The sequence below is a fragment of the Crinia signifera genome, chromosome 4 (assembly GCF_055691185.1).
Source record: "Crinia signifera chromosome 4, ASM5569118v1, whole genome shotgun sequence".
NCBI classification, from domain to species: Eukaryota; Metazoa; Chordata; class Amphibia; order Anura; family Myobatrachidae; genus Crinia; species Crinia signifera.
This window is the reverse complement of record NC_139220.1, coordinates 102297543-102369631: the sequence shown is the minus strand read 5'-3', so window position 1 is coordinate 102369631 and position 72089 is coordinate 102297543. Positions and strand designations below refer to the sequence as shown.

The window sequence follows — 72089 nt, the reverse complement described above, 5'->3', positions numbered from 1 at the left end:
AGGCATTGCCGTACTCGGGAGAAATTGGGGCACATATTTTGGGGTGCTTTTTCTCCTTCATACCTTCTGAAAATGAAAAATTTTGAGCCAGAACTGCATTTTTGTGTAAAAAAATGTAATTTTTCATTTTCACTGCCCACTTGTATCAAAATTGGTGAAACCCCTGGGGGTTTGAAATGTACACTATACCCCTAGATGAATTCCCTGAGGGGTGTACTTTGCAAAATGGGGTGACTTGTGGGGGGGTTCCACTGTATTGGTGCAACATAGCACCCACCATTCATTCCACCAAAATCTGTGCTGCAAAATCCAAAAATCACTCCTTCCCTTCTGAGTCCTGCCATGCACCCAACTGGTATTTTTTGGTCACATGTGAGGCATTGCCGTACTCGGGAGAAATTGGGGCACAGATTTTGGGGTGCATTTTCTCCTTCATACCTTCTGAAAATGAAAAATTTTGAGCCAGAACTGCATATTTGTGTAAAAAAATTTAATTTTTCATTTTCACTGCCCACTTGTATCAAAATTGGTGAAACCCCTGGGGGTTTGAAATGTACACTATACCCCTAGATGAATTCCCTGAGGGGTGTAGTTTGCAAAATGGGGTCACTTGTGGGGGGGTTCCACTGTATTGGTGCTTGGGGGGTCTTGCTAAAGCGACATAGCACCCACCAAAATTCCACCAGAATCTGAGCTGCAAAATCCAAAAATCACTCCTTCCCTTCTGAGTCCTGCCATGCACCCAACTGGTATTTTTTGGTCACATGTGAGGCATTGCCGTACTCGGGAGAAATTGGGGCACATATTTTGGGGTGCTTTTTCTCCTTCATACCTTCTGAAAATGAAAAATTTTGAGCCAGAACTGCATTTTTGTGTAAAAAAATGTAATTTTTCATTTTCACTGCCCACTTGTATCAAAATTGGTGAAACCCCTGGGGGTTTGAAATGTACACTATACCCCTAGATGAATTCCCTGAGGGGTGTAGTTTGCAAAATGGGGTCACTTGTGGGGGGGTTCCTAACTTTTAGCATCTTATGGTGCCTAGAAACCTACATGGTGCCTAAAAAATAATCTCATAAAAAGGAGGCTCCAAAATCAAGTAGGTGCTCCTTCTATTATGAAGCCTGTGGTTTGGTCAACGTGCACACTAGGGCCACATATAGGATATTTATGAAAACAAAAGAATTGGGGGAATCAATTTTTAGTCACATTTCTCTAGTAAAATGTACTGTGTTCCTTAGAAAAACGTATTAAAATTGCAAATCTGCAAAAAAAATGAAATTTTGAAATTTCACCTACACTTTGTTTTAATTCCTGTGAAACACCTAAAGGGTTAACAAACTTCCAAAATGCTGTTTTGAATACTGTGAGGGGTGCAGTTTTTGAAATGGTATCATTTATGGGGGTGTCTCACATACAAGTCCCTCAAAGTCACATCAGAACTGAACTGGTCCCTAAAAAAATCAGTGTTTGAAATTTTCTTGAAAATGTGAGAATTTGCTATTCATATTGTAAGCCTCCTAGTGTCCAAAAAAATTAAAAGGAAGTTGAAATAATGATGTCAACATAAAGTAGACATATGGTCTATGTTAGTTATTAACTATTTTGAGTGGTATGATTATTTGTCTCACAAGCAGAAAATTTAACATTTTGCAAATTGCTAAATTTTCCATTTTTTTACGACATTTTGGTATTTTTCACAAAAAAACACAGACTGTATCGACCCAAATTTACCACTAATTTGAAGTACAATGTGTCACGAAAAAACAATCTCAAAATCACTGGGATAATTAAAAGCAAAAAAAAGTTATCCCCACTTAAGTGAGACATGTCAGATTTGAAAAAAAGGGCTCTGTCAGGAACGCAAAAACTGGCTCTGTCAGGAAGGGGTTAAGTGGGGTTCAAATGATTTTGGTCCCGCGAAACTGGGGTGCTTGGTTCCAGAGTAATCTGCCCTCAAAGAACATGAACAGCCATGAAATTACATTTCAGAAATAAAAAACTCTGTTTACCCACAATATCTCTGGAACCCATTGACCCATATGGATCTGCCTGAAATCAAATTGAAGGCCCTGCGATTTGGGTTCGAATGAGATCAACCATGAGTTTCTTTGATGCCGCTGGGTTAAATGGCAGCCATCTGAACCGGGTAGGGGTCAGAATTATCGGGTCCCATGTTATCCTATGGGGAAAATGTTCTAGATTTGTCTGGTGATATCTCTTGTTCCCGTAGGGCTAGCGACACGGGACTGGACTTATTAGCAAGCCCAGGTCCTCAGCTCCAAAAAGAGCTATGTCTGCCCTCCCTGAATCCGCCCATGGATGTTGGGACAGTATAACTGATACGAGGTGCAGTCTAATGCCTATGATGGTAAGCAGTGGTCTACCTGCTCTGGCCTGGTGGGGAATTAGAATTAAATACATTTATTGTGCAGTAATATTCAGCAGGCAGCATGCTGTGCCAGTAAGAGAGGTACATTTATATAATAACGCTTTACATTTTCTTGTTGGGAAAAATGGAGCCATTAGGAATATACTTCAAAGCATGTTTATGCTATATTGGTTTTGTCAGGAATACCTTGTTTCTCAGTACATGAAAGCAAATTTGATATTGATTTTTTTTTCAGAACATATTTAATTTGGTGACATATTGAAATGTAATTTTGTTTTTAGAGGCATTTTTTCAGCAGTTCTTCTCGTAGGTTACTTTCTGGGCAATGCATTGTATTTTTCAAGTTCTCTAAAATAACAGTTATAGCAAATACATTACTGTATGTACATGTTACTCCTCGTCTGAGGTACATATGAAGGGGTATGATTAAATTACCCAGCATCTTTCTTATTCTCATCACTCAGTGATCCAGTGCAGCCCACTCAGAGGGAATTTGCTGTTTTGATCTTATGTTAGAGGCCTAGCTAAAGTTATTCTAATGTGTAAATTCTGGCTGTGTTAAGTAAAAGTATAGCAATGTTTCTCAAGTGGATCATTATTGACTAAGCAATTGTAGAGAGGTTCTACTATCTATAACTTTACATCACGAAACGTACCTATTTTCAGGGGAAACTGAGGAAAAATTACTTCACAGAAAGTGTAGTTGACAAGTGGAATAGCCTCCCATCAGGGGTGGCAGAGGCTGAAAAAGTAGAGTCATTTAAACATACATGGGATAGACATAATGATATCCTTACAAAGAAATAAGGATCAAATAGGGTTTGAGCTAACCATATGGTTAAAAAGGGTCAGAATAGATGGGCCAAGTGGTTCTTATCTGCCATCAAATTATATGTTTCTATGTTTCTACTTACAGACAGGGCTAACACAGAATAGATGATGTTAGCCACAATTGTGGTAAATGTGCTTTATGGGGGCTGTGATGTCTATGGAGGCTGTGCTGTCTATCTATAAAGGGCTGTGCTGACATGGGTAAGCTGTGAAGTCTATGGGGGCTGTGTTAAAACTGCAGTATACTGATGGAGCCACACTCACGGGCACCTCAATTGCGCCACAGCTCACCATTCGGTGGCCATGAATTAGTGTGGCTCCATCAGTAGCTTACTGGCCCTTGGGCTTCGTTTAATTATTTAATGTGTCCCACACTGTCTTAAAGGCATAGTTGCCTACCCTCCTGCATTCTGCAGGAGACTCCCTGAAAAAACAGCAATCTCCCTCTCTTCCTCATTAGTCTAGCAATCTCCCTCATTTCACCTAACCCACATTATGCAGCTGTTACATTTTTTTGGAGGGGAAAAAACTAATCAGAGATATATACAATCAAATGGGATTTGCACTTGGAATTTATTACATAGGCATTTAGTATCACTTATGTTGTGCTGAGAGAGAAGAAATGAAATATCACAACAAATAATAGCAAACAATTAATCCAATATTGCAGGCAGCAGTGTTATTATCAATACTTGCTACATTTCCCTGGGTATATAGTTGCTAATGTTATTTAGAAATATATCGCAACAAGCATTTAAGAACATATATGCCCATATATGGAACTAGAAATGCCCTTTGGGTGGAGTATGACACACACCATTAATGGGGCACTGTACAAAATTCTACTGCCAACTACAATCTCCCTGAAACTAGTTTTCAAATGTAGGCAAGTATGCTTAAAGGTTGAAGACCTCCGACGTGCATGTAGTCTGCTAGGGGAAAATTTTTAACCAGCAGTGTTTCGAATCCTCACCAGAATGTGAACAGAGGAGGTTTGAATGTCATAAATAATTTGACCAAGGTGTACTATTGAGACAGCAAAAGTTTTTAAAATCAGATCATTTTGTTTATCTCCCATCCTTAGGTTCAGTAATGCATGTTACTTCCGATCACCAGCCACCAGCACTGATGCTGCCTACACATTCACTCCACAGAAAAGTAAATAGGGAGACAAGAGAAACAAGGAGGGGAGAATGTATGCCACAAGGGGACTGATAGGAGAAAAAGGAGATTGGGAAGATAGCAGGCTGATGGCACACATGCAATAGAGTTAAGGGCCCCTTACACTTGTGAGATTTTGTAAGATTTCATCCAATTTGAGTCAATTTATCTGACAAAATCTGATGTGCCTGTCTGACAAAATCTTATGTGCCTGATGTGTAGGACACAATCCACAATCCCTTGCCATTGGGTATAACCAAGGGATTGGATGAGGTTGAACCTCCTGCATATAGGATAAATCTCGAGTCAATCAGGTTCAATTTGTTGAACAATAAGTTGAACAAGTTGTTAATGGCGATTTGATATGACCAGAGAGACAATGAGTGAAAAGCGCAGGTTACGTAATGTGTCCGTAACCTGCTTACCCTTTATACCTAACTACGTGCGAACAAAACGTAGCGCAGCGTAGCGTACCTTTTATTGTGTATTTTGCACCAAGAACCAATACCTTAATACGAGATCCTTTCGCAGTACTTTGTCTCTAATCTGCGAATATACCTTAAAGGACAGAGTCCGCAATGTACCTTATCGCTATTATGCGAGTAAACAGACACGACCACTGAGTAGAAATAAGGAGATTAGAACTCCGTAAAAAGGTTGTATTTAAGTCCCTAATGGACAAAAGGGGGTTACAGAAATAAGAATAAACAGGTATAACAAGTCATACAATATACTAACAATGAATACTAAACAAACTCTGCTAAGGGGAAAGAATTCAGATACAAGACACAATCAGCCAACCAATACAATAAGGATAAATACCGTTAATGCAACCGTTACCGTTCTCATCAAATATGCGAAGTGTAGTCCGGTCAGAGCTCACTATCGTTCAGGGATGAACTATAGTCCGGTGGTCAGGTCAGGGAAAGGTAGATGTGCCGAAGAGACTTTGGCTGCTCTGGGTCGCCTATCTTATAGGGTCAGAAAGGGGAGGTCAAAGGCCGTTCTTATTGGCCAGGGGTCGAATGTCAGGTCAGCTGTGATTGGGGGGTAAGCTGATACACCTGGTTTGGCTAGGTCCAGGGGAGTGAACTTTAAGAGTCCTTTGTTCGGTGGTTTCGGCGTCAGCAGTGATAAGAACTGGTTTCATCTGGATTTCTTTGTTACATTCTTTCAACAGAAACTGTCCCTGGATTATGGATTATGTCCATAACTATCGGGCAGTGTATATTGCGAAATATTCGCAATGACCGGAATACTTCGCATAATGAACTGAACGGAACGGTACTAAACACGATACAGACAGATGTATGCAGGGCTAACTAAGCTATGTGTGGCGTTCTAAACCTTTAACTATATTTTACTTAGTGTCAGTATGTATTTATGAATTTATGTGTGATAGTATGGCTACTCTTCTGGTCCACTTTGCTACGCATACTCGGGTATGGAAACTTTATTTGCGCAACTCTGCGAACCAAAATGGCGGCCATACTATCCTAAAATGGTGTGTGTGTAACTCGACTTCCATAGTCCACCCTTTAACAGTAATTATAAAACTGTTACAATACAAAACATTTCACACGACAATACAGAAATTCATAATCCTAAAAGAGAAATTGGGATACATGAATTAAACATATAAGGGGAGTAAACCATCTGCTCTCGGCCGATCCAGGATCATGGATAAACGATGGGCCGCATTTATCGAACAACCTACTCAGGGTCACGAAGGATAATGTACAATTTTTGGGATAAAAATAAAAACAGGGGTGGTTACAACATATACACGTTCACAAATATGGTTTCTTTAAAGGGAGGTGGTTTCGATTTTAGGGTCATATACCAAACCCTGGTCTTCCTCTGTATCTCTCGTTCTTACACTCATGATTTCGGTACGTTTTGTCTTTCCCCGGGTCACCACCTTTAAACATTTGAACAATAGCACAAAGACTATGATGGCACCACCGATACAGAGAAGGAGTTTTCCTATGCTAGCTATGATCCCTTGCGCCCATTCTCCTAAACCAGAGAACCAGTGCATTGGATTCAACCAGGAGGTCCATTCACTAACTTTGTTACCTATTTCTGCCAGGCTGATATTATGTTCCCTTCTAAATTCCCATTTAAGCTGAAGAATCTCATCCATCCGATGATCGATGATTTCTTCTGGGTCTTCAGTATTGTTGGTGATATATGTACAACACTTCACCCCAAACTGTGTAGAGAGGGTGACACAATATCCTCCTGTCATAGCTGTCAGATAGTTCAGCACCATCCGATGTTGGACTAGCTCTCTTTTATATGCTTGCAACTCCTTCCCAGTGTACCTAAAGGTGTCATCATAAATCTCTGTGATGTTATCTACCAAGCTAGCTAATGCTTGTATATATTTAAAATTTATGACTCCTCTGGCGGTATGGGTGATATCTAAAGCAATGAGGAGTTGGATACCGAACGACTCGTGTATCATTTCAGAAGCTAGGGGTTCTTTCTTGATTGTTAAATCCCTTTTATGGATTTGATCATAATGGGTATGAGTGTAAGGAGGAGGTATACCTCTGTGTATGCCCACCATCTCATCATGTGTGAGGGTCATCACTTCAGGTAACACTGCCTAAGTAACAAATACCAACGTAGTTCATGGAGAGCCATTTGTACGCCCTCCTACCACAAATATAATAAACATCGTCAGGGAGAAAATAAGGGACAGAGTATTTCATGATCTTGTCACACATTATCCATAAGAACATCCCCGTCCCCTGTTCCCTGACTTGTTCCTCACAGATTTCTGGCTGTAGGGTTACATTACAGTAGCCGGCTGATACTCTGCCGGCCATCATTTTACTTCTCTTCACCGTGTAGACATATTTATAGTGTCTCCCACTGGTTCGGATTTTTAACAACAATTCTTTATCAATAGGCTCTCCATCTGGACGCTGGGAGTAAGTTATTGTCTGGTTATGCCATGTCACTTCCCAAGTACCAATCGCTCTGGAACTCGAGAAGTTCATACATACCAGGGATTTATCCACTTGGTATGGGTGTAATCTAAGACTAGGGGACCTGGTATACAGGTATCTCTTATCCAATGGCCTCCCCTTATTTAATACGCTTATCTCTGTAATATTAAGCGGGTATGGGACTAGGCCTACACTACTCCTTTTATGTAACACTTGTGAACACACCCAGCATTCTGTTTGGTTTAAGACCTTACCCACTAGTGAGTGGTAATCACTCAAAGGATGTCGGCCTGTAGTTGCCTTACTTGTCGACTGACATCGCTGGATGCATTCTTCTTCCATTTTAGGTTGACAATATCTACAGACACAGTACTCACCAGACAATAACTCATCACATAGCCCTTGAACTACGTTTCCCTCATACCTTTTACCTTCTCCTGTCATGGGCAAAGTGTCAAGCTGGTTTAGGGATTCTACCTCACCCATATCTGGGTCCATTATTACACTGTCAGAACTCCGCTCCGATCGCTCTAGAATGTGGCAGCCACCGAGTATCTTTGGGTGAATAAAAGAACACAGAAAGAAAACAAAGACATATATGCATAACTGTGAACCTTTTGCTTGGAGTCCTTCCATCATCTCTACCAGGGGACTTTTATTTTGCTCTGCTCTTAGACCTTTGTTCGCTCAGGTTGCTCGACCTTGGCTGCTTCTCAGTGTTCCCGAAACAATGCTTCTAGTGACACTTCTTCTCTCTCGCTCTCTGCACACTGGGACTCTGGGTTACTGGCTTTCTTGCAGTGGGACGAATGTATCCAAGTCTCTCTCTCTGCGACTTTAATTGATGTAGTGCTGGTCAACAAAACTTGGTACGGTCCTTCCCAACGGTCTATCAAACAACCTGAGCGTAAAAAATTTCGGATCATAACAAAGTCTCCTGGTTTAAGATTATGACAATTCTCTGTAGGCATATCAGGGTTCAGTAACTTCAGCTGCTTTTGTTGCTCCCTAAGCTGTTTGTTTAGCTTTAGGATATACTGTACAGTTAGCTCATTATTACATTTTAGATCATCCTGTGGGTCTATCATGATGTGTGGCTGCCGACCAAACAATATCTCGAAGGGGGACAAGTTGAGCGGAGTCCTGGGAGTGGTCCTAATGCTATACAACACAATAGGCAGTGCCTCTGGCCATAACAACCCTGTTTCAGCCATCACTTTACCCAATTTGTTCTTAATAGTACCATTCATTCTCTCAACTTTGGCGCTCGCCTGGGGACGATATGGAGTATGAAGTTTACTATTAATCCCCAGGAGTTTACACATGATTTGGAAGACCTCTCCTGTGAAATGAGTGCCTCTGTCACTCTCAATGACCTTTGGGATACCATACCTACAGACAAACTCCTGACATATTTTCTTTGCTGTAAAGGTAGCAGTGTTGGAGGCAGCGGGGAAAGCCTCCACCCAGCTGGAAAACATGTCAACACAAACCAATACATATTTCAAATTTCTACAGGGTGGTAACTGTATGAAGTCGATTTGTATTACCTGGAAAGGGCCTTCTGTAGGAGGGATGTGGGATGGCTCTGTTGGGATGGCTTTTCCAACGTTCTTCCTCAAACAGGTGAGGCATGACATTGCCACTCTACCTGCTTGAGAAGCGAACCCTGGTGCACACCAGTAGGCCTTTACCAGCTTGCACATACCTTCCTTCCCAAGATGTGTCAGCCCATGGGCCGCCTCGGCTAGACTAGGAAGGTATGCTCTGGGGGCCACTGGTTTCCCGTGTCCATCTCTCCAAAGTCCGGTGGACTCTTGGCCACATCCCTTCGACTTCCATACTGCTCTTTCCTGTGGGGAACACAAATTCTGCATGTCTATCAGTTTGGATGTGGATACCATGTTCAGTGTACAAAGGTTGGTGGGATGGGTGAAAATATTTACAGGGCATGCGGCCCTTTTCGCTGCCTTTATCAGCGCGGCTGTTACCAAGTGACACTGGGTCTTTCTCTGATGTGTGAGCTTTGCACTTGATAACAGCCACTCTGTCTGGAAGCTGAATAGCTCCCAGAAGTCTCCTAATATATGTCGCATGCGCCACTGGTGTGCCAGCCGCCGTCATGAAATTTCGGAGGCGCCATAGGGCTCCAAAATCATGGACTACTCCGAAAGCATATCTGGAGTCGGTATATATGTTGACTGATTTTCCTTGGGCCAGTTCACATGCTCTGGTCAGTGCCACCAGTTCCGCTACTTGTGCTGAGTGAGGTGGTCCCAAGGGTTCAGCTTCCACAATACCTTCTCCATCTACTACTGCGTAGCCTGTGCACAGCTCTCCCGTGTCCGTCTGTCTATGACAGCTACCATCTGTGAATAAGGTTATGTCTACCTCACTTAATGGGCTGTCGCTTATGTCAGGACGTGCTGTGAAGGTCTGATTCAGATAGGTCATGCAATCATGTTTGTCCTCACTCTCACTAAACTCTGCTTTACCAAATTCAGCAACATTCCCATCACCCTCCACCCTTTGTGCCTTGGAGGGCACATGAGGAAGGAATGTGGCTGGGTTTAGTGTGTTGCATCTTTTGATGGTAATATTTACTGGGGCCATCAGCGCCAGTTCCCACTTAGTGAACCGTGCTGAGGACACATGACGTGTTTGGGCAGAATTTAGGAGGGCAGAGACAGCATGGGGAGCATGAACAGTTAAATCGTGTCCCAACACTACGTCCTCACTCTTACTTACTAGTTGTGCTGTTGCAGCCACACTTCGTAAGCAAGTTGGGAGTGAGCGTGCTACTGTGTCCAGCTGGCCACTGTAGTACGCTATTGGTCGGTTGGCATCACCATGTTTTTGTACAAGTACTCCTGCCGCACACCCACCTGATTCAGTTCCGTACAGTTCAAAGGGTTTCCCATAATCTGGCATTCCCAGTGCTGGGGCCTTTGTTAGGCTCACCTTTAGTTCCTCGAAAGCCAGCTCAGATTCCTCAGTATGAGAGACCCGATCTGGCTTAGTTGAGGAAACCATCTCTTGTAGTGGTAATGCCAGAATAGAGAATCCTGGGATCCAATTGCGACAGTATCCACACATGCCTAGGAACGTACGGATCTGATGCTGGGTCTGTGGCAGTACCATGTTCTGAATCGCTTGGATTCTGTCGTCGGTGAGGTGTCTCAGCCCTTGGGTAAGGCAGTGGCCCAGATACTTAACCCTGGTGTGGCATAATTGCAGCTTATCCTTTGATACTTTATGTCCCGTCTCTGAGAGATGCATCAGTAGCTGTCTAGTGTCATCCACTGATGACTCCAGTGACTCAGAACACAACAACAAGTCGTCGACATATTGTATCAGTATCGAACCACTCATGGGTTGAAAGGATTGCAAACAATCATGCAAGGCCTGGGAGAAGATGCTGGGGCTGTCTATGAATCCTTGGGGGAGTCGTGTCCAGGTATACTGTACTCCTCTGTAAGTAAAGGCGAACAGATACTGGCTGTCAGGGTGCAAAGGGACGGAGAAGAACGCAGAACACAAATCAATGACTGTGAAATGAGTACAGTGAGGTGGGATTTGCATTAGGATGACAGCTGGGTTTGGCACTACGGGGAATTGGCTCTCAACTACTTTGTTTACCCCTCTTAAATCCTGCACTAGTCTGTAGCCCCTCCCCCCGCTCTTTTTCACAGGAAAGATGGGACTATTGGCCGTGCTGGAAGTTCTAACTAGGATTTCCTGTTGGAGCAATCGTTGGATCACTGGAAATATTCCTAGCTCAACTTCAGGTTTTAAAGGGTATTGCGGTATTTTTGGGGCTATCCTGCCTTCTTTTAAGCGGATTTCTACTGGAGCTACATTTGCCATCAGCCCAGCATCCTGTCCATCTTTAGTCCAAAGGGAACTCGGTATTTGTGCTGTAATTTCAGCTACCCTAGATGGATTTGATTCTACAACAGTGGAACACAACATTAGCCTCTGAGGACTATCCAGCATATCTTGCACTTCTTGTGTAAGATTTCTAGGAGTGTCCAGAAATACCCCATCGGGGGTGCAATAGATGACACATCCCATTTTACATAGTAAATCTCTATCCAGGAGGTTAGTCGGGGCCGCTGCAGCCAACAGAAAAGAGTGTTTGGTATGCAGAGGCCCGATTGTAACCTCCGCTGGTTTCGTCAGTGGGTAATGTTGTATTTTTCCTGTTACCCCAATTGCCGCTACTGATTGGTTAGTGAAACCCAAGTGAAGAGGAGTGTTGAGAACAGATCTGGCCGCCCCTGTATCAACCAAAAAGGTTTGCCTTACTCCAGCTATATCAACCTTCACCTGAGGTTCCTCTCCAAGGTGTTGTGTTAGTCTAACTGGCTGTAAGATACAGGTATGACCTGTTTCCTATGGTCTGACCTGGGTTGCCCTTAGCACAGTGTCAGCCATCAGATGGGGAGGAGGCATGTTGCGTGACCTGTCTGTCTCCTCCCATTGTCTAGGGGCTGGGTATCTCCGTGTCTCACCTTTGTGAGATTCCCATTCTCGCTTATGTGTCTGATAACTCCTGTGGTTTCCTAACCTACAATGAGCTGCGATGTGTCCCTCCTTATTGCAGTTGTAACAGATAATTGGCTTTCTACCTGTGTCCCTGGTGTTTCGTTGTTGGTATGCAGCTTTGTTTGGGGCATTAGTAAGGGCCTGGATGCTAACCATCATCAGTTTGTCAGTTTGCAGTTCTCTGCGTTTCTTGATGTTGCGGTCGTGGTCCACAGCGGATTCCCTTAGGGCATCCACCGTCATTCCACGCCAATTTGGGAAAGAAGTTTGGACTCTGGCTCTCAGGTTTTCGCTAAGCCCTTCCACCAGCACAGAGACAATCATTTCCCTCAGGTGGGGGTCGTCCTTAGGCTCGGAGACACCAGTGTATCTTGATACCGCTAGCAAAGCCTTCGCGAAATAATCAGCAGCAGGTTCGCCATCCTTTTGTTTGATGGTAAACATCTTGCTATATTCCACTGTCGCAGGAAAATATACTCCCAACTGTAAGTTAATCAGGCGTATATTTTCCTGGTTGATCTCATCATTTATGTCCTTGTCCACTTTCAATCCACTATCCTGAATGAATTTCGGGATGTCAATGTGAGTGGGGAGACAGGCCCTCAACATGATTCTCCAATCCTTGTTGGTGGGCTCATCAGAGTTTCCCAGATCCCTTACAAATTTCCGGCACACTGCCAGATCTTTCCTAGGATTAGGGAAATCTGTAATTATGGACCGCAGCTCTAGCCGTGTCCATGGGTTTAGCATGGTCATCTTTCTGGTAGGTATCACACCTTCTCTGTCTGCCTTACCATAGGGAACCTCCAGTGTGCGTACAGGATATGTTTGTACCACATTCGCATTACTGGGACCTGCTTGGGAGTCATTTGTGTCTGTGCTGTGTGGTGCATCATTACCTGAGTCCAATACTATGCTGTTGGCATCAGCCGTCTCCTCCTCCTGTGCTGGGGCCTCAACAGCGGGTTGAGCTTTTCCCTCAATCATATTAATTGCATGAGAGACGGCCAGTGCCAACAGCTGCTCGTTTTCCTCTCGGGTTTCCTTGTAAGGGGATAAGACAGGGTACAGGTTAGCAACGGATACATTATTACTTATACCTTTCTTATGAGTCATTATCCCCTTCGGCACATATGGGGGTGGGGGAGCTGATTCTATTATGGCAGCGGTTGCATTTATATTTTGGCTGATTGTGTCAGGTATTGCCAGACCTCTGCTTCCCCATTGTTCCTGTCCTTCCTTCTGCCACAATTTAAGAATCTCTATATGCTTCACTCTCTCCTTACGACTGGAGAGTAGGCATATTTCATCTTTTACTGCCGATAAGATTTCCGGATCGAAGCTACCAACACTGGGAAATTCTAACTTGCTGCCTTGTGTCATTTTTCTCCATTTATTTTGGTAAACAACTGCGAGTTCACCGTGCTTCCTGCACATAATAAAAACAGCTGATCCTTTTGGCCGGCTTGCTTCCTCCCTATCTTGCACGTTATCACAGCGTGACCCGTTATTACCCATAGTTACAGGAATAAACGTTCACAGCTTAATAGATATCGGTGGGTTATTACTTATCTGAGAGCTCCCCAACCACTCACTTCTACAGCAACCTAGAACAGTCCCACAATTCAGCAGGTGCGAAGGCTACGAGGTACGATACTCAATCACCAAGTCTTTCAACTAGCAGCGAACTTCTAGCCAACTTGCTTGGTGCGGCACAATTTTTCCAGGGTATAACAAACTTGTTTTCCTATACCCCCAAAAATTGGATTTCTAAAGTAGCTAATCGGAAACAAGTGCGTTCCGATGTATCTTCTTGTACCCTCCTAGCGGAATCAATTCCACTGAAGGGGCAGTTCCTATGGGCACGTCGTCACGTGAACCCGGTCCTAACTGGACTGTCCTACACTGGACTACACTGCGCTGAGTCGTGCTGTCACACACCCGTTCGCCTCAGTTATGTTTCACACTGGGCGCTAGTTACACCTTGGTCTTATGCTAATTTTTGAAATATTTCTGTACAGAAAATCTTCCCAGGCTGGTAGCTTGTCACTAGATACTTATGCAGGTATAAATCCCTTATAATAAACTATAGGAACCTATTAAAATAATGCTTGAGTTGCTTGCCTATGAGAAAATGAACAAAAAGAAAAAAACTTTTTTTTTTTTTTTCTTTTATTAATCACCGCCCTATTCGCAGTATATTACTATACTGTTTAAATAAAGCTAGTGGTTTAACACTGTTCACCTTTTAGTTCCTATGTGTGCTGCGTGTGCAGTACCAATGAACAGCCACGTGTGTACGTGCGTTGTTCACAGGCCGCCGATGAATCGGCCACCCACGTGTTCTATAGTGTATTTGCAAGGTTGCGCTCGGGTTTCGCTATACGCAGTAATTGCGCCTAAATGTGGAATAAATCCCTTAACTCTGTCCGAGAGTTACGTATCAAGATGCGAAATAAATCCCGCACTTAATCCGTAAACCACGTACAAAGATGCGAAACTTTCCCGATGTGGGCACGTGCGCGCGCACCTTGCGTAATACACAATAGACGCTTTACGTTACTGCAAAAAGGCCCAGGGCTTGTCGCCACGTGGCGGAGTCCCTGGTTTTGCAGTAACTAACAATAAACAATTATAGTTTTGCACAGAGGGGATCCTCTATGTACTATAATAAACACAGATTCCACGTGTGCAAACCTTATCGCACGTGGTACATATACTGTAATGAACAAGCAACTCAAGACACTATACCCCGTTAAACTACTTGTGGCAGGCAGAAGTACGGTTTACTAAACACTTAATGTATGCTTTAAACACGTGGTTTTCACTTATTGTGCTCCGGGTTCAACGCTAGCACTTCCCAAACCCCGCACCGCCGCGGACCCGGCCTATCCAGCAATGGATAATACTTCCACCCTTTTGCTGGTATAGGTCGGGTCGCACGCCTGGTACTGAGTTCTGGAATGTGAAACGGCCGGGCGAGCACCCCAATTGTTAATGGCGATTTGATATGACCAGAGAGACAATGAGTGAAAAGCGCAGGTTACGTAATGTGTCCGTAACCTGCTTACCCTTTATACCTAACTACGTGCGAACAAAACGTAGCGCAGCGTAGCGTACCTTTTATTGTGTATTTTGCACCAAGAACCAATACCTTAATACGAGATCCTTTCGCAGTACTTTGTCTCTAATCTGCGAATATACCTTAAAGGACAGAGTCCGCAATGTACCTTATCGCTATTATGCGAGTAAACAGACACGACCACTGAGTAGAAATAAGGAGATTAGAACTCCGTAAAAAGGTTGTATTTAAGTCCCTAATGGACAAAAGGGGGTTACAGAAATAAGAATAAACAGGTATAACAAGTCATACAATATACTAACAATGAATACTAAACAAACTCTGCTAAGGGGAAAGAATTCAGATACAAGACACAATCAGCCAACCAATACAATAAGGATAAATACCGTTAATGCAACCGTTACCGTTCTCATCAAATATGTGTAGTCCGGTCAGAGCTCACTATCGTTCAGGGATGAACTATAGTCCGGTGGTCAGGTCAGGGAAAGGTAGATGTGCCGAAGAGACTTTGGCTGCTCTGGGTCGCCTATCTTATAGGGTCAGAAAGGGGAGGTCAAAGGCCGTTCTCATTGGCCAGGGGTCGAATGTCAGGTCAGCTGTGATTGGGGGGTAAGCTGATACACCTGGTTTGGCTAGGTCCAGGGGAGTGAACTTTAAGAGTCCTTTGTTCGGTGGTTTCGGCGTCAGCAGTGATAAGAACTGGTTTCATCTGGATTTCTTTGTTACATTCTTTCAACAGAAACTGTCCCTGGATTATGGATTATGTCCATAACTATCGGGCAGTGTATATTGCGAAATATTCGCAATGACCGGAATACTTCGCATAATGAACTGAACGGAACGGTACTAAACACGATACAGACAGATGTATGCAGGGCTAACTAAGCTATGTGTGGCGTTCTAAACCTTTAACTATATTTTACTTAGTGTCAGTATGTATTTATGAATTTATGTGTGATAGTATGGCTACTCTTCTGGTCCACTTTGCTACGCATACTCGGGTATGGAAACTTTATTTGCGCAACTCTGCGAACCAAAATGGCGGCCATACTATCCTAAAATGGCGTGTGTGTAACTCGACTTCCATAAAGTGTAAGGGGGCCTTTAGAGACATGTACATCAGGATTGCCTACTTTTGAAAAATCATTTCAGGGAGAAAATTAAAAGCCAGGGGGTGGGTCAGATAACAGGATTATATGCCACATTCTTAAATGTACAACACAGTTTGTATAATTAATTGCATGGTCTGTATTTTTTGTGTAAACCAAAACAAGGTACATGATGGTACTGTTATATACATGCTGCACTTATAGAGGAACCTGAAGGGGAGGTAACAACATGGAGATAAAACAGTGGCGTAACTAGCAGTCCACAGCCCCCGCGGTGGCGGGGGGGAGCCAGCAACACAGGGGCACAGGAGCCCTGCGTTTGTGTGATAGATGTTTAGGAGACTCAGCAGGGCCGGACCGCTCGCCCATTACTACGGGTATGCGGCTGAGAGCTATATATTGCAGCAGGCACCAGGCAGCCAAGATGAGTGATGTCGGCTGTGAGCCAATCAGTGCTCATACCAGCAGCCAATCAGCAGTGGTTTGGCCTGCGCCACATTTCAAATGCAAATGTAATTTGTTCTATGCGTCCTACTCCTTTCACAATTGTCTGCAATGTCTGTGACACGCTGCCCCCCCCCCCCCAGTGTGTCTCCCTTAATTTAAGGCAGGCAATCAACACTCTGGCCGCCGCCACTCAAGGGAGAACATCAAGAGATCAGTCAGAGTTGTGTGCCAGCCCGGGATAGGAGGAGCAGCAGCAGCCAGTGTCTCCAGATCGGGATAGGAGCAGCACCTGTGGAGTCACTGTACAGCAGCGCCTGAGTGACCCTGGTTCCCGCACAGAAGAGCGGTGCCTGGGAGCAGCCAGTCCAGGCAGCTGTGGGTGGAATGCCTGCCGGGACCTGGATAAGTGGCTGCAGGCAGGTGTCAGGAGTCAGCTTGAATGGCGTCCACAGAAGGAGTCTCCTCCGAAAACAGGAGGGACGGCTGCGAGTGGAGCATTTGCCAGGTGTCTGAAGGCCTGCTATGGAAAATGGGCAGGGCACCCTCCAAGAGCTTAAAGTTGGTGGTGGGAGGTGGACAGTGGTCTTCCAGGAGCGGAGTTTCCAACGGGTCCGGGAGCGGAGTTTCTGACAGGTACACGGCTATGAATGGTTCCAGGGTGGTGCTTCGGACTGGCCCTGATTCAGCTGAGGGGGCTGGCTGGTGGCATGGGTGAATGTGTGAATAGTGATATTAGTCTGAGTGTCCGGGAGGCAAGTGGGCTTTACTGTTTGTGGTAACAGCCAGGAAAAACATTTATTCCTGTTGCCCTTACTGCATTGCTCCATCTGGCCCCATCCATCCCCCACTGAATGCTGCACCCGTGGCTGCCCTTCCAGCTTCTGCGGACACTACCCATACAGCCGCCCTTCAGGCTCCAGCCCCAACGGCTATCCTGACTACTGTCTGACTCCTGACTCACTGAGCTGCTCTGCATGCAAAGACCAGTGCAAAGGTACATAGAAAATTGTGCGGGGAGGCAATGCAGGTTTGTGTATAGTTAGGGAGGGAGGGAGGGGGGGGGCACCTCAAAATATTCAGCTGGGGGGAGCAAAAGTTTTAGTTACGCCACTGAGATAAAAGGCTTGTACAGTATATGATGAGCTATGCAACTGGCTGGGAATTAGATGAAGGATCGCATAGGGAGCAGGGCTTCCCAACAGGATATCCCCAGCCTTCCTGCTGTCTTTGTGCTGACAGGAGACACATGATTAGGGGAAGGCACAAGCAGCATGGAGCTGATGGATGTAATGATTTGTCTCCCTCTTTGTAAACTCAAATCACTACATCAGAACAAAAAGCTCACACTAACTGATCACAGAGAAGGAGGAGAGCAGAGGATGAAGAGGGTGGGTTCATATTGGATGTTACACAGACGCACGCAAGAGTATACCTTCCGCTTTCAGTTGCTCCCGCAGCTGCCGCTTCATTCACTTCCGCGATGGCTACTGCGCATGCGCTAGCAGCTCGTTAACCGCGATGACACCGTCAACGTGATGACATTGTGTTGGCGGCTTCAGCGATGTTGTCTAGCGCATGTGCAGTAGCCATTGTCGAATCGCAAAGCGGCAGCTGCGGGAGAAAGGGGCCGTGCTCCGGGAGTCCGTGAGATGTCCCAGAATTCCGGGAGTCTCACAGACATTCCGGGAGAGTCGGCAACCATGATGTACATACAGTATACAAAGTTAGAGACAGAAAGTATAACACCAAGAACCATGGGTCAAAACATCTTCAATGGACAAATCAGAGACATTTGACCATTTGAATACCAACATCTATATGAAAGATGTTCAGAATATCCGCTAAAAATGTCAGCTTCACTCACATTTGTTACATAATTTCAAATAAAAGATGTTTTGTAATAAAAAAATGATATTTCCTATATAAGGTAAACATTACAGGTCATTATGATGAATAAAAATGTTTGCTTCACAATTTGCAGGCCTATTTTGACAAATTACTAACTTGGCACTTAGGGTTAAAAGGGACTTACATTTTGTGTTCTGGAGCAAGGTACCTGACTGCATTGCAGCCCCCATAGAAACCTATGGATCTGAGGTACAGCAACTGATATCAGATGCATTTTCTGCAGTCCATCCAATAATACATTCAGATGATGCTTAATATTTGTGGGTATCCCCAAAAACAGGTGTTTTCGGGGAATAAGCTGCAAATATTATTTGATAAAATAACATATCAACAGGAATATAATATATTAAGCTTTTGGCCCTTATTCTGATCGGTGCGGATATTCCCGAATTCTTTCGGTGCGGGCCGCACGCATCGCTGTGCGGCAGCGTGCGGCCATCGTCCGTAGAAACGCCCACGTGTCCTCCGCATTCGGACGGACTCACTCTGTAAGAACAGGGCGTGTGTACGGACGACATACAAACCATGCGTGTGCGGGGGAAACACTCCGATTCTACACGGTCTGTCCGCGTATGCACGGCCTTCCCGCGTCAGAACGGACGCGAACCGGCCACTACGCACAGATGCGGTGTACTTCCGCATACAACAAGACTACTGTTATCAGAGTTCCCACATAGATCACATGACACACTTATGCAATTAGCAAACCACTTTGAGAACAGATTGTTGCTCCTGGTCATCTGTTATTTAGCTAATTGATCCTTAAACACTTACAAGCACTATACATTAACCCTAACATTCCCTATGGGGATAAAAATGTCATCTACCCTTTTGCTGTGTACATATCTAAACATGCACATGTTTGTGTGTTAAATGCTTTTTATACTTTGAATGTTAAAGACTAAAATAACACACAGACAACTTCTTAAACAAGTGCAAAATTTTATTTGAACAAATACAAAAAATGGACCGCCATCACTCGTCCAACAGCAGGACACAGAGGTCCTCCACATGAGCCGTCATCCGCCTCAGGTCCTCTCGTAGGCTCATGAGAGCCCCTCTGACTCCCTGGGGTGGCTCCTGATAATCTGTGTGCATGAGAAAGGGGGTACAACATTATTTATGCTACTCACGTACACCTTGTACAGTCAATCCTAAGTACCTACACCACAGGTCTTCAACCTGTGGCCCTCCAGATGTTGTGGAACTACATGTCCCAGCATGCCCTGAGGTTTTTTGGCATGCTCTTATAGGAAAAAATGTGGCAATGCATGTTGGAACATGTAGTTTCACAACATCTGGAGGGCCAAAGGTTGAAGACCCATGACCTACACCATGCGAAATCATACATACCAAAAAAACCTTATCCACTCTTGTATGTTATGTCATCAAATATATGATCATGATGCTGCCACCACACCCACACACTTGTGTGACATATACATTTCACAATCTATATATCAAAAACACAACCACACTTGAGGATCACTCACACTTGTCCTGGCCTAAGACTCCTCACTCAACTCAAAACATACACCCACTACAACATGCCACATTGACCCATACATATATACCTGCATGTTACTGCTTAATAGCTAAACTGCATGATAGATAGATAGAATAGATAGAATAGATACAATAGATACCACTGGAAAATGCTCGGCTACTTCCTCTGCCCATTACTTCATGATTCCTTGTCACATTTGACACATAGGTGAAAGGGCAGAACGAATCCGCTTCCATACAACTAACAATTTCTAAGCTCAATCCATCATACATAATACCTTACAAAAATACATGACAACAACACGGGCACACTGGCTAGAGGGGGGCCCATGCAAACTGCCCACATGGGACTCCAGTATAAATCAGGCCTGCCCATATTCCATTGAAGTGTTTTTGTTGCTTCTATACAAAGAGCATCCATAAATTAACACTCATCACCTACATGAGCATCCAGATTGCACGTTTGCAGCATGGGCCTATAAGACCAAAGTGTGTCTGTTGTTTTCCATTTTTTGGGACTACTCTTTACTATATTATAGGAAAATTGAATCAGCTGTGCGACATAACAACCTGTACCTAACTCAGTAATGAAGCATTATGTCTACTTACCCCTGCCAGGCAGCTCCACCAGGTCCTCATCCTCCTCATTTGGAGGTGGTGGCACATCGTCCAGGGGTAGGGGCACCTCCTCCTCCTCCTCCACTTCGACCTCCTGGCCGACCTCCTGTGCCTCCTCCGTGTCCTCCTCTGAGACCAAATTCTGGGCCTGTGTGGCCTCCTCAATGGCCACCTCCTGGGAGGCCTCCTCACTGGCCACCTCCTGTCTGTCCGCCTCTCTGCCCACCTCCTGGGCCTCCTCACGGGCCTGTCTGGCTCTCTCCCGCGCTGTGGGTTAAACAAACAAAATGGGTGAGTGTCATTTCCCATTTAAATTACTCTAACAAGTACATCTCATAACCACATTATATATGTGTTATATATCACACATATAGTATATGGCTTTTCTATGTCATAAACACCCAATTGACCTCATGTAATATTAATATTAAATAATGTTAAAATGCAAACACTCAATGGCCTAGATGCACTAGCCTTCAAAAGTGATACAATGTAGAGTGATAAACACGCAGCCAATCAGATCCTTCCTGTCATGTCACAGACTGTAGTTGTAAAAGGCCAGGTAGGAGCTGATTGCCTGCCTGTTTGTTACTCTCCATTTTAAAAATTGTGAACCAGACCGAATCCTGCCCTCTGTCAATTATATGTATTTGCCCAAAATACTTACAGCGTTGCAGACGCCGCCTCAGAGCCTGCAGACGCTCCGGCTCCCGCCTCCGCAGGTCGGACCATCGCCTCTCCAGTTGGGCGATGGTCCTCCGCACATGTGTGCGGGCGAATATGCGGCACCGGGCCGCAACATATGCCCGGCGCTTGTCCCTATTTGTAATGAAGGGGCCTGCCTGCCCCAGTCTCCTCTCCATCACTCCTACCAGCGCCAGTAGCTCCGCAGTGGAGAAGGGTTCTGCACGCTGGTAGGAAGCCATTTTAGGAGTGGCACTAATCAAACTATCATGTGCTGTCATTGGTTGGTTAGAGTGATATTTGGTATTAACTTTATTGTTCATTTTTACACTAACAGCGTGTATGCGCCCGAACATACGGCTAACCCATTGCATCGCACCCCCATCCTAAACACACAGTCTAAACTAAGATGTAAACACATTATATATAATCTATAACATTCCCCAAACATGGGTATAAGCACCAGGTGAAATAGTCTGCATCACTAGACACTAACACCTAACTCAACAAGGTAGTAAACAGGTATTTTATAATGAAAGCTATGCAACAGAAACATAGCAAATAGTGGCAGACCTTTTCCAAAAATTTGCCCATGCTGCCATGTGTACACTTACCTTCTACTGGCCCCTAATACAGAGGTGGAATGAAAAGTAGCTAGCATACAGCCTGAATTTGGAGTGCTTTCACATGTGATTTGGATGCTAGCACTGATTACTTGTGGCTAAGTGGTGGACTGGATTGACATATGGAATGGGTAGTGTCAGTTGTACTACATAGCAAACAAGTGCACAGTACAGAAGTACATTCAAATATACATGTCATGTCTGACCTCAGTTGTATTTGGTCATTGGTGTTGGAATCTGCATTTTGCAAATAAATCAGACTTACTGAGTTTGCCAGGTTTTTTGGGAATATTTTTCCACACCAAGGGGCGGCCCGTATGCGCCGCACGGTTGACGCTGGCGTACGGGACGCGGCCGTACGGAACGCAGCTTGCAGCTGATTAACGCCAATTACAGAAATAGTATTTAAAGTGGTCCTAGAAAGGCAAACACTTGTTGCAAACATGGCAGGGTCAGACTCAGAGGAAGAGCAGGTGGTGCAGAATCTGTTGGCCCGCATGGAGGCCAACACCACCTATGTACCCCTCAACCCAGAGGACCGAGCTGGCCCATCAACAGCAGGCCAATCAGCAGCTGGGCCATCCTCAGCAGAATCATTGGGAACACAGCAGGTGGCTTCCCAACAGAGTAGCCAGCCCAGCACTTCAGGTACAGCAACCGGTGGGCGTGGCCGTGGCAGTGGCAGTGCCCGTGCCAGTGCCCGTGGCCGCAGTGGGGCAACACGGGAACCCACAACAAGAAACATGGCATATGAACCGCGGGAGCTTGACATCCTGGTGACCCGGGCACGTGATTTAATTGAGTGTCCAGCGGTGAAGTTGACACACACAAGGAGATGGAAGATCTGGGAGGAGATAACGGCGGAGATTAATGCAGTGGCTCCACAAGTTCGACAGGCAGAGCATGTTAAGAAGAGGCAAGTACATGTGTGTTACATTAGAGTAGTACAAGTCCAGTAATGTTTACATTCAATATTAGATCTAGTTGGGCAATGGGTGTTCACGTTGCTTGGACGCACAGACATGTAGGCCATGACATTGAATTGATAGTTATTGGAGGGTGACTGTTTTTGTATCTTCTAAGGATTGGTTTGAAAAAAGAATATAATGTAAGTTTGGTGTCAGTAGCCACATGTTGTATTATGTTTCAGATTGCAATGGGTGCTACAGCAAACATGAGGAGTTACATGTATTAATATGTACACTTTGATTGCAGGTGGCACGACTTCAAAGGCAACCTCAAGAAGAAATTGACCGACCGGTGGCAACACAGCCAGACCTCTGGGGCTGGCCCCATGCCATCCAAGCTGAAGCTCACCCCCCTGGAAGAGATGGCCCAGTGCTGTATAGCAGTGGAGGAGGTCCGGGGGGTGAGCACTATAGACAGCGAGTCCCCAGCGGAAGTGATGGCTTCTACTCTAGAAGGTAATTATTTGCAAGGCCATAAGTAGATGTTTAACATTTTGCATGGAATGTGTGGTAATTTCAATTTTCTTGTTCAACAGCATCGCCACCGCTTGGTCAAGATTCTCTTGAGGAGGTTGTGGAGTCTGTGCCACCTGGCCCCAGTAGCAGGCCCGTGCAGCAGCCGCCGGGATTGTCTGCGGCTGAATTGTCCATGTGGGGCCGTGTGCTGGATAGTATTGTGCAGCAGGGAGAGTCGGCATTCGAGCGGGTGCGTAGGGCCGAGGAGGTGCTGCAGGGTTTGACCACCAGCCAGCAGAGTATTGCTGAGAGCCTGCAGGCTATGAGTGCCAGCCAGCAAGCTATGGCTGGCAGCCAACAAGCTATTACTGGTAGCCTGCAGGTGCTGGCTGATCAAGCCCTGCGGCAAAACGACCTCCTCCTCCGCCATAATGAACTTATGGTGGAGCTAGTTAACAGCAATAGGGCCCTAATGTCACCCGCTTCGGGTGCATTACCATCCTCATCACTCCCTGCTGCCAGAGGGGGAAGAAGATCCACCCCCTCACCAGCATGCGCTCCACATGAGCCACCATCAGCCTCTGGCCGTGGACGAGGCACAAGAGCTGCTGCACGTGGCAAGGAGCCTGCCAGGGCCAAACGTGCTCGCAAATGAACTTGTGTCCCCATTAATCTCCACCGTTATGTCTTCCCAAATCTTCCATTGAGCTGTGTGTGTCAGCAGCCTGTGTCCAAATCCGTGCCCAGGGTCACCACTTTTGCCCGCGGTTCAAATGTCATGTTTGGTTCCTCTGTTGCCCTGTTTCAGTGTGCTGTACTTGAAGTGTTGGTGCTGTACTTTTGTTGTGAAGCCACCTGATGTGTTCCCAATGATTCTGCTGTGGCTATTTATTCTTTATTATTTTATTTGGTCCTGGTATGGTACCATTTGTTTTGTTATGTATTTTCATTTTTTGCCTAAGTTTGTTTAATAAATGTTATTTTGGCCCCACAAATGTCTGTATTAATTTAGACATGCAGAAGTGGCATGTGTATTAGTATTAATATTATTAAGTTGTGTGCATTATTTGCAATGTTAAAGTGTGTGACAAGTGCAGCATGTAATGTTCCCTTTAAGCTGCAATGCTTCCAATTGTAGCAGTGAGAAGCGTGTAATTAACAAGTAATGGGTAAAGTATGTGATTGTATTGGGTTCAGGTGACATTGGTTGAGGTGCGTCCGTCCTGATTAGGCGTTCCGATTGCCTAGCGCATGACCGAGTGGTGTCCGCAAAGCAAAAGTAACCTTTTGGACACCGCACATTTCTTCCCTTTTTGTTCGCGTGCATTCGGCGTGCTGGCCGAATGCACACCTACCAATATATGTGTACTCCCCCGTGTCCGCCCATGTTTCCGCCCAGTTTAGCCCACTTTGAAACTACGCCCCTGTGTCATTCCGCATGACGCCCATAACACACCCCTATTGGCCGAATGTATGCGATGCACAGTTCTGTACGGGATTAGTGAGAACATGTACGGAGACCATGCGTGGCACATGCGCGTCGCGTTCTCCACGCATGCGCAGACGGCTAAAAAACACCATCCGAAAGAATGCGGAAAAGTCCGCACCGATCAGAATAAGGGCCTTTGTGTTTTATTCCCAGTAGTAGGGCTGCATATGTTACTCTCCAGCTGACATAACAGGAAAATTGCAGCAATATTGTGTGGAAAATCTTATTTACCAAACACACACCTTAAGCCTTTTATATTGCCATTTGTTTGTCACACCAATTATAAGACCAATTTTCACATTAATTCTCTATGCCTATTAAATTTCCAGGGCACATATTGTTTCTGTTCGTGACAGCTATGACATTATTTTGTTGTATTTGGAATACAGTAATTGTCCCAAGGCAAACACAAGGTGGTTTCCAGTTGCCCCAAAATCCAGCTCCCTCCCTCCCTGCCAGCAGCTCAAATCATAACCACAATAGCAGTATTGTGGGGCCTGATTCAGAGATGACTCCGTAAGCACAGCTGCTTTGCTGAAGCTGGTTGGTGCAATGGTAAAATTATAAACAGATGTAAGCTAAGCTTACTAAGGTTTTGTTTATATTAAAGTTATAACCCCTTTTTGTATAAAAGTGATAAAGCAGAGTGTGGTAAAGAACCAGCCAATCAGCTCCTAACTGTCATCTTCCAAACCCACCATGTGAGATGGCAGTTGGGAGCTGATTGTCTGGCTGTTTATCACTCTCCATTTTATCACTTTTTGAAGCTTGATACATCTAGACCAGTGTTCTAAATAATGGATTATGAACGGTGGTTCTTTGATAGAGCCCTAAGGCACTTATACAAAATGCAAGGAAAGTGCGACTTACAGTATTATATTTGGCATTTGCAGATATTAGGAGGAATACTTTAGGAAGTAGAGTATATTTATTAAAATGAAATAGAATTTACCTATCTCTACCTAATTATGGTTTTGTTTGCAACGATGCGTGGTTCCTATAAGGACCAATACTTTCATTTTCAGAAGGGTTCAAGCAGCTTTTGACTTGTAATTCTGCGCTCTGCAGCAGTAGTGTAGCATCAGCCCTATAGAGGTATTGTGTGCCATTACTAATGGGATAGAGCAATTATGGGGAGATTGCTAGTAGATAAAGCTAATGATAAGGGTATTTACCCACCTGGAAAAGAAAAAGACTAGCATTGACTGACAATGTTAATTAACTGCTAAAAACAAACAGCTTTATAGGTCTTTTCCTAGCAACAGTTGAACCAACTCCTACAGTGCATAAAGGCCTCACATTCCTGCTACCGGATGTAGGATCACAGGAGCGCTGTCAGTGTCAGAAAATACAGACGCACTCTGAGTCTTTCTGACATTAGAGAACTGGGCTGAATGTCAGGAGTATTTTCCATAACCTCAATCACTGTAATTGGGTGTCACTGGGGAGAGAGTGGGATTCTAACATGTTACAGCAGCAGCGCAGAATCTGGTTCTTATAGAGCTTATAAGCTTGTAGCTCTGAGGTGTTATGGGACAATTCTGAATTGTGTTTGGCCTGGAGTTTTTCAGGTTAGCCCAGTCCTCTGTTAAGGCCCATACACACAGGGGGCGACTTTGACGTGAAAGCTGCTCAAAACAGCATGTTTGAGCTGCTTTTAGCTCAAAGCCACCAAGTGTGCATGGCCTGGCGGTGAATGCTGCTGCGTGCTCCTGCATCATCGCCGGGAAAGCCGTAATACCAGTAGATGAGCAGCTTTGAGGACGGCTTTGCATAGCACTGTGCTATGCGAAGCCGTCCGCCCCCTCGCTGTCGGCACCGGGTAGGGGGAAAGCCTCTCAGTGTGTATGCATTGAGTGGCTTTCCCCACAGCCATGACAGCGGTCATCGCTGTCAGTGGCAAACGCAGGATTTTCAGAAGGGGGTTTCCAGAGAGGGGCGGAGTAAAGCACGGAGATGGACACTTAGGTGACCCAGTATATGCCGAGTCAGTTTAAGTATTATAGATAGACCAAATGTATATAAATAATAATAATTATATATATATATATTTAACAGCAGTGTAGACCCCTGGGCATAGCAATGTTTTGGGGCCCCTACCGATCCTCCAGCGGTAGGGGTAGGGGGTGCAATGAGAGGAAGCTTTGATGTCCCGGAGGTGGTAGGGGGTATTATATCAACCGCTCAGCATGTAGGGCCTGGATCAGTAATTTCCACTAATAACCCCTTTACTGCACAGATGGTGGGAGATGGAGTGGGAGAAGGGGCCATTGGGCTGAATGAAGGGGTCCTGATACATAACTTCCAGGGTAGTAGAGGATGTTTAATATGCAGAGGAGGGGTGTATAGTGGAGTGGGCTTATTATTCCGAATTTTCTGGTGGGAGGACAGCTTGCTTGACTGCAGATATCTCCAGTTCCTGGAACTACATTTCTTAGCTTTTTAATGGAATTAAAAACGATCCCACCTGCCAAATGATATTGAGGACTAGGGGATCAGAGTTCAGGAGGCAGAGCAATCTGCCAACGAGTATATAAAACTATATACCAGGTGTGTGGAGCTGGAGCAGTAACCAGCTGCTGGAAGGCTGATTTCTCTGGTTCTGGGAATAGTAGAGACAAGCTACAGATGAATCTATCCTCATCCTTGCTGGCGATCCGCCAGCAGCATGCTGCTGGCGGATCGCCAGCAACACGGCGCCGCTATCTGACTGTGATGCGCGTGCGTCCCCCACGCACGCGCGTCACAGTATCCGGGCAACGGGGCGGCGAGGCGGACGCATTACTGTCCGCCTCCCGCTCGAGGGGCAGGGGGGGGGACCCGAGGAGGCTACGGGGGGGTGCGGTCGCCCGGTGTGGGCACCGGGCGACCGAGGGCAGCACCGCCGGAAGGGGACGCGCGCGCACCTCGTGCGCGCGCGTCCCCTTCCGCCATACAGATGGCGGCGGGCAGGGGATGGCGATGGGGACGCCATCGCCATCCCCTGCAAAGATGAATCCCGCTACATCTGTACTAGTGTCTATCAAAGGGGGAGAGTCCCAGCTTTTGGAATATACCCTCAGAAATCTCTAAGTCAGACAGAACCTGAAAAATCTGACTGAGAAGTGCAATTAACAGGCTTAGATGGGGACCACTCCTTGAAGTCAGATATCTCTGGTTCCCCAGGGCCGATTTTAAAATTTCTTGTACCCATGGAAAGAGGGGACCCTCAGCTTTCATACTATGGCCCTTAGCTTCCTGGGGGGGTTTCTGGGTACTCAGAAACCCCCCCTGCGTGCGCTACTGATCGCTGTCCATACACGCTGGGCATAATCGCCCAATGTGTATGGATCTTAACACTTAAAAGTGTTTCCTGAACATGCAGGTTTTAGTAAATGTGGTAATATGTTTTGTTTTGTTGTTTCACATCACTCACCTTGTTGGTCGTCCTGATGAAGGGGATTGCTCCCCGAAACTGTTGACAGCCATGACCTGAGTTTTCTTCACTACTATTTTGTATGCTGTGATTTAATACATTTTCAAAAAAACCCGGAGAGTGCCGCCTCGTGGTTTTTGATCAAGAAATCCAAAGCCTGCCCTACATATATATATATATATATATATATATATATATATATATACAAAGGTACTTAAAGCCGGCACTCCCAATAGACAATGGCAAGGTGCCCCGGGTGCCTTCCAAGTGATATGCAGAGTAGGAAAAACAGGCGTCACTCCTGGGGTCTTTCAAATGGTTAATTTATAGGTCAAACAAGACATCAATACATGCTCATCGCTGCCGAAGCAGTCGACGTTTCAATGTCACACAGAAACTTTTTTCAAGACACGATGTGCATGTGTCTTGAAAAAAGTGTCTGTGTGACATTGAAACGTCGACTGCTTTGGCAGCGATGAGCATGTATTGATGTCTTGTTTGACCTATAAATTAACCATTTGAAAGACCCCAGGAGTGACGCCTGTTTTTCCTACTCTATATATATATATATATATATATATATATATATATATATATATAATGTCAGAAGGTCTGGCACTCCCCACTGGCTCCTGCTCTACTACTGCACCTTGACCTGGGTGCCCACTGTTCACTGGAAGATTCCAGTGCATGTATATCTCTTGAAAGAAATAGCGTCACTCCAGGTACTTGTAAAATTACAAGTACCTGGAGTGACGCTATTTCTTTCAAGATATATATATATATATATATATATATTGCAACAGATTGGATAAAGGCTAAAGCGACTACAAATACCTATGCAGGAGACGTGTCTTTTTATAATATATAAAAGATTTTATTTAGGTACAAAATTTTATACTATCTCTTAAAAAACGTTTTTTTTATATATCCCCTTATTTTAACGATATCTTATGTAGGCCATTTTTGTAGCAACTCACATATTTTAGTTTTTTGTGTTTTTTCTATATAAACTCACTGTTTGTTCTTTTAAATAGTGCTATTGTGCACAGTTTTGTACCTAAATAAAATCTTTTATATATTATAAAAAGACACATCTCCTGCATAGGTATTTGTAGTCGCTTTAGCCTTTATCCAATCTGTTGCAATCTTTTTATACACCCCTTACCAAGGTGTTTATTCTTAAAGGCCAGCTGACACCCTTTTTCTAAAAAGGTTACCTACCTAAACCCAATATTAGGGTGCTAATTAGTTCAGGACACAGGTGGCGCCATACATCCCCTCTTTCTGGATATATATATATATATATACATATGCACACACCTCCGAACACCGCAGCCGCATCATGGGCAAAAAAACCACAGTAAATAGGTTTTCCTTAACACTGATACCATTATTATGACCAATGTGGAAAAAAACAGAAAGTGCTGAGAATCGTTCTAAAGAACCGTCTCTTTCCCACGAGCTGACCTGTTGAGAGATGCTCACGGTAAAGAGCCGAGTTGCCCGTCTCTAGTCAGGAGCCCTCATCATCAACTTTAGTTCTAAGGACGTGGTCTGAATAGAGGTGACTCAGCCAGATTCTGCACGTGGGGTTTAGGCCATGTGACAAATCCATCCTTTACAAGGGGCTTTACTCAATAGCAAAACCCATGTACTACTGCATCTGTGTTTACCTCTTCCTTGCTTCCACTTTTGTGCAGTGGGACTACATTCACTGTTTTCCAGTCCTCTGGGATTACTCCAGTAGCTAGTGACTGGTTGAATAATTCTGTTATTGGTTTTACCAGCTCCTCTTTAAGCTCTTTTAGTATCCTTGGATGTATCTCATCTGGCCCCATTGATTTATCCACTTTCAGTTTTGAGAGTTCTGTGAGGACTTTCTCCTCTGTAAATGTACTTGTCTCTCCCTCAGTTTTCTGACTATACTTGCAACTTAACTGTCGCCCCTTCCCCTCTCTTTCAGCAGTGAATACTGAGCAGAAATAATTATTAATATTATCTGCTATTTCATTGTCCCCCTCAAGAAAACTTCCACTCTCTGTCTTCAGTCTAATTATTCCACTTTTTGTTTTATATCACATTGTCTGAAGTTATATCCACTCAAGGCAAGGCTGGATTTTTGTATCTGGACTTCCACCGTGGAAGACAAGTTTGTTTCGGGTATTAGGTTTATAGTTCTTTTGAGACATAGGAACTGCCTATTTTTTTTTTTTTCTATTCTTGGAAAGTTCATGCTGGGCACCACTGTGGCCTGTTTGCAAATCACCACAGTAATCTGGAGAGCTATAAAGTTAGCAGCAGTCATGCTGAACACTGCCTTTAAAGGCACAGCAAATATGTCTCAACCAGTGATGGCAGTGTTTGCGGTGGCAGTTGGTGTGCCTCCCCTATTTGAATTTTGAACTGTGCTGCAGGCAACCCCTGCTCTGCAGTGGGTGTTTTTTTTTGTTTAGTAGGGGCGCTCCAGGGAAGCTGCTTTTCCGTGAATACTGTAGAGTCTACCCTTTGTGACTCAAAAATATGTATATAGAATAAAGGAGGTTGTATTCTGGAATGGGCGCTTCCCCTGTGTGTGTCGAGATCTTAATGGGTAGAAAAGAAGGGTGGGGGTGGGGGGGGGGGGATAAGAAGGAATACTTCCTTTAATACATCTTCTGATGGATGATGTGTAGTTTACACGTTCCTCTTCTTTAAAAAGCTTTCAGGGGGATTAAACACTTGGAGCGTTGGTTTTAATGTGGAGGAAACAGAAAAACCAATGTGTAAACCTGTAGAGACCTTTATCTGAGACTATGCGATTTTGGGACAATTTCATCCGATTTAGGCACTTTGGGCCAATAACTGAAATCGGGCCAGAATCGCAGGTGTGTGACATCTGATCCGATGCGTGGTCCCGTGCGCATCAGATCGGATCAGGGAGGTCAGACGGTCAGCACATAAGATCTCGTCCGACCTCCCTGTATGCATATGCCTGCCCGCCTGACAAGCATATGCATGCAGATTGACCGGGGGAGCAGTGGGATCAGCAGCGCTCATCAGGGGGACGCCGGAGCGGGCAGCGGGTCCTAATGCTTTAACTTGCTGGTGGCGCCAGCGAGTGCTGACCTGGCCGGGCGGTGTGATCAGCAGCGCTGGGGGACAGGCAGTGCAGTGGCGGACTGGCGGGTATTAGATTTTTAAAATACCTGTAAAATGACTGGCCGTTCTCTGATTGACTGAGAGCTCTCAGCCAATCAGAGAACAGGCAGTCATTTGACAGGTATTTTAAAAATCTAATACCCGCCACTGCACTGCCCGTCCCCGCTGCTGATATCTGTGATCACACACCGCCCGGCCAGGTCATCACTCGCCGCCAGCTAGTTAAAGCTTCTTCATTTTATTGTAAAAGATAACTTTTTCCTGATGAGTTAAGCTAATCCAAATGAAAAGTAAAAGGTGCATATACTGTACTCTCCAGCTGACACAGAAACTTATAATTGACTTAGAGTATAAAAGTTTTCGTTATGAACCTTTATCTAATTTACAAAAGGTCTTCCCTCAGTATAGAGAAATCTCTCAGGGATGACACCTTGTCTCCTTTCCATGCAGTCTTTGTCATACCTCACACATCACACATGTGCCTAGTCTTCTTGTACATGGTAATGAAGGAGCAGTATCTGTACTCTCTACTTTTAGACCTTTTCTATGATTTCTAATATTTGTAGTTACATACATTTATGGTATTGTGCATTCAAAATGTTAAGATCTAGACAGGTTTACATTCATGAATAGAGATTTTCTTGTACACACAGATAATTATAGTGAAAAATACATTATGTGATTTGGTTACAGCTTCCATACTGTATAAGGTAGGGGCTAGACTGCACACCCTAATTCCAAAAATAACGAGAGATTTTTACCAGGCTTGTAGTTCCAATACAGAAAAATCTACGGGCCCAATCTTATTAGCACCTGATTATTTTATTACCTTTGTTAGACCTATTCCTCCCACTCACCCAGTGCACTTAAGCTGGGTACACATTAGACAACATTGCAAATTGTGATGTCACCAATTGCAAGTGATGTCATCAATGATTTCCCTTAAACTCCCAGACAAACAATATTCTGTATATACTGTACACTGAGTGATTTCACAAACAATATCGTAATTTGCTACATCCAGGTGTATAGCAATCATGACCAATATCTTTAAACTGAGCTGCATATACAGATGGCATTCAGCCCATAGAAAAGAAAGATTGAAAAACATAAAACACACAGTGACTCGTGTTATAAAGACATTGTTGATGATCTGTCTTTCTCTGAAATAAAATAAGATAATTAGCAGAATTTAAAATGTAAATGTCTAAATGAATGAAAGGCATAGCCCTACAGATGAAGATGTAATTTTTACTGTTTGTCGTATACACGTTTCCCAGCACCCACACAAAAGAGCATATTCATTTCAAAGATCTGTTGCACTTGAAATATGCTTATTAATATAGGTCTGCAAATTTTGCAGTTTATAAATTATCTTTAAGGATGACACACTATGTCTGATGCTGTTCACACTTCTAACTATAGACTGATTGATTAGTTGGATTAAAATAGCAGCCTGAACTGGGGTCACAAGTTAAACCCAGCAGGATTTAATTCAATGATGTAACACAGTTCTGTGTCTGCAATAATTCATGCACTGGAAGTAAAGTTTACTGTCCAACGTGATATGCATTATACAGTACTTACTAAAACATCATTCCACTTCTGTACTGTACACAGCCGATGTACACAGGGAGACTCTGGGAGATTTATTCACTTTTTCAGGGTGTCTGAAAGCGCAAACTGAGATTCAGTAGTCTCCTTGACAGACATTCCAGGTGAGTAGGCAAGTATAATTTGGGATCAGTATAAAGGTGCCCACACACCTTGTGTGGAAAGATTCCCCTTGAAATCCCCATCAGTCCTTGACAAAACATTTAATGCAGAGTACATTTTGACAAAGATTTATCTTAAGATTTCAGAAATATTTTAACCCCTCCATGTTATGCCTGGAAGTGGTGCTTTCAGTGGTGCACCATCTGACCGGACCACCCCCTGTAGTGCCCCCCCACGCCGCTCCCCCCATTGACCACACCCCCCATCAGCCCCCCCGACCAATTGCTCCCCCCTCCCACGATCATCCTGGTGCTCGAACACCCAGATACCTGAGTTACTGAATGTGCCGAACACCCAAATACCCAGGCACGCAAACTCCCAAATATCTGAGCATCCAAACACGCACGGAACACCCGAATACCTGAACGCCCGAACACGCAGATTTACAAAAGCTTGAACACCTGAACACATCCAAGCATGTCCTCCACTGTAAAGTACTTTTAATATGTAGAACATACAGTACATACAAATGACTTCAAGATAACAAATAAATTACAATGGAGGAAGTTTACTAACATTCTGGACTACGGCTGATCCCGGGTACGAATTGATACAATAGGCATCGGCCGTATTCTAGCGAAAATATGAATCATGAATAGGGCAAATTTACTTATCTGCCATATTCACCTGATTCATATGTTCTGATGTCATAGTCATTTGTATTCATTTGTATTTGGTGGCCATACAGTATTTACAGTCACCAAATATCCACAAATTGGCACCATCGCACGGATCAGTTAGATCCGTAAATGCTGCCCTGTGTAAAAAGTAGATTAAATAAGCCAGTCCTGGTTGTAGAAATACAGGGGGCAAACAAGTTGCGCCCTCCCCCCCCCCCCCCTGTATTTCTAGAACCAGCACCACATTCACTCACCCATACTTACCTATAGTTTCCAATGTAGGCCAGTCCACTCCTCTTTGTAGAATCCATAGGGTACCTGCAAAAGGAAATTATATTCACACCATCCATTCTGGTGCAGATTGTATCCTCTTCAGTCCATGTAACATCCAGGGGTAAAAAAAAAAAAATCAATGTCCCTATACCATTCCGAACTGGCGAAGTCCCAAGTGTGTTTACAGATGGGGCTCCTCCCCCGAATGGGGGGATTTGCCAGTGACATCAGACACCGGGTCCTCCCCCAGCCAATCAACAGTGGGCTCCAGGGGTGCTTCGCAGCTGATTGGCTATTCCCGGCTCCATAGAAGCCCAGGTTAAAGTTCAGTTAAGCCACACTATTTAATAAAAGTTAAAAGTAAGTTAAAAAAATGTTTAGAAGAAAGTAAAAGTAAAATCCACAATGTATCAGCATGTACACACTTTCTTAAAGTGTTTTTTTGTGGTTTATCGCTAGAGTTGTCAAAGTTTGTGTTTATTGTTGGCACTAGTTACAGAGATAGTAGGATAACAATTGCTCTACAAATTCAATGTTATCATATATTTAATGTGCATACTGATTTCTGCAGTCTATCAGCATTGTTATACCAGCCTCTACATTCATTTTTTTGTTGTCAGTCTATCTGATGTCTTTTGTATGACAGTTTTTATGATGTACCATTTTATATACTGCTGCTTAATGTGCCTGCCACCTGCATTCCGACTCAGTGGTGCACAGAGAAAGATAAGAAACAGAAGATAGAATGATAAATATTAATAGGTATTTTAAATTCACTCCGGAGAAAAACAAGAAAAAACAAATCTAAACATTAAAAAGATGCCAGAAATGACCGTATTGTGCAAGGCCATATTACAACCTCTTGGGCAGAGCAGCCTATATGTGACTGTCCTTGTAAAACTTATGCTGGGGACATACTAGACAACATCTATACTTATACGGTGTCCATGTCGACATTTGTTAACATAGACACCATGAAAAAACTCAGGTTGACTTTTTTCATGTCAACATTTTTGTGCTGAATTTTTTTTTCGTTTTGACAACCTTTTGTCTTTGTTCACCTAATGCATGTCGACCATTTTTGGTGTGTCGACATTTGGCCTGTCCACCAATAGTGGTGAACCTAATGACTGTCAACCCATAGCTGAAAATTGTATAAGAATAAAAAGCAAAACTTTAAAGAGCTGACTCATTTTAGAGTGCTAAAGAGAGCATACATAGCACAAAATGTAAGGAAACACATGGTTGAGGAGGAGTCAGGCTGCTGTCCTAAGTGCCACGCATTCAACGCATCATTCTACCACAACTTATGGGAATGCGGAAAAAACTGTAAATTTTGGAATAAAATAGCCATATTTATAAACAAGATCTTTTCGATACAGATACAACCAGACCCATTAGCAATGCTATGTCTTCACTAAGTGCACTGGAATTTAGGACCGTATTAAAAGGCAATTATTCCTTTATTATCTATTATACTGAAGATGGCTCGAAAATCTATACCAATACAATGGACAAGTGCAGCCCCACCCCTCCTGAACTCTGTTCAAGAGTTAAACTGGCCATACATCTACAGATTGATTGTCAGATTGGGCTGGTTGGAACAAAAACCTGGTAATGGATGAGAGCAAATGACAGTTGCCCATTTGCTTTGAAATGCTGGAAAACTGGCAAAAACTGGCAATCAGATATTACCAGGTTTTTGTTCCAACCAGCCCAATCTGACAATCGATCTGTAGATGTATGGCCAGCTTTATTACTCTTGAAAACCCTATATTATGACAGACGGAGTCTGTTCCCAGATATTGATAATGGGATCACCCAGTTTTGTAGCAGATCTGGTTAGTATATGGATTATCTACCAACAGAGACTAAATATCAAATAATACATCTACTTGAGCTTAGATAGTGGTATCAAGAGTTGAATAATGACTAAATACTGAATAGTATTATAAGGATATATAAGTAAGATAAGATGATAAATTGGACCTTAGACCACAGACAATTTCTATACCCTTTGTCTTTTCCTCCCCTTTCCCCCTCCCCCCGTGAATGTATTGTTATTTGTATGTTTCATGTTAATGCTTTATTTTCTCTTATCTCAATGAATATCTAACAACCTCTATTTATTTAAATATAGTTACTTCGTAAAAAGGTTAAACTCAGATATTTACAAGAGGGAAGAGAAGGGACTCTCTTTTCATTGGGGCACTCTTTTGTGTAGATTACAGATAGTAATCAGTTATTCATGATATAATAAGGTTCGGGTATAGTAATGATCTGCGGTGGGGTTCCTGGAGACAAAGGTGGTTAGAGCCTTTCCATTGGAAGAGCTCCTGAGTTTCAATCTGGAGTAGTGATTAAATACTAGTAATACGAAGTTGTGGGGAAGAGTATTCCCTGAGTGTATGAGGGTTTTATTGTAAAATATTACTTTTAATAATTTGTTAAAAAATAATTACTAGACAAATGTTTTTTAGACGTTGACACACATACACAGATATTGTCTGAGACTATGAGAAAATATACAATAACATTTTAGAGGGTATATATAAACAAACAGACCAGCGAAGGGGGAGCATCTCGTGTGTGTGCGCCCCCTGGAGACAGCTAGCATCTGCCCCGGCTGAATGAACTGCGCTCCATCTGTATTAAACAGATCCGATCAGACGGCAAACACCTGCAATTTGGACACTATTCATCAGATTTCTCAGGTCAATCCATCAGAATCGGATGAAAGGAGGCCAAATCACTCAAGTGTATGGGGGAGGTTTGTATGAGGTTTTGTATGTTGCACAGACAGCACACACTGGGAAAATCAATCATTAAATTTAGTTCTGGCATCTGAGAATGTGAAATACATATTATTAAAAACATAAAAAAATCTAAAAAAACTTTTATTAATAATTCTCCTTTAATAACTGAATCTTCTGAATATCAGCTGCATTGTCTTGTAAACAGCTGTACTGCATTTATGTTAAATCCCCAAGAATTTTAAGAAGCCATTTCTATGCCATACATTGCTGCTATAATTATTATTATTATTATTATTATTATTATTATTATTATTAATATTATATGTCTCGCAGCTTTGGTATGGGGGTTTTGAAGTAAGGATTATATTTAGCATTTGTTTCTGAGCAGACTGGTAGCATCATCAACAGTATCCCATAGTAGATAGTGGTCAATGGAACGCCTCGGGGTACATAGTTCCGACTGAGAGTCTGAGATTGTGTAGGGGTTTTCTGGTGGTTCTTCTTCATGTCTTGGAATATGAGCAATGATAAAAGTCAGTAAATTCAGTAAAAGTTCTAGAAACTCAGCCACTGTGCAAACGGAGACCCCAATCCAAAGACCCACAAGACCTCCGATGCTGGAAAACAGGTCTACAAGCTACAGGACACAAAAGAAACACAAAGAGGATTATGTAATACAGTCAGGCAATGGATATACTGATTGCCAGAGCTATTCTCTGTTGTAGGTTAGGAGTAACTAGCTGAAATATGTCTTGTTAAGATGTTTCTGTGCCCAGCTGTATAGGACACAGGACAGATGATAATACATTTGGAATATTCAGATATTCTTTCATTCTAGAACATTTTAATAGCACTTATATAACAGGACTCCGCTCGACGAGTAGCTGCAATACCTCACATCTCACCACTTGCCATTAATGCTAGTAAAGTAGCCATTAGGGCTAAATGGAGACAGTGATTGAATCCTTGTAGATAGTCACCTGAGTTCACATGGCACTAACATAAGGGTTTATTTAATATATGTCAACGTTGATCATGTCATTTTCCATATGGACAGTGATGAAATGTTGACATACTAGAATGTCAACATATAACCCCCCCGGTGGGCCAGTGGTGACTTACTGTATCTTCATCTGGTGTCTGCAGAGACTCCTGTGGTGTCTTCTCTGTTTTGGAAGCCATGTGACTGACTTCCAGGTCAGACTTCAGATCCTCAGACTTTCTGGTAAGTATCCCTAATCCTAATCCCTAACCCTGCCTCGTCCGCAGCCCAACCCTAATTTACCCTACAGTTTAACCCAAATGTCGACACTCTGGCAATGGTGATATTTAATTTGCCAACATTGAAAATTTCACCAAGATTTCTAATAACATTTTAACACTGTAGACTTCATAACTGTTAACATGGTGTCCCAGACGTGAACTCCAGATTGTTAGGAACCTGCTCGGCAGAGGTGACTATGATGTCGGTGGGCAAGACCATATCTTTGGCCAAACAACCTCTTATATAATTAAATGTAATAAAAAAGTAATATATAATATGTGAGAAGTAATGATTGCATAGTGCACCAGCATCCCCCTTTTTTTGCATAGTCCTGGATCTTACCTGCATAGCAGGAACCTCCTCTATCAGCTCATAATTTAGCTGTTGGTAATAAACCACGACCTTGACCACATTGTCTCTGATGAAAGAGAAATACAATATTAGCAAAATTATATAACTAAGCCTAATTAGCAAAAATATTGCTTATTTTGAAAATGCACCCTAGAAAGCAGTATTGGATCATTTGCGACAACATCGGCCAGCTGCGTGATCCATGGTTCACGCAACTACAAAATGGCCAGGAGATCCCTCATCCAGCTTCTGTGCCTCCTCAACAATGACAGCGACAGGCATCTGTTATGAGAAAAAGTGGCCTTTGTCACCCCCTCTGTGCCTCTGAATGGCATCAGACTATCAATAAGTGACAGTCTGATGCCATAGTATGATCAATGTCTCAGACTCGTCCTGTATATGCACAGGACAGGTAGTGGGGCTTGAATATGGTCTACAGATGTAGCGCCTCTCATCATTGCCGCCAGCTCACCGTGGCGGAGGTTCTGACGTTCCAGTTTTCTTCTTGCACTCCCATCCGCCAAGGGGCGTATGCCCACACCATGCTATACAATCCGCCACCACTGGGTGACTAATGCTCCATCAAGCTAGCGTCGGAGTGATATACTGTAATGTGCCAATGGAACCCCGCCATTCGCCGCTTACTGTATGAGACGCTCATGCGAAATGAGACGCTCGTGCATAAAGGGACGCTCGTGCCTAATGAGATGCCCGTGAACATCGCTGTGAGCAAATGGGCTGTGTAGTGTAATGAGCCTATACAAATATTTACCTTCATGTTCACGTAGCCGATGCTGAATATTTTGAACTGTTGGTACTGTACAGTAGCTCTAGTATGGCCGGAATGGGGAAAACGTTGGCTTTCCAGCTGTTGAACTACACATTCCAGCATGCCCTGTAACAGTTTTAGCATCGTCAAATAGCAAAACTGTAGCAGGGCATGCTGGGATATCTAGTTCAACAATGACTGGAGGGCCAAAGATTCCCCATCCCTGGTCTATAGTTTGATTCCCAGAGGAGGCTCCCCAATAAAATACTATTATTGATGAGTAGAAAGGATATTTAGTAAAATGTATATTTAATGTGGCAAACTTTTCAATACTTTAAAAGATTCAATACCTGCCGCTTTTTCTGATGGGTGAAATAGCAGCGGGTGCCTATTCAATGCTGTCTTTCCCAACAGCATTAAATAGTCAGATCGAAAGAATGGGCCTGACTTTAAAAGCTGTCGGCCCATTTTGCAGAGAATGGCCGTGAATTGTCGGGATCACGGCCGGATCTCGACAATCCACAGCCGTTTATGCAGACACTCCCCATTTTTGCAGATTAGCAGTTCGGGACATTGAATCCCGCTTGGCGGGAAAATGGGCCAGGGTCACAGCTGTACAGTCGTGACCCGGGATTGAATACCCCCAAAGTATTGCCATTGGCAAAACAGAATGTGAGGGTAGGGCCAGACTGGGACCAGAAATCGGCCCTGGCATTCATTTTGAGCACACAGGTCCACCTGCAGAAGGCGGGACCCTCAGCAAAAAGGGTGTGTGGCCTCATGGAAAGGAGGCATGGCATCACTAAAAGGAGGCATTACACATTATGGAACACACCGTTATGCCCATTACACATTATGGAACTTTCCGTCATGCCCGATACTTATAAGGCTACACACCATAATGCCCATTACACATTATGGCACACACCGTAATGCCCATTACACATTATGGAACACTCCGTAATGCCCATTACTTATAAGGCTACACACCATAATGCCCATTACATGTTATGGCACACACCGTAATGCCCATTACAAAATATGACACAATCTGTTATGCCCATTACACATGGCACACACCATAATGCATGCCCATTACACATTGTGCCTTTGGAATGGTTCATTTAGTTACATCTATTTAGGGTAATTCCTGGTTCATGGAAATATGCTTAATAATACATTACATGCCTTTCGAAACAGTCACTCAAGAATTTAACTTTTTTTCTTCATACTGTAAATGTTTGATTGTTGTGGGAATAGCGCACTCAGGGTGGCAATAGAAAGGGGGAGGGGGAGGAGAAGGAGTGGGATGGGGCTATGATGGTAATGAGGACCGAGACAATGTAAATGAAAAATGAAGGTGCTTTATTAGAAGGGTCTGATTGAAATGGGAGTAGGTGTCTTGGGACTTCTCATTAGTCACACAATAGGGCTGTCACAGTGCCACTATTGAGGGGCCTTGGAGAGGGTTAAGGGATTCCTTTAGGGAACCCTTTGTCATAGGGTCGTTGCCTGGATCCTGTGTCCTCCCTGGTGATTTGCTGGTAACCTCTATTGAGGCTGGGTGATTAGTATTCCAACTCAAAGGGTTAATTGTCAGGTGTTATGGGCATATATGCAAAACAGCATCCCGTTTGCATATGCTTACCCTTCCGATGTTGTGCAGGCTCCCCTTGCTGTCTGTGATGGTGTCTACTCCTTTGGTGGTACAGTGGTGCGGGGGTGCATGCGACCACTTGTCTCTGCTTGTGGGGAGATTGCGTCATGTCAGATTAGTGCTGCCGCCGCTTGTCCCATCCGTTCGTTTGGTCAGCAGCGTCGCACATCTGGGTCTGTGAGATCTCGCGGTTAGCAGCGCTCCCCCATGTGTCTAATACCTTACAGTTGTGGCTGCTATTAGGAGTTTGTTGTTTGATGGAGAATATCGTCCCACAAGGCCATCGGCCCTTCTGGCATTTGCCAGAAGTGCCAGATGGCCAGTCCGGCCCTGTGTGAGGGTGAGGGACATTGCTCAAAATTGTTCTACAGGTTAAAAAAGGAGCTGTTGCTTATCAAGTAAGCCTAATTTTGTGACAGTTACCTAAGGAACAGTTTTCCTAATTGTATGGGGAACATAACTGTATTATCCCTCTGCTTGTGAATTTGCTTACTATACCAAGGTCTTATAGGTATATGGATTCAGACTCACCTAATAGATTGCAGGTCTTGATATCCTCGTCTAATTTCAAGATTCTTTGAGAAATAGTCCTAATAAAGTACAGTTATACATTATTATATTACCTTATTATATTTAATTAATATACATGTTTGTTCTTGATTGTTTTTTTTTTTTTTATATTATGGACCTTCCCCAGGCAACAATTATATTGTAACCAACACCCAAAGATTTCGCACTCAGCTATTGTCACTGGGTACAAGCAGAGCATTGCACTGCAATATCAGAGCAATAGGCATTTACTTGCACGTGTTGGTAGCATAAGATTGATATGGTACGCTATTTTGGGTCTGGCATGCAGGCTACGATTCATACACATGCGCAGTCATTCGATAATCAAACGGACTGCGAATTCACACAAACAGTTACATTTTGAATAAAGTGTTTTAGAACATCTGCTGAATTCAGAATGCTTTATCATTAGAATGATTTCCTTATACTTTTCTAATTCGTATATTTAATACTACATAAGGCAGGATTTATCCAGTACGAACTGTGGTGAAAACATAAGGTCGGTCTTATAAGGGCTGGAAATGGAAATATGCTCCTGAATCTCTGTATCTGTAAAGAGTGGGTGGTGAGACTTTGGTACAAGCACCCTTACTAAAGGGAGGACAGACTCTAATACAGTGGTTCCCAAACTGTGTGTCTAGGCTCCCTGGGGTGTCTCGGAGCACTTGCAGGGGTGCCGCATGTCGGTGGTCCAGAACCAATTAAAATTACTTTCAATGAAAAAGGCAAAATCAGTGCTTGTGGCTTCCAGTTATAAAGTATGTGAGTAAACAGAAGTGAACCATGGACCTTATTCTGGTCCACACGCAATGCTGCAAATTTTGCAGCGTAGCATGTGGACCAACTGCCACCCGCCTCCCACAGTGTCGGTTGCTCCCCTTCCCCTCCCTCGCATGGGCCAATCCCCCACACGGCTGCAAATGGATGATTTGCATAATCCAGAGTAAAAGTCAAGATGGCCTTTGCACACAGTGTAGATCGGTGGCAATCTTGAGATAGGGCATGAAGCCTCACAGGACAATAGGACCACTGGAGTTCATGCAGTAGTGCACTCTTCTTTCAACATTTTGGTGGTTCTTCCATATTTGTCCACATCTTGGTGACCTCCATATCATTAATGCATTAAGATTAGTGCATAAGGTACTGTAGTGTTCTGTATATTGATTGGTGGTAATGTTTTAGATAGCAGAACTTACCAAGTATGTACTGCTCGGCCACTGGGATGAAGAGAGAGTGAGTTCAAAATTTTCTTCCCTTCCAATAGAAATATCATTAGTGTACCACATAATTAATCTGTTACAGTTTATGATAGCCCTTTTAGTTACTGTATATAGTGCTGACATATTATACAGTGCTTTACACAGAATGTATATCCATACCAAACAAACAGGTTAATGTTATCGCTAGTCACTGAAGCACCATCAGTCTTCAGTATAAGTAGGAGCTGATTGGTTCGTTGTTTATCACTCTCGATTTTATCACTTTTCAAGGCTTAGTACATCTCACCCCTAGTGTCACCACCACACCCAATGGCCCCTCTGCATGTGCAGTGTAAATGATGCACAGTGCCTGCTCAGCTTTCATGAACCACACACTGGTTCGATTTAATTTGAGAAAAAGCCCTTAAGAAGAGTGATGTGGTACTGATATATAATGCATTGTTACCTACCCTCCTGCATTCTGCAGGAGACTCCCTGAAATAGCAGCAATCTCCCTCTCTCCCTGAATAGTCTAGCAATCTCCCTCATTTCACCTAGCCCACAATATGTAGCTGTTACATTTTTGCAGAAAAAAGGGAATGAGAGATAGATACATTTATATTGAATCATCAGCACCATTTCCCAGCATTGGTGATGAAACACCATGATCCCACAATGAAGGCTACATGTATTTATTGTGGCTATTTATATGGAACCACATGTACTGTAAGACACAATAGATGAACAATCCCTGAAACATATCAGTGACTTTTCTTTAGCAAGCATAGTAGCTCTTACTAGCTGATTTTGGGCTCATCTACATTTGTATATGTTATTTTAAAAGATTCCTCTAAGACAGTGGTTCTCAAGCTGTGGGTCCTGACCCCAAAGTGGGTCCCGAACACCTCAGAATGGGGTCACTACTCCATGTTGCTGACCATCAGATTAATGTTTCTGTGAAGGGGGGGACAGGGGATAACTCATTAAGTAAACATCCTCTACTTCCCTCTTCCATCCCTCTTTCCCCCTTTTCCATCCCCTCATTACCCACTGCCTCCCTGTCACAATGGCGGGTACTTCACTTCACTGACCACACATGTGGCGGCCATTCTGTGGTAACTTGCTGGGGTCCTGTAATAATTTTTATTGTCTGACAGGGTCCCAGAGCAAATAAGTTGAGAACCCCTGATCTAAGATATTGCAGTACACACCCACAATTGTAGGTGCCACATCACAATTTATTTTCACAATCTCTCCATACTGTGGAGGTTATTCTGGTTGGTGCGTAACTTTCCGAATTCTTTCGGAGCGGACCGCACGCCACGCTGTGGGGACATTGTAAGAAGAAACGCCCACAGGTCCTCTGCATTCGGACGGACTCGCTCTCTAAGAAGAGAGTGTGTTTACGGACAACATCCAAACCGTGCGTGTGCGGTGACCACACAAAGATTCTGCACGGTCTTACAGCATCAGAACGGATGCTGTAAGACCGGAAAATTACGCATCAACCAGAATAAGGCCCTGTATATGGAACTAGACACGTCCTTTGGATGGAGCATGACACGCCTCCTCAATGGGGCACTGTGTAAAATTCTACTACCAACTATAATCTCCCTGAAACTATTTTTCTAAAGTAGACAAGTATAATATAATGCTGGAAGATGATATACAGATGTGGAGAGTAAGAGTAGCTGATACTCACTCACACTGAAGTGGACAGTGACATTTCAGCTGATCATGGGATAGTTTATATTCATATGTTTCCACACAGTTATCTGTTAATAAAATAAACAGAAACATAGGTTGTTGGAATGAGCTCAGTATATCCATGTCACCCATGCAGGCTATAGGTCCTGGGAATGTATACTTACTGATGGATGGCTCACTGATATTACACAGAGGTACATTAGACCCAGGGGGTGCAGGGAACTCCCACATTCTGCAGCCACAGTTCTTGATAATTTTATTGTGTGCACAACTCTTCTTGCAAGCCTGGGGACAAATGCAAAATGTACACAAATGTTCTACAAACCTTGACATACAGTACGTTTGAATCAGAATTTACTACTTCCTTCTCCATCCATGAGAGATTATGGGAAGCTATACTCAGTAACATGTGATACTAGCTCTGTGAAAGGTTTCATCTCCAGCTGTAGCTAATCTCCAAGGTAGCGTAATTGCCTCATAAAATAATAGCTGTCCCTATTGTCTGTTCCTACCGTACACTACGGTTCTGCAGACATTGCCCATTTAAAAATGTCAGCAGTTGTCAGTCTGACGAATGATTCCATTCCGTGGGGATAAGCATACTGTGGAAATGTATTATTATTATTATTATTATTATTATTGTACACAGAAAAAATATTTTTTGTGCTATAGATACAATTATTTAAAAATGCAACTTATCTAGGCAGAATATCTTACATTGTATATAATGATCAGACAACTGCTGACATTTTTAAATGGGCAATGTCTGCAGAACCGACTGACTCCCAATGCAAGTAAGACAGAGCAGCCTTAGGACAGGAGGGCCAGTCGCTGGGGTAAGTACTGGGAGGGGCGGAGTTTTGATAGAAAGAGGACAAGGACAGCAGATAAGGGGTGCGGCCAGCCAGAGAGTGGGTGGGGCCAAGTGGGATCATTAAGACTGAGATGACCTGGACTATTTGTATGTTACATTACAACCCATTACAGATGTAATGGCCAGGAGCTGCATGGCTTATTGAGGCAAGATGTATGAGGAAACATCTGTATTCAAGCAGAGGCAGAGGTCACAGTGTTAGCGGCTGTGCGAGTGCTGTCTGCGGGTGGATTGGTTGTGCAATAGTGTTCGGCATATCTGTAACAGGCATTATGTGTGTCATGTATAAATGCATTATTAATGTGTGACATATGTGTAACAGGCATTATCTGTGTCATGTGTATAAAGGCATTAATAATGTGCAACATATGTGTAATGGGCATTATGTGTATCATTGTTAACAAGTGGAATGGGTACCGTTCTGCAGCGCTGGACAATATGAATAAATTTACTGGAAATCCCAAAGAGAAGCAGTCCACTCCGTAGTTTCAAGGTAAAAAAAAAGTACTGAATGCTTTATTAAATAAAAAGTCACATAAAAGGAAGAAAATTTCCTTAAAAAATCACACAAAAAACAGTCTAAAAGTATATAAACAAAGGATTCACTCTCTTCTTTGCATAGGAGAGAAAACAATTTAAAGGTAGCTCACCAGATTCTTGGAGACGCAAGTATCCCTGTATGCTCCAGACTGCACTATAGGTCCTTATGGTGGTGGGTGTATGGGGTGTTTCAGGGCTGGGAGGCCGTTCTGCCACTACGGTTACCTCTCTAGTCCTTATGGATTCCCCAGATCTCAGCTCCACCCGGACTCACGGTATTGCGCTTTGGGTTCTGGAAGCCGCGCTGCCACTACGGTTATTCCTTCCTCCTTCTGCGCTCACCTGCAGATCTTTACTGTGCAGTGTATCTGGATGGGTACATTCAGGACAAAGGAACCATACTGCCACTTGGGTCCTAAGTCCTTACTCTTCCCCAAAAGGGATCCCCGGTGCACCTTGACAAAGACCATAATTGGTAGAAACTAGTTGGTGAGCAGCTGGAGGATATTGCTCGTGGAGAGAAGGAGAAAGACCAGACTCCAAACAGACCAGAGTCCCCTGTATTATATCACAGTATCCAGCTAAGAACTTTTGGACCTGTGTGCCCGCCAAACGCTGCAAGCGCAGGCAGCAGAGGCGGAGGAGTGTGCCTGCACTTTACATCAAAGCCGGACACTCTTTAACCGGGACCCGGGGCAGGGAACCACGCAAGGGAAAAAAACCGCAGTGGCAGTGCGGCCCTCCATTCCGTGTTATACCAGACACCGGGGATCCCTTTTGGGGAAGAGTAAGGACTTAGGACCCAAGTGGCAGTACGGTTCCTTTGTCCTGAAAGTACCCATCCAGATACACTGCACAGTAAAGATCTGCAGGTGAGCGCAGAAGGAGGAAGGAATAACTGTAGTGGCAGTGCGGCTTCCAGAACCCAAAGCGCAATACCGTGAGTCCGGGTGGAGCTGAGATCTGGGGAATCCATAAGGACTAGAGAGGTAACTGTAGTGGCAGAACGGCCTCCCAGCCCTGAAACACCCCATACACCCAGATAGGTGTACCCACCATAAGGACCTATAGTGCAGTCTGGAGCATACAGGGATACTTGCGTCTCCAAGAATCTGGTGAGCTACCTTTAAATTGTTTTCTCTCCTATGCAAAGAAGAGAGTGAATCCTTTTTTTACATACTTTTAGACAGTTTTTTGTGTGATTTTTTAAGGAAATTTTCTTCCTTTTATGTGACTTTTTATTTAATAAAGCATTCAGTACTTTTTTTTACCTTGAAACTATGGAGTGGACTGCTTCTCTTTGGGATTTCCAGTAAATTTATTCATATTGTCCAACGCTGCAGAACGGTTCCCATTCCACTTGTTAACATTTGTACCTTTTTTGGGTGTTATTGAGATTGAAACACCATTTGAGAACCACTGCAGCAGAGGGATTAAGGAGCGCTAGAGAATTCCTGGAACTCTGCTTTTTTAACAAGATTATGTGTATCATGTGTATAAGGGCAATAATAATGTGCAACATATGTGTATGTGGCATTATATGTGTCATTATGTGTATGAAGTGCATTAATAAAGGTTGGCATATGTGTAAGGGGCATTATGTTTATAAGGACATTAATAATGTGTGTCATGTGTAAGGGGCTTTACTGTGTGGTATTATCAGGGGAGCCAAGAGAAAGGGGTAGGGGGTAAAAATTACCCAGGCCAAAGTCTGATGGAAGGGCCCAGTGGGGGACCCGGGCCCCCTTCCGTTAAGTGACAGCAGCAGCTACAGCTCTTCTCTGCCCAGCACACACTGCTTTGTGCTGGGTTGCAGTGTGGCCATGGAGGTGCTTAAAATACAATATTTTCTCAGGATTTTTTTCTAAGGGTATAAGGTGAATAATGTGAGGAGTAATGAATATAAGGTAAAGTGGTACTACTGTGTGATGTAACGTGAATAAGGGACATCATCGCATGATATAATGTGAATAAAATTGCACTACTGTGTGGCATAATTTGAATTGGGGGGTACTATTGTGTGGCCATGCCCCTTCCCAGCAAGAACACACCACTGTTTGGGCTGCGCACCGAATTTGTGCACTGTTTCTATTTAATATATTGCGGGTAGGAGCACCAAAATGATGACTGCTATGTTGAGGGTTGATGGTGCTGGGAAAGGGGAGCAGGGTAAGAGACGGAAATAATGGCGGTGCTAGGGGGCACCAGCCAAAATCTTGCCTAGGGCGTCATTTAGGCTAGGGCCGGCTCTGCAAATCATTATACACATTAAGGCTAATACAACATAATGCTCCAACATAAATAAGCTTACATAAATTAGAAATTAAATATATATATTCATGTGCAGTAAGCACATGAATAAAAATAGCATGCCCCTTCACATAATAAAATTAATTCGCCATTTGGTCATTGAATAGGGTGATTCACTTTTTTAGTCAAAAAATCGCCTTACAGCACGAAAATAGCACAAATTCGCCGGAGAACATGGCGAATCAGCCTCATTGAATACTGTCCTTAGTGTGCAGCTGGGCTGCGGTGACCCAGTAAGCGCATATAGGCTGGCAGTGGCATGCACCGCACAGGACACAGCAGGGGGGTGCCCTGTAAACCGTTGGCGTCCGGGGCACAAGCTCTGACGACACCACCCTAAGCCTCTGGTTTTAGTGCTGCAGAATTGCAGAAGTAGCATGGTCTTAATTGAATGAGGAATATGATAGTCCATGTAGCATCCCAAATTATCATAGCTGGATGGATTCAGTATTAAATCCCGGCGATCGGGATCATGGCGTTCAAAATCCCGACGCCGGAATCCCGACCGCCGAAATCCCGACAAGGGGGGGACGTGGATCGCCCCCCCTTGCGGGCTCGCTGCGCTTGCCACGCAGTGGGCCCGTTGCCTCGCTACGCTCGGCACACTAATTTATTCTGTGTCGGGATTTCGGTGGTCGGGATTCCGGCGTCGGGATTTTGAACGCCGGGATCCCGACCGCCGTGATTTACACTGCATCCCAGCTAGATATTTATTTATATCGTTTTGACTTCACCAAAGGGTTCAGTATGAGGTACTGACAATTGAAATTCCAACAATCACTCAGCTGACACTGTGATACCGGCAGGGTATAAATACCGGTGGTCAATATACTAACAGGTATATAATACCAACAGTTGAAATGCCGACACACAACATACCAACATGATCAGAATGCCGAACATGTTAAAAATGCAAACACAGTTGTAATGTCGACATGGACATCGTATTAATGTGCCGCATCTCCCTGTTTTGGGCACATTGCCTCCCTGCGCTTGGCACACTATTATATTCTCCCTCTATGCCCACTCAGATGGAAGCATGAACAAGTAGTTTTTTGGGGGGAAAAACATAAAAAAATAGTTTTTGGTATTATTTTGTATCAATATTTTGGTTGTTGGCATTGTGGTTTGTCAGTGTTTTGCTGATGCCCCTAGGCATTCCAAGTGCCCTAGGCAATTGCCTAGTTTGTCTATGCCTAAGGCCGGCTCTGCCTGTATGAAGCAGCCATCATGTGGTTATGATCTAAATCTATGATGAAATACAAATTGACACCATGATGTTTAAAATTGTCATGTGTCCACCACTGCCATATTGACCATTTGTTTGTTTTGACAATTTATCCATGTTGAACTATTAACTCTCTACCAAGACACTGTTGAACTATTGGCCAGGCATCCAATCATATCAGGACCAATAAACAAAGTAGTCAAAGAAAAAGTTCAAAAGTGCATGAGGTAGAGTAAAATACAGTTCGTTCAGTCAGTCAGTCAGTCAGTCAGTCAGTCACTGAGACGGTCACAGAACAAATGTTTTTCCTGTAACATATTCTGTGCAGAAGATTGGTTGTGTGACTGGAAAAGACTTCCAAGTCTTATAAATAAATATACTTTGAAAATAACTGCAGAACCAAAGTATATTTTCTTTGGCTTTATTATTTATGTACAATAAAGGTTTACGTTTGATTACATTTTACATTCTAGTGTTCTGGCATGAGGGACATACTGTATGATACAGCCATACTTTTGTGCAGTCATGTCAGGCGGCTAGCACAGTACACACAAGGGAGGGCATTACTATTGTGCTGCCTGTCATATGCAGTAATATAGTGTTCTCAGTAGTCTAACTAATATATGCCTTCGCTTTGCTGCGGAATGCACTTTATAGCTGCATTGCAAACTAATTTGGGAAGCGGAAGAAACAAGTGACTAATATATTGTGATATATAAGTGTATTTCAACTTTAGAGAAATAATTACTGTCGTGCTAACTGCAACAAATACTGTATATTGGCAATAGGACATCTGACAAGTGGAACAGCAGCAAGCAATTTTCCATTAAAACGAAATCCCATGCAACCTGATTTATGTACATAATTTTGGCAAACAGGGAACGTATGATGCATAAGTATGAAATACCGTGCCCACGCTAACCCCTATCATGGGAAATTCCCAGTTTATAATCTGGTTTGCAAATTACTATTAACTTTTTTCCTAGAAAAAGAAGTTAAAATGAAACTACAGTTGCTGCCGCGGGAGGAGGCAGCCAGGTCGGTATAGAGGACAGAGAAAGGGAGATCGTGGCTCAATATGGGGGCTGTTAGGGGTGTGGGGCCACATATGATAATACCCAATGGTAGTGCGAAGGGAATGGCAGCACTTTTACATCATCATGACCAAACCACTCCACTTTACAAAAATCACTGTGGGGGACGTAGATACGAATACACAGTTGATCGTGTCAGAGTGGAAGACTTTCCCACTCTTTTGGGAGGCTGGGAGGGCCACCTGATATTTTAGAGTAGGCGTCCCCAAACCGGTCCTCGAGATCTACCAACGATCTATGCTTTCCATATCACCTAGCTTGTGCAGCTGTAGTCATTACTAACTGTCGCATTTTCAAACCTGCTGCATTCATTCCTACTATAGATCCACAGGCTGCTGAAAAACATGAACTGTTTTAGAGCCTTCCAGCCATTTTCAGAAGAGTAGGCAAGTACAGAATGAATTAAACGCTTGCATAAAGTATTTACGTAGTTGTTAGCATTGATATTTTAGCTAATGTGTATCTATTGTGTTGCATTTTGTAAAGAACTCTTTAAGCTGTTTGTAACTTTTTATGCAGTTGTAACATGTTGCAGTCATAAAATAAATTGCTTTGAAATTAGGTCCATCTTTTTGAAACACCCTGTATATCTCGGTAGACAGCCAGTATTATGGTTTGTTGTTTATGTACTTCGGATCTAATTCAGTATTGTAGTTGTGTGACAATCCCTATTTGTCACAGCACACAAACTGCGGCCGCATCCTTGATGGATGATGGGGCAGTGACATGGCATTGGGTGGGCATAGTGTGGACAACACAGACATGTCCGGATCATTTTCGGGGTGGTTAGTGCCGGCTGCATGACATCCCAGGCAGGGGGCTATCAAAGAAATGCGAATGCATCACATATCTGCAATGCATTTACATTTCTATGATGAGAATGCAGTTATATTGCAATCGCATGAGGGGGAGAAACTCTGCATGCTGAATGGCCTTGTCTTGTGCGCCCAGCGTCTGACAGCATGCCTGGGGAAAGCAGTTGCAGCTTTGCTATTTAAGCAACTGCAAATTAACCTGAATCAGGCCCTTTATTACAAACCAGAAATAACCTGGTTGATTTCAGAGAGGGGTACTTTCACACCACCTATAAAGTACAAAGTATAACTGCATCAATTTGAGCTCATCTCTAGCGGTATATCCCACCATCAATCGCACTGATGTTCATCGTATATGTGTCTGGACTTCCGGGTCTAGGTCCCGGAAGTCCCTATTTGCATGCGCAGAGTAATGCCGCTACCCACAGGGTATGCTGGAAGGATCCTTGCTGCAGACAAACCTGGCGTTACCCTCAGCAATGGAGCTCTGCTGGAGGGGCTCTTGTACATTCAAAAATGCAGTAAAAATCCTAAAAACTGGATTTTTTACTACATTTTTACATCCCACCCTTGGTGAGCCAACAGAAGTGTATTGATGGTCTGATGCACTCAGTGAACTGTAATACATTATTTTTGAACAGATCGCATTTTGCAGAAGTCCTGACATGTAGTACTGCACCAGTTAGCTTTGCACACCTTGTACCTGGAACGTTCCAAACATGTACATAAAAGTGCTCTAATGAAAATGTAGGTGATTTTGTCTTTAAGACAATGGCTGCTGTCTTTGCACCAACCCAGAGTGGTTAAACTTGGGGCTGGTGTGGAGTCTGGTGCAATTGCAAACCTCCATTGTAAAACATTTGTTATAAAAGGTGAGGCATGTCCAATAAAAATGCTAAAGAAATTAGGTATGAACACTGCTAAAGCTGGAAAAGTGATAGGAATAAAGGCATCATATTGACAATGTTAAATGTTGTCAGCAACTATAAGTAGAAGTTAACCTGGGAGTTAAAGGCATTAAACCCAAAGCTGCAGTGTGCAGTAAGCATGGCCGTAACTAGGGTTGTGCTCATTAAGTGCTGGACATAAAAACATTTCCACATCAATATATCAATTATGTCCAGATACACGTATCCTCAAATTGCACCAAATGCTCCAAAAACCAATTGCAAGAAACAAATACAACATAAGTTAACTAGTATTAAACAGACAAAAGACAGGTCCAATAAGAAAATACGAAAATGAATCATATATACTTGGTCCACTATGTAAGAACTAATATGCAAACATGAGGAGAAGGTATCACAGTTGGGGAAGAAGTATGCAGTGTGTTTCTTTTTACAATACGTATATGCCAATCACACATGCAGTATGTGTCCACCTCTAATTGAGCCCTTCAGCTTTCTGGACAGAACATGTCAAAAGTAATATAATGTGAGCACTGACTGAGATCATTGATGATGGAGTCCTCTCGCTTCTGCCCTTCACACCAGTAAGTGAGTAAATTGTAGCAATCTTTTATATGGTATTCAGGATGTTATGCCTACAATGGTTTGTCAAAACCAATGGAAGAGCAAAGGCTGCACCACAGTTTAAAATTCAAGTATGAAAGCCACACCCAGTGTCACCAACTGCCATTCCAAACTGCCTCACTGGCATTTGGGGTTTCTCCTCTATTTGAATATTAAACTGTGCTACGGAGCCACCACTGGACACTATCTTTCAAGCGTAACATGTTGCTAAGTATTTAGATGATCTACTTTATGTCAGCACTTGGGACTCACCTCTCTGGTATAGTCTGTCCCATACACATCTGCATAATAGTTTCTTATGTTGTATCCGCTGCTACACCGACTGCTGTATGGCTCTTGCAAACGTTTGACATGGACCTGTCAGAAATAGATTCTCTGTCATCAGTAACGAAATGCAATATTTGTGGCTTTGTTTGCTCAGAAATGTACGATATGACCTTAACCCTTTCATGCCCAATGTCTATAGATATGGTGGTAGCTTAGCGCTCACCCTCTATAACAACCCAGATAGGTGACGGTGTATTAGGTGTTTAAATGAATCGTGTAGTTGTAAGAATTACCTGTAGTAAGGTGTTGGTAAATTATTTCACTGAAATAAGGACTATGAAATATTGGAATGGTTTGCAGAATTTTATTCACTCCACGTGAAAGCAAATGTCCAGGATGTGTGGGGCTGGGGTCCATGCGGGGCAAAGGTGAGGGATGTATTGGGCGGTGGGATCAGGGGTACAGTGGAGGTGTGCAGTCCAGGAGTAGATGGGCAAGACGTGCCGTGGAGGGTTGCCTTCCGTTCCAACCTGCGGTACAGCTTACCTGTCTTCTGACGTCCCTCGTCGATCACCTCCGCAACGGAGAGCGCCGTCTGCACTTCTGGGTCCCCACAGCACCTCTAGATTTCAGCACAGCTGCAAAGCGAGCACTATCGCGAGATCTTGCTCCTCTGCGGCTGCAGCTTACACCGGCCGCAGCTTACACTTAGATGAATCGGGCAAGTAGTGTTGGGAATAGGGTTACCAACTCATCCCTTTATTTCAGGATTCAGGATTTCTTATTAATTACACGGGTTCTGTGGCAGTTTAAAACCAGGTGAAATGGAGTCTTGAGGTGTAGCAGTTTAAAACCAGGTGAAAGCCAGCCACAGAACCTGTGTAATTAATATGTGTCCCGGATTAAAGGGATGAGTTGGTCACCCTTGGGAATGTGTAAGGTCCTCCAATGCATTTCAGCCTTCCTGCCTTTGTCAAGGAAGTTCCAGTGTGTGCAAGTTCAGTGATTTAACCCCTCTGGGAGGAGGTGCCACCCTCTCAGGGAGAGATGTTAGGTCCTTGTATATGTCAATCAGTCTTACTCCCCTGCTGGCCGGGTATATGTCAATCAATCTTACACCCCTGCTGGCCTGGTTTGGACTTGAAATGCCTTTTTGCTTAGAGAAAGTTGTAGGCAGGTGGTGTTGGTTTCATGTGTACTAAATGTTCAGCATTTAAGGTAAATTGGTTAGAATGCATACCCTCCAACTGTACCGATTTAGCCGGTACAGTACCGTTTTTTAACGGTCTGTACCGGCTAAATCAAAGTGTACCGAATGTACCGGTTTTTGGTAACCAGCTCCTCCGACTCTGGGATTTGTAGTTTCTTTCACGCCGGCTGCTCTTTGGGGAGGGTGAGGGGGAGTGGCAGGCCAAACTACATCTCCCAGGGGGCTTAGGTTGCCAGTGAGCAAGTTCCGCTTCTCCAATCACACCCTGTTTTATCAACCCATGCGTCCAGGCGAGGGGGGGGAGGCGGCACATTCTCAGCACTTTGGGACCGCTGCTGGGCTTTCAGAGCTGCAGCATGGTCCGCGCTATTGGCAGTGACAGAACCAGGAAAAGTGCGCGAAGATGCCGGCATGTGAGTCAACTGAGCGAAGAGGCTGTCAATGGCTGCTGACAAGCTTACAGTCAGCAGTGAAGTGTGCCCGCATCTCTGGCAGACTCCCAACCCTACAGGTGTGTGTCCCTACCCCCTCTCTCTCCACTCCAGCCTGCCTGTTTTCCCTGCCGCCAGCGAGGATGTCAGTGCAGTGCCACAACAGTGCTCTCGCTGTGCCTAATGCCCTGCTCACACTTCTTCCTGTCCCGGCTATACACCTATAAAACCCGACACCCTGACCCTGCCTCATCCTATCTCCACCTACATATATATATATATATATATATATATATATATATATATATATATATATATAAAAATTCCCAGTACACATTCAGAAAGTGGCGTGACCACGCCCCCTTTTACCATTGACCACGCCCCTTTCCGAATGTGTACCGATTTCTGCCCTTCAGATGTTGGAGGGTATGAGAATGGTCATACTATTTGGTCAATGGGAATGTTTTGTGTTTTTTACTCCATCAGGTAGTGTCACCAGGATGTACTAGAACAATGCTTATGTACAATCCTGTGATTAGCTGAGTGGGTATAATGAGGTATTTGGTAAGTATGTCACTATGAAAGTCTATGTCCAATGTCTAGTCAGGCTCAACAGCCTCAATAGCGCTAGTAGCAGATCCAATGGTGAGCCACTTTAAAATACGAACATTAGCATCTTTCAACATTCAATGTAGAGCATTTTTTAATAAAAAAAGGCTAAGAGAACATGTTAACATTATGTCTACATAGTTTATTTGCATTACATATTTCTATAACTGTTAAATAAAGCAAAACAGCTATGCTAAATCTTTCTATGTGCATTTCTGATTTTTCTTCATTTATTACATTTTTTTCAGGAATAAGACCTGTTAAATCTAACTCTCTCTACACATGTTACATCTGCCCCACCTGCAGTGCACATGGTCATGCGATCAGGTCTGAATTAGGCCTGGAGAGGCCAGGAGGCAGATGTCAACAAACCCAGCAAGAGAAAGCCAGGTATTGTACGTAGTGTTTTATAACACTTCATCATTTATATTCCTGTGGTCCTGTGCCATCTCTCCACTTGCTTCCCTACAGTGAATGGCCATCTGCACTCTGATTGGTGGATAGCCACTTTTTAATTTCAATTTCCAGTTCACCCTGCATGTAGAGAATATTTCTTACCACTTCATACCTTCACTACCCCAATATCAGACTCCTGTCCAGGGGGAACATTCACTCCCTCGTCCTCTGGGAAAGGCATCTTCCCTTGTCCATGCAGAACAACTCTCAGTCCTGCTGCAGTACTCAGACTGCTGATGTACTCGTGCTGCTCAATGAAAAGTTCCATAGTAAGACCTGTCAGGGAGAGAAGCAGTCAGACTATAGTGTCAGAATGACATTGTTCAGTTATGGTTCCCTGCATATAAGGGACCTGATTCTGGTTCACTTGCAAAAGCAAATTCTCTCTCTAATGGACAAGACCATGTGCACTGCAGGTGGGGCTGATGTAACATGTGCAGAGAGAGTTACATTTGGGTGTTATTTTGTTTCTATGCAGAGAAAATACTGGCTGCTTTATTTCTAAAATGCAATATAGATATTAGTTTGAAGTACAAACCCCACCCAAATCTAACTCTCTCTGCACATGTTACATCTGCCCCATATGCAGTGCACATGGTTTTGTCCATTAGAGAGATCAGAATCAGGTCCAAAGTGTTCTTGGGTTATTTAAAAGGACACAAAAAACATGTATTTGTGTGTTTTATGCATTTTAGTGTATTTTAATGTACTGTCATGAAAACCATACACATAAATAAATTACTGTATCAACCATTAGTTGTTATATATTTAAGGGGAAATTTACTAAGATATGTATTCTACAGTACAGATGGGTCTTGTCCCATCCTTGCTGGCGGGTCGCCAGAACGTACGCGCTGGCGACCCGCCAGCAGCCTCGCCAGCGAGGAGACTGAGACGCGCGTGCGTCTCACGCGCACGCGCGTCTCAGTCTCCGTCGCTAGCGCGACGGAAACCCTGTCCGTCTCCGCCTCAGGGAGACGGACAGGGTTAGGGGGGGTTAGGGGGGGGTGCGGGCAGGTGGCGGGGACCCCGGGTTACCGCCGGCAAGCCGGCGGGGACCCGGGGGAACGGATCGAAGCGCCGTCGGAAGGGGACGCGCGCGCCGCTCGTGCGCGCGCGTCCCCTTCTCACCATCGCCATGGCGCTGGCGGGGGATGGCGGCTGGCGACGCCAGCGCCATCCCCTGCAAAGATGGGACAAGACCCATCTGTACTTCCTTTTTATTTAGCATCCTCTAGAAGATAGTAGACATGATCTGATTGGTTGCCCATAGCAACATCACATGTGAAAAGTAGAATACACATCTTCATAAATTTCCCCCTTAATATTTTGTATTATGAAGTAATAAACACAACGAATGACAAATTAGTAACAATAGATTTTTTTTGTAACCACTTACAGTATGTGTGCCCAACATTATCAGGTAATTAGTGTACCAAGTGCTGTAACTATACATATTGGCACTCTGTGCGAGAAAGGGAACTGGTGCCCAACCCCATACTGAAAAAAATAGGGACGGTGCATCAATGGTGCGAGCCAAAAGTTTGGGGTGTGGCTTTGTGGGAAAGGGGCATGGACACATAATAATGCTGTAACCCCATGAACGGGTTTAAACATCTAAGATGATGTTCTTATAATTGTATGCACACAAAGGTTTTAAGTTTATATATTCACGAATAATGTAATCCCAAAGTACTCGTATATTATTTATTTACACAAATTAGTTAAAGTGGGAAGAATAAGTGCTGGAGGTGCCCCAGGTCACATACAGGCTCTGTGGGTTGTGTTGCCAGATTGTGCGCCCACAGTGCAGATGTGATATGTGCAAGGCAGCACTGGCAAGCACCTAGTTACGGCTCTGAGTTTATCTTTAGTACCCTGCAAGCTTGCAAATAGTGAAATGATACTATACTGGTATTGTAGCAGGAAAGTTACAGCAATGACAGCAGCTGCTTGTGAAACAAACAGCCGAAAAAGTCAAAACCCTTTTAGCACCACCGAAATAGCTAAAGACAACGAACACTACATACATGATAGATATTTAAGGAATAAAAACGTATATTAAATCACCATAACTGAAGCCAGCCTTGGTGGCATTTAGGACCTGTGCTTCTGTTTTTGCTGAATTATGTCTTGGTCCATTGAAGGTATAACAGTTCCCAAGCTTGGGGTTCAAGAAAGGAGTAAAGAAACTGAAACACAGATGACACACATTAACTTCAAGTACATTATTAGAATTCAGAGCACTTACAAGCATGTACCGTAAGCATGCCGTCACCTTTTTAGTGCCAACATCACTGTCAGAGATGTTGAAAATATCTGCTAAAAATGCTAGTATCACTCACATTTGTTATATAAATTTGGTACTTGTGTATTTTGGCGGCGCCCATCGCATCGTATACCATAACGCATGCGATGGTATGCGATGCGATGCGATTTCGTTGGTTAGTGTACGATGGCATACAATTTTCAAATTGTATGCCATTGTACATGGCATACAATGCCATACGATGCGATGCGATTAGTGCTTATACAATGTTAAGCACCCTAATGGGTGCATACAATGTTAAATGCACCCCCACGCCAACCCCCCACTATAAACGTGAACCCGAAGCATGGCGAGCGCAGCGAGCCCGCGAGGGGCGGCGGTACGCGTCCTCCGACCTTTTCATACCCCCACTATCCACGTCGGTGTGGAGTTGAGAATAGATTAGTGTGGCGAGCGCAGCGTGCCACCGAGCCCGAATCGTGGCGAGCGCAGCGAGCCCCGCGAGGGGACGCGGATACCTGTGAAGCCCGCGAAGGGACGCGTTTACCTGTGAAGGTATCCGCGTCCCCTCACGGGGCTCGCTGCGCTCGCCACGCTTCGGGCTCGGTGGCTCGCTGCGCTCGCCACACTAATCTATTCTCAACTCCACGCCGATGTGGATAGTGGGGGTATGAAAAGGTCGTAGGACGCGTACCGCCGCCCCTCACGGGCTCGCTGCGCTCGCCACGCTTCGGGTTCACGTTTATAGTGGGGGGGTGGCGTGGGGGTGCATTTAACATTGTAAGCACCCTTTAGGGTGCTTATACGATTTTTAATCGTATAGGGGGTCAAAAATCGCGTCGCATGTACCCGATGGCATGCGATGCGATGCGATACGTTCATCGGGGGCGCCGCTATAATACACAAGTACCAAAAATTTATGTACAGAAGATTACATTTCCTATATAAGGTAAAAATTACAGGTCAACATGATGAATAAAATAGTTTGCTTGTCAATTTTCACACATATTTTGTCAAATTCACTTGGCAGTCAAAGAGTAAATTGATACATCCAACAGATATGTGTACACTGCCCATACCGCATGTCAGCCCTATTAGAGGGGAAGTGCTATATAAATAACATTATTTTTAATAATATTATATATGTAGATTATTTTTGACCATGATCTGCTACATCAAAGACAAGACATATTTTAGAGCACGGGTTCACATCTGTGTTGGAGCCATGTCAGGAGATGCCTGGAGAGTTGCAATTAAACAAGTGACCATACAGATGTGTCCTCACACTCTGTGGCTTCAGCTGAGCCCAACAGAACCCCCTACAGTGTGCCATGTCCCAGGTGACTCAGATGTGCCAAGTTCCTATCTGGCTCAAAATGTGAGACTTCCTGAAATAAATAAAAAAGATGGAAGCAACAAAACACATTGCTGTATTGTGCTGACAAAGCTGATGTGCACATTTGTACATCTGTGTTCTCATGAGTCTGAATCTGTACACAAAGTGCTACAATCAGCAGGAATTTTCCAAGTTCCCCTGCGCTTCATCTGTGACTTTGTACACACAGTATGCAACAGTGGCGTAAGTTCATGCAAGATGCCCGGAGGCAGTATGGATAGTGGTGGTGTCGCTCAGCAGTGTCCAGACTATCTGTGCTGCACAGGGCAGGCACCATCCTGATGTGAGCTTAGCTGTCAGCTCACAGCAGAAGGGAGGGCAGCTGCGCGGATCGGATCCGTAATAGAGATCTGATCCGCAGCAAGTGGCAGCCGCAGGAGACCCCTTCAGAGTGGGGGTGGGGGTCCGGGGTTTTCTGCTAGTGCCTGCTCTCTGTGCCCCCCTGGTGGCTAACGCCCAGCGGCAAAAGCCTCCATTGCCTCCGGGAGTTATGCCACTGGTATGCAGTTGAAGTTGCAAGTTTGGCATCTCTAATGCACCGTGAGTGGTGTTTTATTGTGTCTGTTATGTGAATGAGACACAAAATTTAAGCCAGATGTCTTATACCAAATTGTATATACAGTAGTAGGTAATAGGAATATGAGGACACTTCTAAAATTCCTGGTGCTTAGCAAGTATGGACACAGTTGCCTATTATCATACCTGATGTTCTACAACTCAACCGTAAATACTGCAGTTATATCTTTATTGCCCCAAATGAGTTCCAGATTTTTTGCAGCAGTATGTTGGGATTGGGTTGGAGACCTTGAAGCCCACAAGTATTAACAACCCAATATTCCTTAACAAACCCGTCCCTAATGTAACATATATTTTCCCTATTCCTCCAGACATAAGATACTGTAGGCAAAAGAGGCCTCCCATGATATCTTACCCCCAGAAGTACTGTCTGGCTATTCTTCATTATTTCCCTGCCCATTACTCCAATGAAAAATACTAAATAGAAAAATTGTGAAACTAAACATAGACATAACAGAGCCATATTTACTGCTATCTAGTGTATCCTGAGCCAATTCTGGCCTTACACAGAGCTGGCTACAGTACCCGGCGAGATAATTACATTATACTGACCTACATGTGATGATATTAGTACAGGTCGAGTCTCCCTTATCCGTATATTCCAAAAACCGAAATTTAGAAAACTGTGTTTTTTCAGAGTATTTTCGGTGTTTTTTTGTTCCCCCACCCCCAGCCTCTTTTTATACTTACCTCGCCCCCCCGGTGTCCACGGCAGTCTTCTGCATCCTCTGCATCCCCATGCGCGGGCGTGCTGGTGATATTATCAATGCACCTTTGCATTTGCGCAATGCAGCCCTGGGACTGAAGATGCCACTGAAGAGGATGCCAAAGGCCGCCGTGGAGGCCAGGGGACACCGTGGACATTGGGGGGACCATCGGGCCACAGACAAGGGACCAGGTAAGCATAAAAAAACTAAAATCTGTGGTCCAAACATTTCGGATAAGGGAGTAGAATTTACCATATCTGATGCCAATAAAGGACCTGATTATACTTATTACACATACATACACCAATATATAAATACTTCAGATACACTGGCCTATTAGTATTAATCATTTATTGCCTGAAGCATGGAGAGCGAAGTGAGCAACGTATATATGTACCATGCGAAGGGACGCAGTACATATATACGTTGTCCATGTTGACATACGACACCACAAATATCATAAAAACCTGTTGACCTTGCCTATGTCAACCATAAACTTGTGTCGACCATTTGACAGTTTCGACCTAAGGTATGTTGACCCTTTTTCGGTGTTGACCTAGTTACTTTCGACCATTAGTGGTCTACCTAGTGACTGTCGACCTAGACATTGACTGTCATCTATACTGTAACCCTATGATACAGCTCCAACTGTTATTCCAAGTTTATAATTATTGTACAGTCTTTACTATTCATTATGTGCAAATAGTAATGTCACTTGTCCTTTAGCTGCACTGACCTTTCATTACAGGCCTCATCGTGAAATACGCAGGACATCAGCATGTCCTGTAGCTGGTGTCCCAGTGCCATCTGCTCCTGGGTACTGAGCTGAGACAGGGCAAATGCAAAGTACCTTTCCTTAGCATGGCCGAGTAGTCCATCATTCCCTTCAGCATCTGACATTAGTGACAAGTGTTCAGTAAGAGATTGATATTTGGATGAGTTAATCTGGGACATGCGAGCACGGTTAAGGTTGCAGAAGGTGATGGCTGGGAAGGGCAGCCTGGCGCTGTTGACAAGTGTGACTTTTTCTTGCGTGGGGTATTGCAGGTAGGTGGCAAGTAACTGACTGCATTGCCACAACATGCAGCCTAGTACCAGGAATACAAATACCGCCCAACAGCAGCTCCTCCACCGGGTCTGGGACTCTATGATGTTGGGCACGCCATGTGCACTAGTGTGACGTAGGGTTCGGCTGCAGATTGAGCGCAAGGAGATATTCTTCTGCCGGCCCATTTCTGTCAGGGTATCAGGAGGTCAAGTGTTGAACAGTCTCAACTAATAAATATAGTAGGATGGAATGAGGAGCTGATGATCGTCAGTGCAGGTCACACTGCTTGTTGCAGAGCTCAGATAAGGGAATGGAGAAAGGTAGCACAGTCTATGGTTTATATAACCCAACTTGTGGCACTTGAGTCCCATGGGAGCATGTAAATCTATGCTGGTAATTAGTCAGCAGGTAATTAAAAATAAAGAAAGCAGCATTACATGAGATTTTAAAGCCCATGTACAGGGAGCTCCAATTGATATATTTTATGTTGTTGTGACAGAGAAAAATTATATTTTATGTGATTTCTTTGGGAACAGTTACACCATAACAAGGCAATGTTGCCGTATTATACATTATTTCAGCAATTTTGCAAACAAATGCCATATTTATTCTCATTGTAGCCAACCATATTATTGAGGCTCCTAACTGGCACTGTTATACTGTTTATTGATTGTACTGTATGTCATTTTTCTTTTACTTTGTTCTTTTTAATGTTGGTTTTTATTATTTTTTGCTTTAGTGAAATAAAAACATAACTGCGTCCAATAAATGAAATGTGAGGTAATGAAAATAAAGAGAAGGTGTCTTCTACAAATATGTCAAAGAAAAGATATGAAAGGAAAAAATGGAGAGAACGTATGAATGCAACATTGTAGAGTATAATATTGATCATCCAAGGCAGTGATCCATAAGCCAATGGCTGGGAGCAACATCTGGCTCCTGGCATGAGGTAAGGTTGCCTGTGGCATCCTCTTAGCAGCTACTCAGCTTTGATGTACCTGGATGTTCCAAGCAAAGCAGGATCACTTGTCAGTCAGTGTTACTTAGCAGGCTGTACTATACACACCAACATGGGCAACTACTGTAAGTGTGATAGAGACACAATTGCATGAGGCTGCTCTTTATTGTGATTGTTATTGTGGTGTTTAGCTTCACATGGATAGGAAAACAAATTATTCAATTTGCACATTGATAGAATAGAGAATTTTAAAAGATCTTAATCTATAATATCCATTCTGAAATATAGAAACAGACAGTTACTGAGATATTAGAATGATTGCTTATTAGATAGGCCGGTGAATCCTTCACTGGCAAAACCAGCATACTCCCTGATTCAGACCTGTTAGCAAAGCTGCTTTTTTAGCAAATAGACAAAACCATGTTGCACTGCAGGTGGGGCAAATTTGCAGAGAGAGTTAGATTTGGGTGGGGTGTTTTCAAACTGAAATCTAAATTGCAGTGTAATGTGGTGTACACGCGGTTCGATTTGATCTATAAGAATCGTATGGTTTCTTTTCAGCCGCACTCGATTCCGTTTTGATCAGCAGCAAAGCTCCCCCTGGGGCCGCTGCTGATTGGCTGGGGGGAGGGCCAATCCCCCCAGTTCCAGGGAGGAGCTGCAAGGGTAAGCAAACACTTAGGGCTGCTCCCGTATGATGGTCTGGGTGATACGCTATATTCCCTCAAAGAGGATGCAATCTATCCTTGGAGTCTACTGGAGAAGAGGACGGGCCTACAGTAGAATCCATAGGTGAGTATGTATGAATGATTGTAGTATTTATTAAAGTTGTATTTCTCTTATGTGTCTATGTTTTATTGCACTATTGAAACTTGTGACTCCAAGTAACAAACACAATAGTTTATTATTTTTTTTTACACAAAACATCAGCACGGTGCCCACCACCCTGGGGTTCCGGAGACAGCCCTGGCCTTCAGCCTGGGCTGGGGCTATTCTGGAGGGGGCTTTTTGGGGGGGGGGGGGGTGTCCCAGCCTGGGGGTATAATGCTTTGGCCAGGGGAACTTGTATAAAAAGTTTCCCCCGGCTGCGACAGAACCCTGCTGGCTGTTTGGGCCCGATGCTGGTTGTCAAAATACGGAGGAATCCTATTCATTGTGTCCTCCGTATTTTGCTAATGAGGACCAGCCCTTGAGCCCATTTTTTTTAAATGATTTATTCTACTTTTTACACTGAGAAGCCTGACTGATATGACTGATCCATGCTGGCTTCAGTCAAATGCGAATGAAAAAGATGTTCTATTTGACATTCGAATTTACTGATGAATTTATATTTGTATTCACCAGTATGAATAATATTAACTTTGTCAATACCATTGAAATTAAAGGGGGAATTTACAGCTGTGTTCAATCAATGGTGCAGTCATCTGTATTTTTTAGATATGCACATGCCCATCCTGTCATTTATGACATACTGTAGCTCATATTTTGTAGCTGAGGACCAGGGTTTTTAAACGAGCCTAGCCCTACGTCGCTAGCCCTCCGGGAACCGGAGATACCACAGGGCAAACTAAGAACATTTTCCCCATAGGATAACATGGGACCCGCTAATTCCGATCCCCACCCGGTTCCGATGGCTTCTGGTTCCCCCCCGGCATCAAAGAAACTCATCGTTGAACTTATTCGAACCCAATGAGCACATTGGTAAGCAGCACTTATGTAGCATAATTTTTAATAGGCATTACAGTGTTTGGCATAATACGTAATGGACATTATAATGTGTGGCTTAACATGTAATGGACATTACAGTGTAAAATTTTGATGCATGCCTTTGGTGCATAATGTCCCTGTTTATTAAGCATATTCTGAACTTTGAATTAATCCATGTGGCATTATGTGAATTTTGGCTGAATCCGTGTGGCATTATGTGAATTTTGGCTGAATCCATTTGGCATTATGTATAAGTGCCAAGTGTAATGGGGTCTACTATTTTGTTGCATAATGTGTAGAAGTGGTATATGGTGTGGTACACTACACTCAAGAACATGCCCCCCTTTAGAGTGACCACACCCCCTTTCCAGAGTGCACACGCCTTTGTTGCGCACAGATCTACATCCTTCGCTATTGACACCAAGGTGGGCCAGTGTACTTTAAATGCCAGGGCCTATGTTTAATCCCATTCCCACCCTTGCTCTGCTCTCCTCCTCTCTCTCTCCGCTCTCTGAGCATGTACACTGGCACCACTAACACCCCCCTCCCCCTCCTCTATCATCGTGCCCCCCCAGTCATTTTCTCCTGGATCCGCTCCTGCATATACAGGTCCAATCGCTACAGTAAGCCACTAACAAGAGTCTCTATCTGGTGAAATGAATGAGTGTTCTTCAGATCAAAAGAGACACACACACACCAGACTTGGTAGGAAAATCTGCTGCCATTGGACTTGCTATTGGCTGCAGCTCCACTCTGCCATTTATATTGCATGCAGTGCCCCCCTGGTCAGGCGTTTGCCTATGGACTATATAAGGTGTTCTGCATCTCATTCTAGCACCCAGAATCGCTATCTAAGGTGGTCTGTGTCTTATTCCGGTACTTGGAACGACTATCTAAGGTTGTCTGAGTGTTTTCCGCAACCCGTTCCGGTACTCAGAATGATTATCAAGCCAAGGTGGTCTACGTCCTATTCCGTCACCCAGAACAGCAATCTCTGGTTGTCTGGTAGTTTTGTACCCTGTACCAGATAATAGAACTGCTGATTAAAATTGTCAAAAGTTACATTGTACACATTATGTACAAAAAATGGAGAAGGGTTTTTATTGTTGTTTTTTTTATCTATTAATTGACAGGCATTAGTAGACACACCCCTTACCCTCCAAACATTAACTATGGGAAAGGGGTAATTATTTATTATACACTGTATTATATTAGATACATTCGGTCCACTCCATCCTCCTCCCTCCCCTCCCCCCAATTCTCGTATGCAGCAAGGCCGGGGTTAATATATCATACCCTCCAACATGGCCCATTCCATTAGGTACAAAATGCTCTATTCCTGGACTTCCTTACCAGTGGCAGTTGCAGAGGTGGGGCTGCAGCACAGTCCAATATTCAAAAAGGGGAGCCACACCTAATGCCACTCCACACATCACTGTCCTGGACTCACTGGCAGTTCATGTGACCCCCCTCTTTGAATTTTGGTCTGTGCTGGAGTCCGAACTTTGTAACTGCCACTGGCAGGGAAGTTCAGGAACAGAGCATGTTGTACTTAATGGAATGGGTCATGTTGGAGGGTATGATATATAATGTGTATAACACTGTCCTTATCTCTATCTGGGATCAGCAGTAGCAGGGTAATGTATGTAAGCCTTGTATGACAGCAGTATTCTGTCCAACCGCTGTGCAGGGCTGTCAGTCCCGTATGCAGCAGTTTCATGCAGGGAGCCGGCTGTAAAGTCTCCCAGTCTCCTTCGCCTTGGTAATAGCCCCCAGACGGACACCTGCTTACACAGCTCCTGAGTAGCATGGAGTAGTACTAGTCTGGCCTTTCAGGAGTCTAGACACCATTCAACTGAGCCATGCAGCAATCATAGAAGCAGCTGTGTGTTCTGTTGGCAAGATGTCTGTTTCCTTCACAACCCGCTATTCACAGGTGTTTGAAAAAGAGGGCAGGGCCTAATCACGGTCCACAGCAGTGGGTTTAAATTTTTTTTCCTGCCGGGGGGTTTCTGGGTACTCAGAAACCCCCCTACGTGCGCCACTGGTGGGCGGCTGACAATGGTTAAACTTTTAATATGAATTGTTTAATTGTACCATTTTTTGATGGTAACTAACACCAAGCAAATTCTGTGCAGTGTCTACTGAGCCCCGAGTAGGAAAATAGATGCAAAATAAATTTAATTAGATCCTCTTATTATAATCCTGTTTTGTATATTTCATAATATCTGTGAATTAAGGGATAAAGAAGACACACATTTTCAGAGCTTACTTGACATCCTACCTATAATTGGTATATTTTTCTAGCAGAGCTAATCCAGCTGAGCCTTGTCTCTCCCCGATGAGTCCATGCACCTGTCCATTAGCCTTAGACCTAGTAAGCACATGTATGCAAATGTGTCAGTAAGCATTATTGTGTCAGCAACAAGCGATTAACATTGGAAGCTGTTTAGGTTTGCAAAGTTAGGGATAGGAATCTTGTGTTTTGGCTAAAAATGTAGTATATAGACAGATTGTGTTATTTTGACATTGCTAGAGATACAGCAGTGACACAATGGATTTATCAGGTAGATTATACATTCTCGGTACATGCAGTACTGTACATGCAGTAAATGTTTATCCAATGTAAAACAAATATATTTTCTATAAGACAATAGTGGATGATGCAACAATTTTACATTCTACTTGTAATCATGTGGTACTCCCGAATTGGGGGTACCCCTTTTCTGTGCCCCTGGATAAACATTGGTGGTCAGTGCTGCCCTTTTCAAATATGGTGGCCTGATACACGGGCTTCGGGGGGTTTCTAGGCAACCGCCCCACAGCTAAACTTCCTATTTGACTGACTGAGGGACCCCTTTGATTGGTGGCTCAGTGGGCGCCAAAGTGGAGTGGCGGCACTGCCTGTCTCCAGGCAGATTGAGATGTAACAAGTGCCCCAGGAGGAAGGGGGAAGGCGGCGCATAGTAAGGAGTAAGTAGTGTGGCCCAGAGTGTGGAAAGGAGAGACACACTGCAGGCTGTTCCAGGGGCGCACTGACCTGTAGAGAGAGAGAGAGAGACCGCAGGCGGAGACCGGCGCAGTGAAGAGGGCAGCCCCAGCGGTGATTGACAGGGGCAGAGATGCGCTTGGTGACGCGGCAGCCAGAGAGGATGCCCAGGGCTGCAGATCTGCATACAGTGACGGCCCCAGACAGCCTGAAGAGAGCCTTGCGGAGTAAGGAGTAAGCAGCGTTGGCACAGGGCGACTGTGATGAGAGAAGCAGTGTGGGGAGCGGCAAGCAAGAGCCGCCGAGAGCGTGCCTGGCGGTGATTGACAGCCGGCGCACACCGGGACCTGCAGTTATGGAGAGAAACCGGAGCGGTGCGCAGTAGAGCCGCCCAGGAAGAGAGCGGCCGGCACTGTGTGACAGCCGGGAGATCAGCGCAGCATGAACTCACAACAGAGGGCGCCTGAAGCACACCTCAGCCAGCAGTGTGACAATTGCCCAGCAGATCCAAGTGCCCAGCAGTGTGACAAGTGCCCAGCAGAGGTTTCAAGTGCCCAGCAGAGGTTTCAAGTGCCCAGCATAAACTGCCAGCAGTGTGCTCTGTCAGCAGTGAGCGGCAGGAGCTGGCAACGGCACCAGAATCCCAGGTATCTCACCATTGCCCATCCCGGCCACCCACTCACCCCAGCAGTATCATTGCCCCAGCTTGCCCAGTAGCCCGCCACCTTTTAACTCTTAGTCCAGGAACTGTGCCACCCAACGCGACCTCATTCAGCCCTCGTTATGAGCCTTTGCTGATAGGTCGCATAGCAGGAATTCCCAGCTGCTCCACATAGAGCCTCTTAAACACAGGCCATCTACCAGACAGGAAACTGTTATACTACCTCTCCACTAAGTGCCTTACTGCGGCAAGTCCGAGACTGTGCAGGCCCGAGCCTGATTCAACACTGCTTGTGTTTAACACCACACTTGGCGGTATCCCCAGTCCACCTAGGCCAAAGGTACCTAACTGTAGGGGTAAACTGCGCAGTTTAGGGGTTAATGCATCTTATTAAAGCTTTATTGTTCCTCGTTATAAATTGTTACACTCTACATTAGAAATTGCCTTACTGTTATATGCCTACTGTTGAGGGTTAACGAGACCTTTGCAGGGCCGGCGCCACCACTAGGCAGGTCTAGGCATTTGCCTAGGGCGCAGACCACTGGAGGGCGGTAATGAGCCGCTGAGGAGAGGTACCATAGAGGTACCATAGAAAGCTGGGAGCGGGGAGCAGGTAAGACAGTGGGCTTCCCCCTGCACCCCCCCCCCAATATTGCCCATCAAATGCTGCCCTCCTCCCCCCTGGACAAGGTATCGCCAGCACACACACGATATCCGCCTGCACTCACACACACACCCCCGGAGCGCGGCTGCCCGCTGCGGTATCGCCCGCAAACAGTCATGTCCCACACACCCTCCCCCCCGGGCGCCTGCCGCAGTATCGCCCGCAACCCCCCCTCCCCCGGAGCGTGAGCGCGCGCACGCGCGGGGGGGGGGTGCATCGGGCGGCGGGCGGAAGATTTGCCTGGGGTGGGTGGGAGGCTTGCACCTGGACCTCTGGTATAACATATTGTGCAAATTGTGGCCCCGATACTCACGGCGGGCCCCATCGTGCACAGTATTTCTGAAAATATTGTATTTAATAGTAACATTCACTGTGCATTCTGGCTTTGTGATTTCTTTGAATGAATTGTTAATTAATTGCTTCAGCTGCAAAGTGGTGACAGGGTCCCATCGCACACGGTATCCTTAAAGACCGATCAGAACCTCTATTGTTGTTGCTTATTGTAACTGTCTTTGCATAATTGTTTCTAACAGTGACCAGTGATCAGGTGCTGTTCAATAAAAGAATATGTTCACCATCCTCACGTGTGGTGAACCTGTTAATGTGTGTTTGGGTGCGTGTGTGGGGGTGTTGCTCTTTGAGGTTCCTTGTCCCTTTGCCCTAGGCGAGTGAAAAAGACCACCGACGGACCGCGACAGGCGGGAGTAAAGAGTACAAGGTACCGGTAACACCACACCTCATTCTGACAACATAACCCTGTCCAATGAATAAGACCCAGGTTCTAATCATTCAGTCTGGGTTGTGGGGTTACATCATGGTTACCTACCTGACCCTCTCCTTCAGAGAGAAAATGCTCTGTTCCTGGACTTCCCTGGTAATGTATGATTGCCAGCACCTGTTGTAAAAAGCCTTTCTTATCAATTACCTAGCTCCCCACAGGTGATGGCAATCATACATTACCAGGGAAGCCCAGGAACAGAGGAATTATACGGCACACATGTGGGCACCCCTGGAATTATACAGCACACATGCGGGCACCCATGGACTGATATGGCACACATGTGGGCACCCCTGGACTGATACAACACACATGCGGGCAACCCCTGGACTGATAATATTAGCACCCTTATTAATGCCCCCTTAGTAGTGATACCTTCAGTAGTTCCCCCTTAGTATAGTTACCGTCAAAGTACTGTATTTCCCTCTTAGTAGATGTACCTGCCGCTCAGCAGTTCCCCCTTAGTGTATGTGCCCTTGTGAATTTATGCATCCTGGCATCCTGTTAGGTTCCCCTTGTCTGCCCCCCCCCCCCCCTGCAGCCCCCATGAAGTTATGCATCCAGGCAGTTCCCCCTTGTTTGTCCAACCCCCCCCCCCCCCCAACCCTCATTAAGTTAAGTATCCTGGCAGTTCCCCCTTGTTTGTCCCCCATGGCGTCCCCTTCCGGTGTTTGTCCCCCCCTCCTGCTTCAGACAGCACTACACTAACACACGTCCCTGCTGTACGACTATCACACACAGACTGAAGATGGCGCCGGAGCCAGGACTTATATAGAGATCCGGTCTTGGGATGATGACGTTTCAGCCTCGTTTTGGACTCTGAAAATGGCGGGGACCCATCAAACTCCTCGGATCCGGCCTCGGATTAGGTATGTTCGGGGGGGTTCGGATTTCTAGGATCCGAACCCGCTCATCTCTATTCTAAAGGTGGCCATACAGCAGAACGACCTGCATACAACCTGATCATATGCAGGTTGTAAGAGTGACAGTGGTTCTCAAACTCACACCTCAGGACCCCCACACAGTTCACGGTTTCCAGGTCAACCAGCAGGAGCACAGGTGTACTTATTACTCACTGACACATTTTAAAATATCCACAGGTGGAACTAATTATATATTAGGTTATTCTGTGTTGAGACTTGGAAAACAGGACACCGAATGTATGGGGTCCTGAGGACCGAGTTTGAGAACCTGTGATCTAGTGTATGGCCAGCTTAAGAGAAAGCTCAATGCTTGTAGGAGAAGTATTGATGCATAAGGTGGAATACATATGTGAGAGTGGCTGTTGGCATACCATGTCAGAAATGTAGGCGATCAAGTAAGGGTGGGCATATCTATAAATGCGCATGTGATGTGGCTGGGATAGATCCTCTAAAAGAGTGTTCTTCAGCACTCCAGACAAATAGTGAAAACAAAAATATAAGAGCACCATGTCAGAAGACTGAAACCGGTACTTATATGTTAGTTTGGTGCCCACTAAGCTATTTGCTTAGTTTTCTGCGTCCCCTCACGGGACTCGCTACGCTCGCCATGCTTCGGGCTCGGTGGCTCGCTGCGCTCACCACACTTTATATTCTCAACGTACTAACTACAGTGGTCGCCCAACTAACATATAAGTACCCTGAAAACAGCATCCCGATGATTAGAATCCTGACAGGTGCTGGGCAAGTATAATTACCCTGCCTGATGCCTAACCTTAAACTCATAGGTAAAAAGTGCTACTGGGTATAACCATGATAAACAGTTAATGCATTTAGATCTACACACAATGCTATCAGGAACAAATGCTGAAATACAAACTGCACAGAGCAATCTGTGGAGTGTGGATAAAAGCTCTACATGAGCGATTATATAATAGTTGTATAACAATATGAAGGAAAAAATAATGAAAGATACTGTATAGAATGTCCTACACAGATTTGACAGGAGTCAGGACTATGGCAATTATTTTACATAGTTCTACAGTACAGCGTGTACATTGAAAATGATCTCCATAAAATAATAATGTTATTGTCTAAAAGTTTACCTACTGGGTCCACAGTAGCCCCATCACATCATTTGCTTTTTCAATCTTACCATTTAGCAAAATGGCCTTCTAAAGGGAGCTCCCGCTGTGCTTGGTGGAGCCCTATGTTTAATCTCTGACCACTGACAAATCCACAACTCTGCAGAAACAGGCCACCAGGTAACCCTTTACGTCTCTCCCTTCCCTCTCTACCAATAGGAATTCCCCACTCACTTATCCGGCCTTCCATTCCCATTCACAGTACTCAGAATGGCACAAATATCACTCACCCCTCACCAAAACTGCACAGCAAATGAAGGGAAGAAGCATCCGTTGTAAACAAAAAGGGTACCGGGGGCCCGCTGCTGCACACAGTAAGGATACGGGGGGCCTGCTGCTTCATACAATACTACCACCAGGCACCACCTCTAAATGCAGGACAAATGAGCCATCGAGTGGCAATGGAGCCAGTGCTCCCTTTAAGGCTGGTGCCCGGCGGCAGATGGCTCCATCGCCACCGGGAGTTCCGCCACTGATCCGAATATAATCCAAAAGGTTGCTTTGGTCACTAATGTATGTGGGTCAGCTTGGGTGTATCATCTTGTGGTGGATGACATAATGTAAGTGTTACTGTTTATTGTCAGTATCGCGTTCTCTTTTTCTTTTGACATTTCTCAATAAAGA

At 44.4% G+C, this 72089-nt stretch overlaps 1 protein-coding gene across 1 annotated transcript; it reads right to left on the bottom strand.

The window, feature by feature from the left end:
* Positions 1–37057: 37057 nt before the first annotated feature.
* LOC146072373 (epithelial sodium channel subunit beta-like) lies at positions 37058–61693 on the bottom strand. The gene is made up of 10 exons (XM_083179637.1): positions 61332–61693; positions 57718–57839; positions 55760–55923; positions 52927–53031; positions 44446–44566; positions 44277–44349; positions 42572–42629; positions 41337–41395; positions 38371–38446; positions 37058–37401 (listed from the first exon to the last, which is right to left on the bottom strand). Exons 1-10 carry the CDS (start codon positions 61676–61678, stop codon positions 37132–37134), a joined length of 1395 nt encoding a protein of 464 aa, XP_083035763.1. The 5' UTR covers positions 61679–61693; the 3' UTR covers positions 37058–37131.
* Between the last annotated feature and the right edge of the window lie 10396 nt (positions 61694–72089).

Bases quoted from the DNA above. Each gene is read 5' to 3' on its own strand.
- LOC146072373 (XM_083179637.1), bottom strand. From the start codon at position 61,678: ATGTTGTGGCAATGCAGTCAGTTACTTGCCACCTACCTGCAATACCCC. The intron at 53,032-55,759 runs GTATGAAGTGGT...TATTTCTGACAG, and splicing joins CTGATATTGGGGTAGTGAAG to GTCCATGTCAAACGTTTGCA. The intron at 38,447-41,336 runs GTGAGTCTGAAT...CTCTTTCATCAG, and splicing joins CAAGACCTGCAATCTATTAG to AGACAATGTGGTCAAGGTCG.